At 46.6% G+C, this 71,410-nt stretch overlaps 1 protein-coding gene across 1 annotated transcript; it reads right to left on the bottom strand.

Annotated features, from left to right (window-relative positions):
• Positions 1-10,794: 10,794 nt before the first annotated feature.
• Positions 10,795-50,076, bottom strand: YY1 (YY1 transcription factor). The gene is made up of 5 exons (XM_019009695.4): positions 49,007-50,076; positions 26,931-27,093; positions 14,637-14,697; positions 12,738-12,896; positions 10,795-11,968 (listed from the first exon to the last, which is right to left on the bottom strand). Exons 1-5 carry the CDS (start codon positions 49,683-49,685, stop codon positions 11,786-11,788), a joined length of 1,245 nt encoding a protein of 414 aa, XP_018865240.3. The 5' UTR covers positions 49,686-50,076; the 3' UTR covers positions 10,795-11,785.
• Positions 50,077-71,410: the final 21,334 nt, after the last annotated feature.

Here is a 71,410-nt window from a genome sequence, read left to right as displayed (position 1 = left end):
GACTGTTCTGTTCTTTGCTGTCTTCCCTTGACTGTGATCCTGGAGATTGCATCCTTCTCCTAGGGCTGCTGTAACAAAACACCACACACTGTGGCTAAACAATAGCCAAGTGTCCTCTGAGAGTTCTGAAGGCCACACTCCAGCTGCAGGCAGGGTTGGTTCCTTCTGGGGGCTCTGAGGGACGAACTGTTCCCTGCTTCTTCCAAGCTTCTGGGGGTGGCTGGCAATCCTTGGCTCCCTAGGCTCACAAGCGCATCGCTCCAATCGCTGCCACCATCTCTTGCCGCCGCCTCCTGTGTGTCTGTGTCTCCATGTCTTCTCTTTGTATAAGGGCACCAGTCATATGGGATTAAGGGCCCACCCTACTGTAGTATGACCTCATCTTAACTAAAAACATCTGCAGAGACCAGGTTCCAAATCAGGCCAAATTCAGTTGCCTGGAGTTAGGACTTGAAGGGATTTTTCTGGGGCCACAATCCAACCTTCAACAGGGCTCTGTATTGGTGTGTTTGAACGGTCCTCCTTCCTGCTGCCAGCTGCATGGCTTATTTCATTGGATAAACTTTGCTTGATTTGCTTTTCCAGTCAGGTTTGGGAGAGTAACTGGGGGACACGTCTGAGCAGAGTCCTAGAGGAAGAGCAGCAGCAGACGGGGCCACAGATACCACTAGGCTGTAGCTGGAAGGGCAGATGTAGCCAAGGTCCTGAGGTGGAAGGGGTCGGTGGGGGCTGGGGAGGGGGGTGAGGCAGGGCCTGGAGGACAGCAGGGCCAGACGTTCAAGAGGGCCACCAGGGTGGGTCACATGGCAGTGCCTTGGGGACAGTGGCAGATCCTCCTAAGTGCCAACTGCTCTTGAAATCTCAACTTGATCTGGGCTTCAGTATGTCCAATCAAAACAGCTTCCCAAACTGTCTTTCTTTTTTTTTTTTTTTTTTGAGATAGAGTTTCACTCTTTTCACCCAGGCTGGAGTGCAATGGCACAATCTTGGCTCACTGCAACTTCCACCTCCCAGGTTCAAGTGATTCTCCTGCCTCAGCCTCCTGAGAAGCTGGGATTATAGGCGCAGCAACCACGCCCTGCGAATTTTTTGTATTTTTAGTAGAGATGGGGTTTCACCACGTTGGCCAGGATGGTCTCGAACTCCTGACCTCAGGTGATCCGCCGCCTCAGCCTCCCAAAATGCTGAGATTACAGGCATGAGCCACCGCGCCTGGCCCCCAGACTGTCTTGCGGCCAGAGCTGGCCATATGTCTGACAGCTTCTGAGAAAGCTGTGAAACAGGTAAAACACACTGGCACACCCCTTGCCCTCTGATCTCTGACCTAGCTCTCTGCTTCCCACTGAAAAGGGAATAGGATGCCTGGAGGTGCAGTGGGAGAGACCACGGCCGTGAGCCACCGACCGAGCCAGCCTGGCCTTGGAAGGCTGGTCACAGCCCTCTCATTCAGCACACTGTTCCTGTCATTTGCAGCCAAATGCACCACCAGCCGCCATGCAGAGCTGACTTTATTTCGTTGCATCAGCAGCTGTGAGCAGGTTTTACCCAGGGGAGTGACAGGATCCAAGTTATGTTCTGAAGACCCCACAGGACGTTAGGAGGCAATAAGAGGCAGGCCAGGGTGGGGGGCAGAGGCCATGAGGGTGTCCAAGCCAGAGGATATCTTGAGGCCAGGAATGGGGGGCAGAGGCCATGAGGGTGTCCAAGCCAGAGGATATCTTGAGGCCAGGAATGGGGGGGGGGTGCTCCAGTGGCAGGTGGGCGAGACCACTGGGGAATAAACGGCAGAAGAAGCCCTTGGAGGTGTTGAGGGTGCAGTCAAGGGAGGCGAAACTATGTGGCAGGAGCTAGAGTCTGAACTCCGCGGGGATCTGGAGTTTATGGCTCCTTCCTTGACCCCTTAAGGGAAAGGGCTATGAAACGGCACTGCCAAGGCATTTGTTTCTGGGATGCGAAAGGGGGAGGGAGGCTTAAAGCGTGGAAGGGCAGAGAGAAGGGGACAGGCCCCGTGAGGGCTGGTGCTCAGGTCCTTGGTGCAGAGTTCAGGCAAAGCAGTGGCAGTTTGGGGAGTCCAAATCTGATAAACTGTTTTTCCAATCTCAGAGCCCACACCGGCTTCACACACACACTTCCCCTTCCCTTTTCTTTTGATCCCTTTGGACATCAGGTGCCTGGAGCGAATGGAGCATAAGCCTCCTTGTGCCCTTCTCATCACTGGCCTGGGCCTTTAGTGAGTCATTTCTCATAAAAAGCACCCGTGAGGCCACACTGACCTGGGACCTTCACCAGCCCTCCTTGTGCTGGGTGGGTTCTTGTGACTGTAGGGACGGCTCAGCCCTATGCACACCCATCCCTTCATTCTCCCAACAGCCATACAAGGTCGGTGCTGGCACCCCCATTTTGCAGTGCAGGATACCAGTTGGGGAGGGTCCCTGTCCAAGGCCACAAAGCTAGTTGGTGCTGGAGCCAGCGCCAGGAGCCAGTCAGCCCATCCTTTGCCCTTCAGCAGGATCAGCTGGGTGGGCAACCCTGGAGCGGCAATGCAAGAACCAGAGGGGGCCTGGCCAGGGCAAGGGTCCAGGTCCCATGCTCCTGGGTCTCAGCTTCCTTGCTGCTTCTTACACACCCCTGACCTCATGGTACTCACCTACCCACGGAGAGGCAGATGCATTGCTGGGCCCAGAGGCCACTTCCCAGGGAACTGGGAAAGGCGGTGGGGCCAGTGTCCACCTTGATCAGGGCACAGCAGAGACAGGGCAGAGGCTGAGGGGAATGGGCCTGTGCCCCAGGGGCTCCTTGCTCAGCCTTGCTCTCCTCCGACTTAACCTCCCCCAGGATCGTGGGGAATGCCTGACCCCCCCACCAGCGCCCCTCTGCAAGCAACACCCCCCCCCCCCCCAGCCATGCTCTGCCAGGCCAGCCAACACCACGCCAGCTGTAATGATGTCCCACAAAGTTTGGGTAAATGAATAAGTTCAAATCTGGCTTGAATATCCTCGGGGGTGGTGAGGACACAGGACAAAGAGCAGACACAGGGGAACATGGTGGGCTCTGTTTGGTGTGGTGACAGTACTGGCCGGTTTCTTGTTTATCTCCCCAACCTCTACCTTAGCTCCATGAGGGCCAGGGGTGCAAAGTCAGCATGCTGAATGAATGAGTGAATGAATGGGTGAGAGCAGAGGCTGCTGAGTACAGGGCCAGGTTGGGTTTTGCCAGGCAATACAGAGACGGGCCAGGGAAGACAGAATGTACACCGTGAGGCCAGAACACGCGTGGGGGCAGAGGGTGAAGCGGTGATGGGCTGGAGAGGGGCTGGGGCGGCGGGAGTGGCTCCAGAACCTACAGGCAGGGTGATGGTAGGAGCCCCCGCCACGCCCGTGGTGGAGCTCTCCGTGGGGAGAGGAAAAGCATCCCCAGCTTGGAGGGCTTCAGGACGTCCCTTTGGGCCGGCACCCCAAGGCCCTGTCTCCCCGCTTCCCGGGCCCGCCCCCTAATCCCAGGACCGCAGCCTCTCCCACCCCGCCCTCCAGGGGGCGCTGCTTCACCGGGGGGAAGGGGGCGCGTCCCAGGGCCTTGCTTAGCTGGGGCCCCCTGGTATGTGGCCCCTCCCTCCTCGGGCGTCGCCGCCGCACCGCCCTGCCCCGTGTCCCTGTGGCCCTGGCGGCGGGAGTCTCCTCCTCCGCCCGAGGCCTCGGGCAGGTGGGGTGCATGCAGCCTCCTTCCGCGTCTCTCGGGCTCTGAATCTCCGCGCCCCCGTGGCCCTGGGCTCACTCCGCGCGGGGGACGCTCGTAAGCAGCGGCGGCTCGCGGGGACCCCACACTCAGGGATTCTGGACAGCCCCCACCGCGCCTCGGGTCCCCGCGAGATCCGGGCCGCTCCGCGCTGCGCACGCGCAGCCCCTCCCCACAGCGGACGCGGCCCAGCCCCGGGGCCCGCTGGCACAGTGCCCTCCTGCGGCCGGCGGCGGCGGCGCACCCTGCGGGTGGGGGCCCAGGCGCCGGTCTAGAAGCCCCCGGGGCCGCCCGCCAGAGCAGCGTGGGGGACAGGCCCTGTAGCACTGCAGGGTGGCAGGGAAGGGCTGCGGCAAAGGCGCGGCCCAAGTCCCCAGAAGGGTCTGGGGGCGGGCAGGGCTGCCCGCGCTAAGTGCTGGCCAAAGGCCAGGCGGGCAGGGGCTAGGGCTGGCCACCAGCTCCCGGGATATTCCTAGGGTCCGGTACAGACGCACGTGGCAGGCCAAGAAGAAGCCATGCAAACACCTGAGGGGCGTGCTCAGACCCCGTCCTGCCTCCTCTCCCTCCCTAGCCACCACCTCCCCTTTTTTTAGACGGAGTCTCGCTCTGTCGCCAGGCTAGAGTGCAGTGGCGCGATCTTGGCTCACAGCAACCTCCACCTCCCAGGTCCAAGCGATTCTCCTGCCTCAGCCTCCCGAGTAGCTGGGATTAGAGGCATGCGCTACCACGCCCGACTAATTTTGTATTTTTAGTAGGGAGGAGGTTTCTCCATTTTGGTCAGGCTCGTCTCAAACTCCCGACCTCAGGTGATCTGCCCGCCTCGGCCTCCAGAAGTGCTGGGATTACAGGCATGAGCCACCGCGTCCGGCCCCTAGCCCCTATTTATCACAGCCTTATCCTCCTTCCTCCAGATGTCATGCCAGTGCCAGTAGGGCAATGCCATTCCTGCCTAAAACAGGGCCTGGCACATAATTGCATTGATCGAATCAGTGCCCCTGGAGGTGGAGAGGTAAGCTTTGGAAACGAAAACTCCAAGAGGGAGGGGAGGGAAAGGACAAGAGGTGATCCATTAGGAAAGGCTGAAAAATGAGATAAAGCCAGGACTGGGCTCTGAGGGTCGGCGGGACTGGATTTTTCGGTAGGAAGTGGGGAACCGCTGCAGTTCAAATCAAGTGCTGAGAGACCCTGTTAGCAGAAAGGCCCAGTGTGGGGAGGTCAGCAAGGACCGAGGGGAACGGTCACAATGGCGGGCAGTCGGGGAGCCCTGAGGACCCTTCCAAGGCCAGGAGGCACCACTGCGCCAGAACAGAAAGGGCCGCACACCAGGGAGGCCGATGCACTGCTCCATAAACAAGGGCCAGGGCTTTTTTGAAAGGGGACTGGAGGAGAATTCAGGCTAAGGAGCCAGTGGCAAGCAGAGTACCTTGGAAGCCAGGCAGGCTTGGGCTTTGAATTCTGGCTGCCTGGACTTTGCAAATAAATCTGAGCCTGTTCCTCTTACAGCATGGTGATATTGCTAGCTAATTCATCAAAGGGTGGTTTGGAGGAGGCCACTGGGTACATATGTGTTCTCAACAAATGTTATGGGCTGCGCATGGTGGCTCACGGTAATCGTAGCTACTTGGGAGGCCAAGGCAGGAGGACCACTGGAGTCCAGGAATTCAAGGCAGCAGTGAGCTATGATCGTGCCACTGCACTCCGGCCTAGGTGATAGCAAGACCCTGTCTCTTACCAAAAAATAAATAAATAAATAAAATAAAATAAAATAAAATAAAATAAAATAAAAAATTATAGCCAGGCAGAGACACCGGCAAGTATAAAGGAGAGATGCTGGTTTCATCTGTATCTAGGGGTTTCTAAAGAAAGCAATTCCAGGCCAGGCACGGTGGTTCACGCCTGTAATCCCAGCACTTTGGGAGGCCGAGGCGGGTGGATTGCGAGGTCAGAAGTTTAACACCAGCCTGGCCAACATAGTGAAACCCCCGTCTCTACTAAAAATACAAAATTAGCCGGGCATGGTGGCACACACAACCTCCTGCTATTCAGGAGGCTGAGGCAGGAGAATCGCTTGAACCCGGGAGGCAGAGGTTGCAGTGAGCTGAGATTGCGTGCCACTGCACTCCAGCCTGGGAGACACAGCAATACTCCATCTAAAAAAAAAAAAAAAAAAAAAGCAATTCCAAAGCTTTAGTTCCTTCCCATGTAAAATCTACAGGTTTTCCACCCTGACTGTCTTGCTCAGCTCAGCCCTACTTAGGGCCTTCACTCAGCAGTTCTGGGCTTGCACAGGCCTGCGACTTGCCACCTCAGTAGCATTCTGTCAGCAGCCCCTTCTGTCACTAGCAAAAAGGGAAAGTCACATGTATTCAAGTAATAATGAACTTCACGCCTCACTCTGAACCTTGCTCTGCAGAACATCAGACACCAAGGCCCCAACCAGAGGGAGGAAGCTCTGCTCTGCATTTTGCTTTTGGCTAAATCCTAAGTAGCTCTCAGTGTTATTTGGTCAAGTTCTTCCGAGTCCATCCCAGTTAGCTCCGGAGCTTCCAGGGCTGACATGGGCTCATAGATCCGGCTGCGTGGGCATTTCACTGGGCTGTGCTTTCTGAACAGTGGGTGAGGCTCTCTTTAAAACGCCCTCTTGCTCCTGAGCCCACCTTGGAGCTGAAAGGTTACAGAAGCATTTCTTGCTGGTGTGAGACCAAATCCTGGGAGTTCCCATTCCTGTGTGTGAGAAAGCAAGCTGCAAGAACTGCCCCGGGGCAGTTTAGGCAACTCTTAGACCAGGAAGGGCTCATGGCCTGGTTTCATGTGCAATGAAACACTAAAGAAGTGGCTTAGAGGACTGAGGAACAAACAAGAACCACAGGCATTAAAAAGCTTAACATTATGCATTTATTATATTGTATAGAGCCATATTACACATGCTTGGTGCTTCAAACTGAGTTATCAATGTTTTTCTGGATGCAAAGCCATCTGATGCTGGATGCGGATGCCTTAAATACTATATTTCTGCATCTATGACCTATGAGCTAAGGAAAAACCAAGGACAATTCCAGAAATGGCAAAGAACACTTAAGAAAAAGATGTACATGAGACGAAATGCTAAGTCCTTGAGCCAGGGCCTACAGAAGTTACCAGAAAGCGAATAAAAACAGAATTTTTCTCACCACCTGTTGATAATAGAGCCTCACATGTCCGGATATGGACATTGTAGAAAAAAGAGGTTGTTCCGTTTGGTACTGATGCCTTTCTCCCCTCCGTGATGTGTGTGGACATTGTGCAGCCCCCAGAGAGAGCAGCAGACAGAACAGAGCACAGCAAACTGCCCCCTCCTCAACACATCCCAGTGCTGTTTTTTTTTTTTTTTTTTTACAGCATCTGGGTGTCTCATGAAAAGCGGTCAATTTGATCAAACTTGCCACCTTGTGGAAAATCAATCAGTGTGCTTCAGATGAATGTGACGCCATCACACGCACCCTCCTCTGACATCCAGAATGCTGGCGGGGGACATGGGGCTGGGTGCCTGCTCGGCCAGGACCAAGCTCTCCATGTGTCACCTCCCACCTTACAGCACCCAGTTTGTGGGAGGTTTGCTTTGCCTGCTGACCTGATGCTAACGCTCAGCTTAAACGCTCCGTTCCAGATTTTACAAGGGAACTGGGTGATAACGTGTCAAGTACATGCTGCCCATACTTCCCATCAAGCCTCAGTACAGTCCCAGCTTAAAGATCCTCTCTGGCACCACACTGATCCCTTGGGCCTGGGGGTGGATGCCAGGAAGCCTCTTGGCCACAAATCTGCCCTCTTGTGGGTTAGAGGCCAGCCCTCTCTTGCCTGACGTGACTTGTCTGAAGGGCCTGCACTTAAACCATCTTCAGGCAACCAGGGCATCTGAGCATAACCTGAGCAGTAACAACATAAATCAAGGGTCAGTAATTTGGGGTGGATGAGACCTAGCCAGCCATCCAGTCAGATGCTGCCGTGCAGGTAAGCATGATTCTGAAGGCGTGGGGTACCTTTTGTCCTGTAAAGTCAGAGAGAAGGCTAAGAAGTGCATGGCCAGAACCCCAAGAAAGTGCAGCTTGGAGTTTTGGCTTCCTTCCCCACCGCTTGGGTTAAAAGTTAGGGTGGAATGCACTTGCCAGGACCTGCTGGGCCTGAACTCTGAAGTGCTGCGCTCACATTACTGTCAGTGTATCCAGGACAAAGGGCCCGGAGCCAGACAGGTGCCCCCTACAGCCGAGGGTCCAAGGCAACCCTGTGACTCAGCTGGCTTCAGCAAGCCAGCAGAGCAGCTGGGAGGAAGCCTTATGGCATGACTGTGGCATCACGTGGGTGTCTGTGAGCAGCTTGGCTCTCACCACTGTTTTGACCTCTGGGATCCTTACTCTTGCTGGGGGTCAGATGTCAAGAAAATAGAAGGATTATTAAAGAATAATTAAATAATTAAAGATCAACAACATGAATTTCCCAAGCCAGGCTGATTTCCAGGTCACAGAAGTCAGAGACCCTGGAAGTGATCAACTCTCTCTGCCTATAGTGGGGGGGTGGGAGGTGGGTAGAATTATCAGGTTTCCTTTTTTTTTTTTGGGAGACGGAGTCTTGCTCTGTCACCCAGGCTGGAGTGCAGTGGTGCGATCTCGGCTCACTGCAAGCTCCGCCTCCCGGGTTCACGCCATTCTCCTGCCTCAGCCTCCCAAAATTATCAGGTTTCCAATTCCAAAACTTCTTTTAGGGGGCCAGGTTTTCCTGTGCCACAAACTCTGGTCTGAGACCAGTCTGGGGCACGTCTCCACAGTAAGTTTTGCAAGGCAGAGTGCAAACGGACGTGGGGCAGTTCTCCAATGTACGCACTCTCAAAACACTGCTCAGGCGGGCTTCCCCCGACTGGAAGTGACTCTCATCTACTTGTGAAGACATGAACTTGAACTCTGCTTGGAAACACGGACAGGTATTGCACACACTATCCTGTGAAAGGGTCTTATTTAGCAAAGTAAGTGACATTTAGAACTTTTACATGAAAACCAAATAGGAAAAAAAAATCCCGATTTTCCTCAAATCCTCAGGCCTTGAATGTAGGCAAAGCACACAAACACCATATGAAACCAATAGCATGAGTTCAGGGTCATCTTGGAAAATAAATGTCACTCTGCGGTGACAGTTCTTTATACAAATAGTATGCTCCCCCTCTCAACCCCACTACCAAAAAGGGGGAAATAATAAGAAATTCAAAAATAGAAAACAACATCTTGTTAAGTGTAAACTTATCCTCTGGAGTTTTTATATTACATATGCTAGAAACATGCATTTATTTCTGCTCAGATGTACGAAAATATGTCTATCAGTATTACTTATAAATCAGATTAATCCTCAAGACAGTGGACTCACTGTTAGAACACCATTCCAAACCTTAGTAAATTACATCGTTAGCAAAATTATAAACTCTAACCACAGGCAGAATGGGTTGAAGTTACACCCAATGAGAACTACCTCTACTCTTTATATTGTTGCTCATTTGTTAGTTTTCTATTGTTGCAAAGTCAGTGCTATGTTAACAAGGAACTTGTTTTCTTGGAACCCCAGATTAAACTCCTTACGGAAGTTAACTCTGCAGACTGAGAAGACGTGAACAGAGAGAGTCAAGGGGAGTGATGACTATTTCAGAGACAGGAAAGGACAGAAGAGATGACCAAAGGCACCCCCAAGGGATCAAGGCACAGAGGAAGAGGGACTTCATCCACACAGGAGCCTGGCTCCTGCAGGCCATGGCATGGCTCTCGGGGCTGCCAGCAGGGCTCCCCAGAGCATAGGTGTGCTCTGCGGTGGGCCCTTGGGCAGGGTCCTGAGGACAGTGCCAGGGCCAGGCTCCAGTGCAGCACAATGTTGGGCAAAGGACTCCTAACACAGCCACGCTGGGGCTACTCAACCCGACAGTGGGGAGGGAAGGTGTGGGTGCTCACAAGGCAGGCATCCATAGAAGACGCTGCCCAGGTCCAAGTCAAAGAACTACACGTTCTCATCCGAGCCCTCGGCACTGAAGACCTCCACCATGGGCTGACCTCTCTCCTGACTGCCAGATACAGCAAAGCCTGGCTTACCCAGAAAACAGCTGGGGTCTTCTGCTTAACTCAGTTCCATCAAACTACCCAAGGGGTAACAGATTCTGGATGAATTTTTTAAAGGGTCTCAAGTTAAATGTTTCATTCATGATTCACAAAAGGCACTTCAAAATTCCACAGAGCCACAGGGTCACTGTTAGTAGGTCACCAATCCTCCTGTACAGGACCAATGGAGAAGCTCTAAGACAATGGGCTATGTGTTTCACCTGATGGGGTCCCTGGCCGTTTGTAAATAAATCTCGGATATTAGCTAGTTTGTCATTTATCTTGCAGTCAAGCATACACAAAACAGAAAGACACACAGTATGTTTGCACTTTGAATAAATGAGATTTTGCTGTATCATGGCAGTTTATAAAGTATTCTCAAGTCTGTTATTTGACCTAAGAGCCAACATTATAATCGTACATTTAAGAGGTTACAATGTGAGAGGTACTCATTGAGCACAATTTTCTAATAATCTAATCACCTTGCCGATTTGCACCCAGTGTCCATTTAGAAACATGAAATTAAGCTACTGGCACTCAACTGCCACATTGCTAGCATTTAATAAGGACTCCACTAGATGGAGGAACAAGGGCTCTCAAACCAAATAACCAACGACCACAAGCATTTCCTGTCAGAAAAGCCAAGGCCCTGCTGGAGCTGCCTCTGAAGGCAGCCGGCTGATGGACAGGCCTGGTCTTCCCTCTGTGTGCCCCACTGCCAGGTGGCACCTTACCCTGCGCAGGCGCTCAGCCTGCGCGGTGGTACAGATGCTTCACTCACACTTGCCGGGGGCTAAAATCACAGCCTATGACCAACCTGGCCTGGGGTGTTCTGAGGTAGTTCCTGAATTCGGGATGCCTGTTACCTACTCTCTTTCAGAAGTCAGGACATGTAGGAAGTATTAAAATATCCATGCATCGCTTTCATCAATAATCACTGTAATTGAGTGCAAAATAAAGGAAACTTGAGTTGCTTTATTTAGCTTCCAATTTCTGGGAGGCTCAAGAATTATAAGTATTCTGGACAACAAAAGAAAATAAGACTGTGCTTACAGATCTTGTTCTGCCATATTCTTGCTTTAGGATTGCTATTTTATTGTTGCCCTTTCTGTTACATGGGATGTACACATCAGGTGTTAAAAGGTACAATACATTCTACAACTGAGCACCACTTTCTGTAACTGAACAGGCAAAGAAATTACACTGAACATCAGCATCTGGCAGTATTTTTTTTGGAAAAAAAAAAGTGACTAAAATGGGTTTAAATTGATTAACACTATTAAATCACATCTAATATTTGATACTACATGATTCAATACAGCTATACGATACAATTATACAAAATGTGTTAACATCAAAGAATACAACCAAAATTAAGATAGCAAACAAAACCTATATAACTTTTTTTTTTTACAGGAAAATACTTTTGAAGTATGCATGTAACTGCCCATTCTTTTAAAGAAAATCTACTGCAAGCAAAGTTATCAACCTCCAGAAAAATCACACATAGCATTACTAAGCATATCCCCAAAAAAGTGTACAATATGCACACTTGGAAAATACAAAATTAAAAAAATTGTAAGCAACAGGTGAGCTTCATATTTATAAGAATGTGAAAAGAAGTCCCATTTTTAGCACTGTTGTATAAAGAATTGTCTTTTGATGCGAAGTTCATGAATTGTCCTCCTGTTGGGACCACACTTTACAAAAACACTGTGTTTTTGAAACGAGATTACAGAGCAAGATAGAGCATCTTAGCAATGTCATCTTAGTAAAGTTTTTTTTTTTTAAATTTTTACTACTTTATCAAAACATGTCCCTTAGGTGTGTAGGATTCATTTTTAAAATTCTTCCTAGAAATAATATACAAAGGAGAGGCATATTTATTCCCAATCACACTTCTGGAAGATGCTTCCCATGGTCGAGAAGGGTCTTCTCTCTTCTTTTCACTGGTTGTTTTTGGCCTTAGCATGTGTTAAGATGTGAGATTTCAGGTTAGTTGACTGAGCAAACTTCTTATTACAACCATCGAAGGGGCACACATAGGGCCTGTCTCCGGTATGGATTCGCACATGTGTGCGCAAATTGAAGTCCAGTGAAAAGCGTTTCCCACAGCCTTCGAACGTGCACTGTCAAGGAAAGACCAGAGATCAACCCACTCAGCAACTCTGACCAGACCCTGGGAGTCAGGAGCTCACTGCTTTGCTAGAGAACAGCCTATTTATTTTACCAAACACTTTTCATTCCTGCCCTGGGTGAACTTTGTGGATATAGTCTAGAATCAGCAGGCAGGTTGGACAACCCCGAAAACCCAAGGATAGCCCTCACGAACTGTTTAAAACACTTGGCAAAACGGCAAGTCTTCCTAAATGCAGGCTAGAGTCCTAGTGCTGCTGTAAACATTTCCAACAGTAAAATACAAATGATTAAGGGTTCTGGTGTCAGCTGTCAAAAAAGAACCATGTTAGATTCACTAGCTGCACTGCTAGTTCTTTCACTTATTTATGGGCTAAAATATTACCTATACTTACACTCTAGAAACTTTATCAGTTAGTAATTATACTATTAACTACCAAAAATAAATTACTTCAATCCTGTAATGAATGAAGTAGAAATTGAGTTTTAGGTATGCTCTTCAATCCTGTTCTCCTCCTGCCATAAAGTGTACTCCATCAACACCAATACATTGCGTACCCAGTACCACAGAGTATAGACAAGGATGTCCAGAGCCCCGGCAACCCTTCTAAGCGACTCCCCAGGAGAAGTTTTGTTTCTCACCAAGGAGTAATAAGACCCCGAGTCTCTGGGCTGGCGCCTCCTGCCTCATCACCACACCACCTACACTTGCAGTGTTCAGACAGGCAAGGCAGTGTGGGGAAGAGAGGGAACTGGCTCTACCTGAAAGGGCTTCTCTCCAGTATGAACCAGTTGGTGTCGTTTTAGTTTTGAACTCTCAACAAAAGCTTTGCCACATTCTGCACAGACGTGGACTCTGGGACCGTGGGTGTGCAGATGTTTTCTCATGGCCGAGTTATCCCTGAACATCTTTGTGCAGCCCTTAAAACAGAGAAAGCAGCTTAGAGGTTCACATTGCAAACTGTTAGAAAGGATTCAACCATTTAACAGCCTTTACTGACATATTAAAACAAAACCACCTCCCCAACCCCCCATTTTAATTTTACTTAGTATTACGGTAGAACATTAATATCATTTAAGACAAAAAACAAACAGCTGAAAAAGTCATCATTTAATGCAAACCCTAGTTTTACAGATGAGGAAACTGAGGCTTAGAGATGTCTTTAAGTAGACTTGCCCAAGGTCACACTACTAGTAGTAGCCAAACTGGGAATAGAACCCAACACCCTGGCTTCCAGCTCTACCACAGCCGCCTCACCCGACTATGTCCCCCAAAATGAAGTAACAGAAGCACTGCTAAGCAAATGGAGTTAAAATGACGGTAGTCCACCACTACCTTTGGTGGCCCCATATTCTGTGCTGCAACAATGGACTGTCATTCTCCATCGCCTACTGTTCCCTCTTCTCTCTTTGCCTCTTTCCCCTTCTTGACAGAGAAAGAAGCAAGAGGGTCTCCAAGGAATGGCAACTACAGAAGAAATTTATTTTGTGAGACACTAGGAAAAGGAAGAAGCAGGCAAATTGATACCAGTGCAGGGCGGGAAAGGCAGATGGATGTGTGGCGCTCGAGAAGCATGTCCTCAACAATTTCTTCTGCAGTTGTTGCCCAGTAATGGAGTGAATGGGGAAATGATAAGACAGCATGACAGAAGGACAGCACAAGTCACTAGACAGCTCACAGGCAGAAGGGAGAGGGAAGCCACAGTTTTTCCGCCTTGACCCCTAGGTTGAATTTCCATTTAGAAAATGGAAATTTAAAAAATTTAACTGGTACACAATGTATACATGCATTGAAACATCACATGGTACCCCATAAATATGTACAAGTATTATGTGTCCATTATAAAGAAAACTTTAAGAAGTATACAGAGAAGCTAAAGGGATGGCATAGGCACTTCCAGCCTAACTGTTTTCAAATGCTTGTTATTTCGGCCCTAATGGAGATAGGTTTACATTTCAAATCGCCACATCAAGAACGCTGACAAAGAACAGGAAGGACTTGCTAGTGCACAGTCATTACAGGGACGAGACCGTGAAACTAAATGTAGCCTGCTCCAATTGTTCATTTTTAACATTCTTTATTCCACTCAATCTCTCCTACTTTGTTCTCTGTACCTATGTGATACTTGATTTTTCTGTTAGTCTTATATCCAATTAAGTTTGAAAATAGCCCCCAACAAATATCTCAAAAGTACTTTTCAGGTTATCCTTTTATTTTAAAGACTAACTACATTTGAAAACAATTAAGTGCCTCTCTAATAACACACGATTAAGTCTTTATTTGGCTTATTTTAGCAACATCCAAAATAATTTTCAAATTTCAGTTACAAGCCTACATTCCCATAAAGGTCAATAGGTGAGACACAACCCAGGACCTTAAGACGGACTTGTTGATATAATCCAAAAAGAAATGAAACACTAACAGTAGAGTCAACACACAGTAATCAAGCAACGGCTCCCTGCAGTCATCCCATTTAACAGTATTTAAAAAGTTGCCTTTACTAAATAACAAAACTTCATCTCTTGGATTTAGAAACCAAAGATTCTAATTCCTTGCTTCATTTAAATTATCAAAAGCAGAAACAAAAGTGCAAATTTCTTATAAACTCTCTAAAACTTCATCAACAGTTTAATGAACACTCTCCCCCTAGCATTACTTACTTTATGAGGGCAAGCTATTGTTCTTGGAGCATCATCTTCTTTAATTTTTCTTGGCTTCATTCTTATCAAAAGAAAAAGAGAGACAGACAGATTTGTAGGAGTGGGTAGACTCAACTGGCATAAATCATATAGTCCCTAAAATGCTTTCCTTATAGGTACCCAAACTAAAATTATGATACATTTCCATGAAGGAGAAAGGATGAGACAACTTGCATTCACTAAGTACCAATGACTGAAGCACTCTTCCCATCTTACAGATAAGGATGCTGAGGCTAGAAACATCGAGTTGCTGCCTACAGTCTCAGAGCTAATAAGCTGGTGCAGCTTAGAATGGCACTATGATCTGTGTGATTCACATACCTGTTCTTAACTCCAAACCCTTTAAAAAAAACACAAAAAATCAACTCAGACAATCAGACGAATCTCCTCGTGAGAGGCAAGGGAAGATTTCCAAAGGCAGCTGCTGCGATGATGAAGGTGCCTTATGAAAAAGAAGCGGTGAACACAGGAGTGTCCTAAAATATCCATCTCTATACACGAAATGAGTCCAATTAGTACTGACACAAATGATCTTTAAAATATATCATTTTAAAGGGTACAGAAGAGTCCTTTTAAATCAAGATTTATAGATATTAAATATCAAATATCTCTGCAAGGACACACGACAAACCATTAGCACCAGTTACTTTGGGGAAAGAGCTCCTAGGGCCTGGTGGACAGATGGGAACACCACATACTCTCATACTGTTACCCTACTTCTGGATGGGGGCTTGGAAGTTCTCATTTGTACCAAGAGTCCTGGTAATGTGGTAACCGTCTGGCAGAGCCCCATGTGAAATTACTGTCTAGAGAGCCTCCTGGTTTGGTAACTTACCTACCTGCTTCTCCACTGAATCAAGCTTTGGACTTTTGTCAGAACTTTCTCTCCAAATATTCCCTATAGATCTGTGTGTGTGGTAGGGGGGTGAGAAATTAAGCGTTCCTAAAAAAACTAGAGAATAAATTTAAATCTCGGAAACAGATTTTCTTTTTGTCCCTAGTTTTACCCCTCTCACACCCCTCCATGATGGTTCATATTTAATAAATAAATAAATCAGCCGGGTGTGGTGGGTCACATCTGTAATCCCAGCACTTTGGGAGGCCAAACTGGGAGGATTGCTTGAGCCCAGGAGTTCAAGACCAGCCTGGGAAACACAGTGAGACTCTGTCTCTACAAAAAATAAAAAAATTAAGCCTGGGCAACATGGACAAAACCCTGTCTCTATCAAAAACAAATGAACAAACAAAAAATCCCCCAAAATCAGCCAGGCATGGTGGTGTGTGTCGATAGTCCCAACCACTTGGGAAGCCGAAGGCAGGAAGATCACTTGAGCCCAGAAGGTCAAGGCTGCAGTAAGCCATGACTGTGTCACTGCATTCCAGCCTAAGTGACAGAACGAAACTCTGTATTGGATTTAAAAAAATAAATAAAATAATAATTTAAAAAACCATAGCTGGGCGTAGTGGCTCACACCTGTAATCCCAGCACTTTGGGAGGCCGAGGCAGATGGATCACTTGAGGCCAGGAGGTTGACACTAGGTTGACCAACATGGTGAAACCCCATCTCTACTAAAAATACAAAAATTAGCCGGGTGTGGTGGCAGATGCCTGTAATCCCAGCTACTTAGGAGGAGGCTGAGGGAGAATTGCTTGAGCCAGAGAGGCGGAGGTTGCTGTGAGCCGGGATCGTGCCACTGCACTCCAGCCTAGGCGGCAAGAAGGAAATACCGTCTCAAAAAAAAAAAAAAAAAAAAAAAAAAAAAAACCAACAAAAAACTAGCTGGGGGCCACTATTCTGAGTGAAGTAACTCAGGAATGGAAAATTGAACGCGGTATGTCCTCACTTATAAGTGGGAACTAAGCTATGAGGATACAAGTGATATAATGGACTTTGGGGACTTAGTAGGGAAAGAATGGTGTGGGATAAAAGACTACATACCGGATACAGTGTACACTGCTCTGCTGAGGGGTGCACTCAGATCTCAGAATTCATCAATATAGAATTCATCCACGTAACCAAAAACCACTTATACACCAGAAGCTATTGAAATTTTTTTTAAAGTCAAAGTCGAAAAAAAAAAAAAAAAGCCCACCTAAGTGAATCCTTAAAAGCAAGAGCTAATTTACCACCACTCTTTTGTTACAAAAAAAATACTCCTTAAAAAAAAATTAATTCTGTAATCTTTTAAGTTTGTGAAAGCCCTAACAATGGCCTTCTTCACTTATAATCTGGGAAAAGGATGACCTGATCTGTAACCTGAACACATGAAATCATTGGTTAAACTTTCCATGCCCTAGAGGAGTATATGAGGAACAACAGATCTGGTAACTATCACTTATCTCCATGGAGTTGGTCCGATACTATACATATTTGCTATTTTAAATTCTACGAGAACATTTTCTTTTTTCCTTTTCTTTTTTTTTTTTTTTTTTTTGAGACAGAGTCTCACTCTGTCGCCCAGGCTGGAGTGCAGTGGCACTATCTCAGCTCACTGCAAGCTCCGCCTCCCAGGTTCATGCCGTTCTCCTGTCTCAGCCTCCTGAGTAGCTGGGACTACAGGCGCCCGCCGCCATGCCCGGCTAATTTTTTTGTATTTTTGTAGAGATGGGGTTTCACCGTGTTAGCCAGGATGGTCTTGATCTCCTGACCTCGTGATCAGCCCACCCACGAGAACATTTTCAATTCAGTGTCCTCCCTGTTCCCAACCCTGTAGATATTCGTCCTTTCTCGTAAATGGATTATAGATCGAGCATCCCTAACATCCAAAATCCAAAATCTGAAACTATCTGAGTGCTAACATGATGCACTCATGTGATAGGGTCACAGTGAAAACTTTGTTTCGTGTACAAAATTATTTAAAATACTGTATAACAGCCTGGGTAAGAAAGCAACACCCTGTCTCTAAAAAAAAAATAAAAAGTTAGCCAGGCATGGTGGCACATGCCTACAGTCCCAGCTACTTGGGAGGCTGAGGAGGTAGAATCCTTTCAGCCCAGGAATTTGAGGCTGCGATCCAACTTCGGTGACAGAACGAGACCTTGTTTCAAAAAAAAAAAAAAAAAAAGGATAGAATTGCCTTCAGGCTATGTGTATAAGGTGTAATGAAACACAAATGAATTTCAAATTTCGTGTTTAAACCTGAGTCCTAGCCTTAAGATAACTCATTATGCATATGCAAAACCCCAAAATCCAAAGTGCTACTGTTCCTAAGCATTTTGAATAAAGGATGCTCAACCTGTAACACCAGTTAGCAAGTTTTTTTAAGTGCCTGTTGTAAACAGGACTCTGAACTAGCCTTTCTTATCTTAAATACAAATAAATCCCGGAGTTCTGGTCTGAGTTCACAAAATCAGGTAGGACAAAAGTTTGGTGCCACTACGCCACCTTGAGGTTACATCAGTTTGGAAAATAACAGTGATTGATATGAAAGGTCTCTATTCCACTCAAATATTATTTATTTTTAATTTAATTAAATTAATTAATTTATTTTTTGAGGCGGAGTCTCGCTCTGTCGCCCAGGCTGGAGTGCAGTGGCGCAATCTCAGCTCACTGCAAGCTCTGCCTCCCAGGTTCATGCCATTCTCCTGCCTCAGCCTCCCGAGTAGTTGGGACTACAGGTGTCCGCCACCACGCCCGGCTAATTTTTTGTATTTTTAGCAGAGACGGGGTTTCTTACCGTGTTAGCCAGGATGGTCTCGATCTCCTGAGCTCGTGATCCGCCCGCCTCGGCCTCCCAAAGTGCGGGGATTACAGGCGTGAGCCACCGCACCCAGCCTATTTTTTTTTTTTAAGTTTTAATCTTCCCAATTAAGAGTGAATACTTATCCTTTGAAAATTCTACTGAAACATTGTTTTGTTTTTGTAGAGATGTGGTTTCACCATGTTGCCCAGACTATTCTCAACTCCTGAGCTCAAGCAATCCACCTGCCTAGGACTCCTTGGAAACATTCTGTGTTGAGTGTGAAGATGGCTACATGACTGTTTGTCCAAATTCACAGAATAGTACATACATACCTAAAAGGGGGTAGACTTTACCATATGCAAATTAAATCTTAGTAAACATGGCTTAGTAAGGTCCTCTCTCATACATTTTCTTTTCTTTTTTGAGATGGAGTTTCACTCTTTTGCCCAGGCTGGAGTGAAGTGGTGCGATCTTGGCTCACTGCAATCTCCGCCTCCTGGGTTCAAGCGATTCTCCTGCCTCAGCCTCCTGAGTAGCTGGGATTACAGGCGCGTGCCACCATGCCTGGCTTTTTTTTTTTTTGTATTTTTAGTAGAGATGGGGTTTCACCATGTTGGTCAGGCTGGTCTGGAACTCTTGACCTCAGGTGATCCACCCACCTCGGCCTCCCAAAGTGCTAGGATTACAGGCATGAGCCACGGCACCCGGCCTCCCATACATTTTCCTAGAGTTATTCCTAGTAACTTAATTTTTTTTTTTTTTTTTTTTTTGAGACGGAGTCTTGCTCTGTCGCCCAGGCTGGAGTGCAGTGGTGCAATCTTGGCTCACTGCAAGCTCCGCCTCCCAGGTTCAGGCCATTCTCCTGCCTCAGCCTCCTGAGTAGCTGGGACTACAGGCGCCTGCCACCACACCAGGCTAATTTTTTTGTATTTTTAGTAGAGACGGGGTTTTACCGTGCTAGCCAGGATGGTCTCGATCTCCTGACCTCGTGATCCACCTGCCTTGGCCTCGCAAAGTGCTGGGATTACAGGCATGAGCCACCGCGCCTGGCCACTTAATTTTTTAAAAGATATTTTATCATGGAAATTTTCAAATATGCCCCCAAAGTAAAGAGAACAGTCTCAGGTACCATTTACCCAACTCTTGGTTTGTTATTATAAGTGGTATTATTTTTTCTTAAAATGTCATTTTCAAAATGTGTGCTAGTATTTAGAAATATATTTAATTTTAGAATGAGAGTTTAAAATGCATTTGGACAAATACCCTTGGACTTAAGGAGTAAGTGGAAGATTTAAATGCAGCCACTCTTAAGCTCCTTGGCAAATCATCCTCCTTCACACAGAGTGGCAAATGCAGCAGTATACGTTGGTACTTTTTAGATTTTATTTGAATGCCAACAATGAAAAAAGTCATTTTCCAAAAATATACTTAGGTTAAAACAGTGTTTCATTTTGCGAGTAAACAGTAAAAATCATATACCACCACTGAGAACATCTTCTCACCCTCCTCAACTATTCAGAAGTAACTAGGATTTAAGTCTTCCATTCACCAACGGACACTTTTGAACCCAGAGAATCCTTTTGAACCTGGAGACAATGATGACAACAGCATAGACATTATGAATGAGGCAGTATGGGATGTGACTTGGAGGTGACTTCTACTAGCTGCATGACCTTGAGCAAACTGTAACTTCTCGGCCTCGGTTTCTTATTCTGTAAAAAGGTATAATGCTACCTACTTAAGAGCTGTATGTTAAGCACTTGGAAAATGATAGCTCTTATTACCATTGGCTATGTGTGAAATGGGTCTAGCTAAAAATGAGTTCATTCTTAACCACCCTTCGATAAAGGACTGAGAAACTGGAGAAAGCATGGCACTAGGAGGAACACACCCCTCAACGCAGTACATGTTATATGGAGGAGTCAGACACCCAACAACTCAAGTTTCCTGTCAAATAGAGAGGGAGAATACACTCCCAATGACATGACTGCCCGATTTATAATAGCTCATTCTGGCATATGTGGGAAGAACGTTGTAAAGATTGTGGACTTCAGAACCCAAACTTCTGGCACAATATCAGCAGAGCATTGTGTAAACCGAAGTCCTAACCAACAGATCTGCAAATATCCCAGAAAGGGAGATGAAACATTTTTGGACAAGTGACTCTTTAATGAAAATAAGCCTCTTCCATACAAAACAAGGTTAGCTGACTTCCAGACCAGAACCATCCTCTGATCTGTGCTATTGGGACAGAAGTTCCTGCGTAATATGGCTGTCATTTGCAAGCATGATTCACCTCCCTTCTTTGTGAAAAGATAATATTGCCTTAGACAAATGAAGTTTGTTCAATGAATTATCTCTTAAATATTAATATTCATGTGATGATACTGAAGAGTTGTGAGGTATTTTCATCTCCATTATCACATTTCATCTATACATTAATACTGTGAAAGTCTCAGGGTAAGTAGTGAACAGCAACAAAAATACCAATTTGGGATTGGCCTAAGCATTCTAATCTTTCTAGACCAAAGGTTTTCAAAGGTCTAACTTTATTTAGTGAAACACATACAAAGGTGGTCACTTTACAGGAAACAGAACTCACCAGACCACTCACTGACCACTTTTCAAAATGTTTACTGAACGGACATTTCGGGAAAAAAAGTCATCCATAGACTGTCCACCTTCCCAATGTCAGACTTTCCAATTAAAGTCATTATGGCTTATATTTTGCCCATGTGCGTATGTAACTGATTTACTAGGCAGTCTAGGTTGAGTGCAGCATGAGCCTGAAATACTCTTTGGACAGTTTCAAGTCCAGTCCAGCACCCCATCACCCCAGTGCACAGAGGAGACAGAAAAGCAGCTTACGTTCTACCTTAAGCCAACAGCTGCAGCTCTAATGCCACTTTGTGAGTGCTGGGGGTGAAGACTGGAGGCCAGCAGGACAAGTTCTATGGGCCGTAATTAGCGAAGATGTGGTCTGGCCCCCAAGAGTTTAAAACTCTTGGTGCCTCTGTATCTTCTGCTCTCAGAGCCCCGGGCATCAATTCCTGAGCCTCCAGAAAATCCCACTCAACTGTTACACACATCCTCAAAACGTGAAGATCTAACAAAACAGGGCACCTAGGTGCAAACAGTTCTCACCAACACCACTGTCCAATTACACATATTTGTTCAGATGAACATGAGCTTCAAGAGCTACTATGTTAGAGGCCGGGCGTGGTGGCTCACGCCTGTAATCCCAGCACTTTGGGAGGCCGAGGTGGGTGGATCACGAGGTCAAGAGATCGAGACCATCTTTGCCAACATGGTGAAACCCTGTCTCTACTAAAAATACAAAAATTAGCCGGGCGTAGTGGCGGGCACCTGTAGTCCCAGCTACTCGGAAGGCTGAGGCAGAAGAATTGCTTGAACCCAGGAGGCAGAGGCTGCAGTGAGCTGAGATCATACCACTGCACTCCAGCCTGGCGACAGAGCAAGACTCCATTTCAAAAAAAAAAGCTACTATGTAGAATGTGGATGAGAGGGAGCCCAACCCTTGACCCATCTCACAGGGCCCAAACTCTGTAACTTTACTTTTTACACTGTCAAGGCGATCAAGATTTCATTCTTTTCTATACACAAATGAAATCTTTCAACAGGCTAATAAAAGAAATGCTATTTATATTCATATTGTGATTATGCAAATATTATTTACTGTGGGGCTAAACAGTGTGCTAGGATCACACTTAATGCTCTACAAGTATACAGCATAGGAGCTGCAAGGTGAGAATCTTCCCAGAGTCAGGTCAAAGAAGCTCTCTCTTTCAATACTGTCAAAATTAGGCCCCATTTTTCAGGCTACAGCTTTCTCTGCCCTACTCCCTCACCCCTTTTCATGGAGGTTCCGATTGCCTTTTCTTTTTCTTTTTCAGAAGACCCTTTTCCATACCACCAAGCTTCTTACTCACTCTACCCACTACTGAATGAAACTGACTTTTCCTTAAGAAATTCTTACAGCCAGCCAACTTTCTATTCTAAATGGAATACATTTTCCAGCCTGCTACACAGCTGTCCTCTTGGTTGTCGTGCACCAGGAAATCTTCCTTCTGATGTTCATCCTCATTTCGCTGTATTATATCTTCAAGTTACCTCCTCAGAAAGGGTGCATGCAACATGAATCCTTGGGTCTCTAAAATTGTCATCTCTTGCCCTTGTATCTGACTTGATAGCTTTGCTGGATCAATAACTCTATGTTTACAGTAATTTCTCCTCCCAAAGCATTGTTTTATTGTCTCTAATTATCCCCTGCTACTGAAGAAAAGTCTCATTCAGGTCTATCATTCTTTCCACTTGATGGCCTATCTTACTGAAACTTTTGGGTTCTTCAGCCCCGGTGTTTTGGATGGCTATCTGGTACCCGGGTGCCAGTCTCTGTGGGTGGTCCCCTTCTTAAGGAGTATGGTCTAAGGTAGCCATGTTACCTTCCCAACAGTAACATGTGTCCCTGGATTTTCTGTTCAGAAGACTGGGGACAAACTTTTAGATCAGCTGCTCCAATGCTCCAAGGAGGGTGAGCAGTGCCAAGGGTCACCAACACCTAATGGCTTTACTGCTCACCACCCATAGATTCCCTCTTTTCAAAACCTTTCCTTCAGCCCTCCGCCCCTCCACTGCAACTCCTTCACAATGTATAATCTAAAGAGGTTTTATTCCCCTCTCGTACCTCCTGAGTCTCCTTCTATTTGTCTGAATGATGCTTTTACTCTGCCACTGGGACCTCTTACCCTCTGACATGGTTTCGCTGTGTCCTCACCCAAATCTCAACTTGAATTCTATCTCCCAGGATTCCCACATGTTGTAGGTGGGACCCAGAGGGAGGTAACTGAATCATGGGGACCAATCTTTCCCATGTTATTCTCATGATAGTAAGTCTCACGAGATCTGAGATGGGTTTATCAGGGGTTTCCACTTTTGCTTCTACCTCATTTTTCTCTTGCCGCCACCATGTAAGAAATGCCTTTTGCCTCCTGCCATGATTCTGAGGCCTCCCCAGCCATGTGGACACGGGAGAATCACAATTGTAATTTAAAGTTTCAAAAGGCCAGGCACGGTGGCTCACACCTGTAATCCCAGCCCTTTGGGAGGCCGAGGCGGGTGGATCATGAGGTTAGGGGTTCAAGACCAGCCTGGCCAAGATGGTGAAACCTTGTCTCTATGAAAAATACAAAAATTAGCCGGGTACGGTGGCAGGCGCCTGTAATCCCAGCTACCTGGGAGGCTGAGGCATGAGATCACTTGAACCCGGGTGGAAGAGGATGCAGTGAGCCCAGGTCGTGCCACTGCACTCCAGCCTGGGCGACAGAGTGAGACTCCATCTCAAAGAAAAAAAAAAAAAAAAAAAAGCTTCAGTGTTCTGGTTTGGGGCTCAGAGTAGTCAGTATTTGGTTTGAGATGCTGTTAATAATAAAACATCCATGTTGGACTTGAGGTGGTTTTTAGGAAGTAAGTTGGGGCTGGAGTCATCTAATGAGCAGTGGCTAAAAGCATCAAAACGGTAAGCATGCTCTTACTCCTCCCCCCGCCCCCCACTGAGCACACAGTCTGTTTCTAAATCTTTTCCATTATCTTTTGTAGTTTTTTTCTTTCTCTTTTTTTTGGGGTGGGGAGGCGGGGAAGGAGTTTCCCTCTTGTTGCCCAGGCTGGAGTGCGATGACGTGATCTCAGCTCACTGCAATCTCCCCGTCCTGGGTTCAAGCAATTCTCCTGCCTCAGCCTCCCTAGTAGCTGGGATTACAGGCGCCTGCCATCAAGCCCAGCTACGTTTTTGTATTTTAGTAGAGATGGGGTTTCACTATGTTGGCCAGGCTGGTCTTGAACTCCTGACCTCAGGCGATCCACCCACCTCAGCCTCCCAAAGTGCTGGGATTACAGGCGTGAGCCACCATGCCTGGTTCAGTTTCTTTCTTTTTTAGAGACAATTTTGCTCTGTCACCCAAGCTGGAGTGCAGTGGCATGAGCTCACTGCAGCCTTGACCTCCCATGTTCAAACGATCCTCCCACTCAGCCTCCCAAGAAGCTAGCTGCACATCACCAAACTGAGCTTTTAGAGAAGGAGTCTCATCATTTTGCCCAGGCTGGTCTCAAACTCCTGGCCTCAAGCGATCCCACCTCAGCTTCCCAAAGTGTTGAGGTTACAGGCTTGAGCCACAGAGCCCAGCTGGTCTCTTGTAATTTCTATCACATTTATTCCTTTGTTATCTGACTGCCACAATTCTAACTCAGGCCTTCATTAACTCTTGTTCAACTGACCTCTCTCATTTCCTGTGCCTGTATGAATCTAGCCTGCACAGACAGCTGCAAAGGACTTCTCCCAAGTTAAAGCTCTACTCACACAGCCCCTTCTCCCCAGCTCAAAGTCTGCAGTAGCTGCCCACTGCATATGAGAAATGTCTGCACAGCTTAGCCCAGGATTCATCGCCCTTAATGATCTGGTTCCAGTTTACCTCAACTCCAATCATTTCCCTGGAAGCGCCCTAATTCGCAGTAAACCCTCCATCTCTATCAAAACTCTAGGGCCAGCTGGGTGCAGTGGCTCACATCTGTAATCATTTTGGGAAGCCAAGGTGGGTGGATCACTTTAGGTCAGGAGTTCGAGACCAGCCTGGCCAACATGGTGAAACTCCGTCTCTACTAAAAACACAAAAATCAGCCAGGCATGGTGGCATGCACCTGTAATCCCAGCTACTTGGGGGGCTGAGGTAGGAGAATCGCTTGAACCCAGGAGGTGGGGGCTGCAGTGAGCCGAGGTCATACCACTGCACTCCAGCCTGGGAGATGAGTAAAAATCCATCTGAAAAAACAAAACTAACAAACAAAAACTCTTGGGCCATGTGCAGTGGCTCACACCTGTCATCCCAACAATTTGAGAGACCGAGGCAGGAGGATCACCTGAGGCCAGGAGTTTGAGGCCAGCCTGGGCAACATAGTGAGACTCCATCTCTACAAAAAATAAAATAAATTAGAATAAAAAAATTAGCCAGGCATGGTGGCACACACCTGTAGTTCCAGCTACTCGGGAGGTGTGGCAGGAGGATTGCTTGAGGCTGCAGTGAGCTATCATCATGCTACTGCACTCCAGCCTGGGCAACACAGTGAGAACCTCCATGTATCAAACCACAATGGAATTCTTAACGCCCATTTGACAGGTGGGGAAACGAGCTCCAGGTGGCAGGAACTACCCATCTTGTTTTCGGCAGGGCCAAGAAGGAAGCCAGGACACTGAACGGTCTCCACCTCTACCACTCTGCTCTCAAAAGAAAAAAAAAAAAGCAACCCACTCTGTTCTTAGAATGTGCAAGATCAAAAGGATTTCTTTCTTCTTGATCCTGCCCTTGCCTAAATTTCCTGAGCTATTCCAGGTTCCAACCAACCTCAGGTATGGAAAGGCATTAGGCTTTCTGCTCCAGAGTTTATTTTATTAGTTCATTTAACTTAAAAGTTTACATCTTTGTGGGTATTTTCAACTCCTTGTACAAACTGCCAAACAGTACTAGAAAGTAACCCAAAAAGTAGGCTTCTATAAGAACCCAGCCCACTTTAGGCAAAACAAACACATCCAACCAATGGGTTCAGAGCTTCTCCACTGCTTGCCATGTCCAAGCCATAAATACTTGATCTCCTCCTGTCATGCCAGCTTAAATTAACATACCAGGAGCTTAACTGATGACAAGACAAACACGAATTTATGAAATCCTTTCCAGTGGTCAGCTGGATGAATCAAGTACAGACCCAGGTCTCCAGCAGCATAGACCAATACAACACACCCAAATTTAAAATGTGTACTACAGGCTGGGCACAGTGGCTCACCCCTGTATCCTAGCACTTTGGGAGGCCGAGGCAGGCGGATCACTTGAGGCCAGGAGTTCGAGACCAGACTGGCCAACAGGATGAAACCCCGTCTCTACTAAACACACAAAAATTGGCTGGGCGTGGTGGCACACGCACATAATCCCAGCTACTTGGGAGGCTGAGGCAGGAGAATCGCTTGAGCCAGGGAGGTGGAGGTTGCAGTGAGCTGAGATTGCACCACTGCACTCCAGCCTGGGCAACAAGCAAGACTCTTGTCTCAAAAAAATAAAAAATAAAATGTGTACCAAGAAGCCATAAGGCAGTGTGGAAGATATCTATTCCAAAACAAATTACGTGCAATTTTATTTACTCAAATGCAATGCCTATAAATAAAGGGTATTTGCTTCATCTTACTGCAAGGATCTAAAATGCTGCCACTCACATTAATAGCATAGTTACTACTAAAAATAAAACTGACTGTCAGAATTGCTTGAACCCGGGAGGCAGAGGCTGCAGTGAGTCGAGATCGCACCACTGCACTCCAGTCTGGGCAACAGAGCGAGGCTCCATCTCAAAAAAAGGAAACAAAAAACAAACAAATAAAACTGACTGCTTTTGTTTTCAGGAATTTCCCTAGAGAAAGAATACAAACCACCATTTTGACTTAGGCACAGGAAAACATAGCTGGCAAGACTCAAGCACTTTCTATAATTAAAAGAAAGGAAAGTTCTTATAACTTACCTAGCAAATTCTGCCAGTTGTTTGGGATCTGAGAGGTCAATGCCAGGTATTCCTCCAGGAGGAAGTTTCTTTCCTGTCATATATTCTGAATAATCAGGAGGTGAGTTCTCTCCAATGATCTGTTCTTCAACCACTGTCTCATGGTCAATATCTTTTTTTTCATCTGAAACACATCATGAGATTATCTTTAGCTGAGTAAATAGATTTTAAAAACTACAAAAACTGCTTTCACCAGTAACTTCTTAAATGGGGTGATTTATAGCCACCAGCTCAATTTGTTCTCCCCTCTCCCTTTTTTTTTTTTTTTTTGGAGAACGGTCTCACTCTGTCACCCAGGCTGGAGTGCAGTGGTGCAGTGGCCCAATCACAATCACGGCTCATTCAGCCTCAAACTCCTGGGCTCAAGCAATCCCCCCACCTCAGCCTCCTGAGTAGCTGGGACTACAGGCAGGTGCCACCACACCCAGCTAATTATTTTTATTTATTGTAGAGACAGGGTCTCACAATGTTACCCAGGCTGGTCTGGAACACATGCACTCAAGCGATCCTCCTGCCTTGGCCTCCTAAAGTCCTCGTATTACAGGCATGAGCCACCACACCCAGCCTAGATTTCAGCTTTTCACTCACACCACACACATTTCCTGGCAACTACCAATTCAGTAGTGCTGATTCAAATCTGATTTCATAGCCTTCACCTCTTAGCTAGTCTCTTGCTACCTCTCCAGCCTCCTCCCTCTTCACTCCTCTATTTTGGCCCTTTAGCTCCCCAATTGTATCATGGCCCATCTACCCTAACCTCAAGGTGTTTATTCATGCAACTTCCATTGACTAAAATTTGTAATTATAGCTGTGTGATTTTTGTCATCCTCCCACTAGACTGTAAGCTGCATATGGACATGGAGGTTGGTCAGTTTTGATCCCGTGCATTTACAGAGCCTTGTTCAAAATCTGCACATAGCTGGCCCTCAACAAATATATGTTCGGCCCAGCACCAGTGGCTCATGCCTATAATCCCAGCACTTTGGAAGGCCGAGGCGGGTGGATTGCTTGCAATCAGGAGTTTGAGACCAGCCTGGCCAACACAGCGAAACTCCATCTCTACTTAAAAATACAAAAATTAGCCAGGCATGGTGGTGCACGCCTGTAATACCAGCTACTCAGGAGGCTGAGGCAGGAGAATTGCTTGAACTGGGAGGCAGAGTTTGCAGTGAGCTGAGATCATGCCAATGCCCTCCAGCCTGGGTGACAGAGCGAGAGTCTGTCTCAAAAAAACAAAACAAAAAATAAAAATAAATAAGCATATGTTCAAAGAAATGTACGACATCTCTACTTGTATGTCTTACTATCATCTCAAATCCAACAGGTTACAAAAAATAGGCCAGGTGCAGTGGCTCATGTCTGTAATCCCAGCACTCTGGGAGATCAAGACAGGAGGATCACTTAAGCCCAGAAGTTCCTAGACCAGCCTGGGCAACAAAGGGAGAGACCCCATCTCCACAAAAAAATTAAAATTAGCCAGGCATGGGGTGCATGCCTGTAGTCCCAGCTACTTGGGAGGCTGAGGCAAGACAATCACTTGAGCCCAGGAGGTCGAGGCTGTAGTGAGCCGTGACCACATCACTGCAACTTCAGTCTAGAGCAAGACTCTGCCTCAAAAAAAAAAAAAAAAAAAAAAAAAAAAAAGGCCAGGCACGGTGGCTCACACCTGTAATCCCAGCACTTTGGGAGGCCGAGGCAGATGGATCACGAGGTCAGGAGATCGAGACCATCCTGGCTAATACAATGAAACCCTGTCTCTACTAAAAATACAAAAAATTAGCCAGGCGTGGTGGCAGGCGCCTGTAGTCCCGGCTACTCAGGAGGCTGAGGCAGGAGAATCGCTTGAACCCAGGAGGCAGAGCTTGCAGTGAGCAGAGATTGTGCCACTGTACTCCAGCCTGGGTGACAGAGCGAGACTCTGTCTCAAAAAAGAAAAAAAAAATACATATATATGTGTGTGTGTGTGTATATATATATATATATTCATATATTCAGACCCCATATAATTCATTTCCCATATCTCAGACACCAAATCCTATTGATCCCCTTTAAAAGATCTCTCGGCCAGGCCACAGTGGCTCATGCCTGTAATCCCAGCATTTTGGGAGTTCAAGACCAGCCTGGCCAACATGATGAAACCCCAACTCTACTAAAAATACAAAAATTAGCCAGGTGTGGTGGCGGGCGCCTGTAAGCCCAGCTACTCGGGTGGCTAGGGCAAGAGAAATGCTTAAACCCGGGAAGCGGAGGTTGCAGTGAGCCGAGATTGCACTCCACCCTGGGCAACAGAGCAAGACTCCGTCTCAAAACAAACAAAACAAAACAAACAAACAAACAAACAAACAACACCAGTCTTCCCTCTTTGATCCACTGCCATCAACTTATTTCCTATTATCTCAAACCTAAATGACTGTAGTAGTTTCTTAATTGATTTTCACAATTATTTTCTCTAGTGATACTGCAAAGGATAAATTGGCACAGAAAATATAGCTGATACATTCTCACTCATGGTATAATCCCTTCAGTGCTGCTGTAAATTATTTCAGTCTGGCATTCTGGGTCCAATGCTGTCTGGTCCCACTTTAACAACATACCTGGTCTTACCTTCTATTTCTCCTTTGCACATGCCTTCTATATTCTAACCAGCTTTTCTCACGGGTTAAATTCACAAGTGCATGGCAGGAGGTTTTCAGTAAGTGTGAGTTTTGCTCTCTCTTACCACCTCTCTTCTCAACCCAGCCTCCCCTCCAAAGTCTAGCTCAAATTCTAGAGAATTTGAGGGCATGTTGATTTTATCAGTTCAGTCTTGATTCCTACCTTTTCTTTGAGCTCCTAGATTATTCCGACAGACTCAATCATTCCAGTTGGAATTTTTGTTGGTCTTGCCTCTTTTTTTTTTTTTTTTTTTTGAGACGGAGTCTCGCTCTGTCACCCAGGCTAGAGTGCAGTGGCACAATCTCAGCTCACTGCAACCTCCGCCTCCCAGGTTCAAGTGATTCTCCTGCCTCCACCTCCCGATTAGCTGGGACTACAGGTGCACACCACCATGCCCAGCTAATTGTTTGTATTTTTAGTAGAAACAGGGTTTCACCATGTTGGCCAGGATGGTCTCAATCTCTTGACCTCGTGATCCACCCGCCTTAGCCTCCCAAAGTGCTGGGAGCCACAGTGCCTGGCGGGTCTTGCCTCTTAAGGTAGAGCAGAAGTGCCCAGACGCCAAAAACAAGTCTTCTTCTACCTTTGATGCCTAAATTAGAAATAGGTACTCCGAAATTTTCAAGGCTAACTGCAAGTTTTTGCTTCTCAAATTGTCTGTCTCACCAAAAGTAGTAAAATAAAATATTTCAGAAGTGAAACTGGCTTCAACTTTTACCTTGAATTACCTTTCCACCAGTGTTAAAAATCAAGACCAACAACCAAACCAAAACGAAATCTACAACCACCAAAAATTACATATAACTGCTTAGCATACAGCTTTCTGACCTCAGAGCAAAGCTGGAGTATGAGAGGAAGATCAAGATAGAATGTAGGTTCCATTTGATTCAAGTGGTCATTATCAAGTTCAATCACTCTCAGCAATGAAAAGCGCTGAATACAATTGTAAAGTTTAAATGCCTCTAATTCCACCACTCTTCATTCTAGGAAATATAATTATACATCATTACAAGGAATCACAGATTTTTTTCATTTTACTGAGGAGAATGCACAGGCACAGAGAGGTTAAGTAACCTGCTCAGGGTTAACTGGCTAGGAAGTGGCAGATGTAAACTCATGAAGGCCGGGCATGGTGGCTCACGCCTGTAATCCCAGCACTTTGGGAAGCCGAGGCGGGCGGATCACGAGGTCAGGATGATCGAGACCACGGTGAAACCCCGTCTCTACTAAAAATACAAAAAACTCATGAAGTCTACCCCTAAGATTTATATGCTTAACTGTTAAGCTCTGCTGCCTCTTGTTCAGAAAGAACACTAGTGATAATATACCCAAGGTTATCCATTCACAGATGAAGACTATCTATCCACAGATGGTGGGGCCTAGGAAAAAAATAGCTGGATGTATTCCGAAAAAGAGACAGGAAATATGGTTACTGACCCTAAGTCACAAAGCCAGGACTCAAATTCTTTAATTTCATTCCTGTTCCCAGGGCTGCCTGCTCCTACTGACACCCCCTGCACGTGCCCATCCCTCTAGCCTGGCACATCTACTTCTACATCAAAACTTTCACGGGGTACAGAAATACTTTGGTGGCCAAGGGAGCTATTTGTCCTCATATTTTATATTTCTTTCTTTTCTTTTCTTTCTTTCTTTTTTTTTTTTTTTGACACAGTCTCCCTCTATTGTCCAGGCTGGAGTGCAGTGGAGCAATCATGGCTCACTGCAGCCTTGACCTCCAAGGTTCAAGCAATCCTCCCACCTCAGCCTCCCATGTAGCTGGGACCACAGACAGGCACCACCATGCCCAGCTAATTTTATTTTTTATAGAGATGTGGTCTATGTTACCTAGGCTGGTTTCGAACTCCTGGGCTGAAGCAATCCGCCTTGGCCTACCAAAGTGCTGGGATTACAGGTGTGGGCTATGTTTTATATTTCTGATACAGAATGATAGCAATGTTGAGAATCAGTGCTACTCTGAATAAGCTACTGATGAAAGTGTCTTAATCCATTTGGGCTGCTGCAGCAAAAATATAGATTAGGTGGCTTAAGGCAACATTTATTTCCCACAGTTCGGAAGCTAGAAGTCCAAGATCAAGGTGCCAGCATGGTGGTGTTCTTGGTGAGGACCTACTCCCTGGTTTGCAGATAGCCATCTTCACACTGTCTTCTCACATACCGTAGAGAGAACCAGAGGGCTAGCACTCTGGAGTCTCTTTTATAGGGCACTAATCCCATGCATTAGGGTTCTACCTTCAGACCTAAATTACCTTCCAAAGGACCTACCCTCTAATACCATCACATTGGGGGTTAAGATTTCAACACATGAATCTGGGAGAGACACAAACATGCAGTCTACCCCAGAGGGCATGTCTCAAGTGTGCTGAGACAGAAGACTGAACTCATGGCATAAAGGAATCACAGGCTAAATGATTATTATCATTAGTTCTACACATATTGAGGGCCTCCTATGTGCCTGGCATTGTTCTGGGCACTGGGAATAAAAGCTAGAAACAAAGTATCTGCTCTCAAGGAACTTACAGTCTAGTGAGGGAAGTCAAATGACGAAATACTTCTTGAGTGGGGCTCAGAACCCAAATCTGAGCAATTCCAATATTGAAAGACTGAGGAAGACTTTGCAAAGGAGACTGAAGAGGTATATCCACAGGTAGGGAGACAACTAGCTCTGTCTAAAGAGAACTTAGCGACATATCAAGTGCAAGTGGCATACATTACCAACACTGAAGAATATCAAGAACCCTCAGGATGGTCACTAAAATAATTCAGAATCAGAAACCAAAAAAATATATGAAAGAAGCCTAAAGTAGATGCTGACAAGACTTTATGACCTATATCAGGAATCAACTAGTACAGCCAGTTGGCCAAATGCAACCTCTATATTTCCACGGTTTTCGTAAAAAAAAAAAAAAAAAAAAAAAAAAAAATTTGTGGTAAAATATACATTACCATAATACTTATCATTTTAACCGTATGTAAGTGTACAGTTCAGTGCCATTAAATACATTCAGAATGTGTAACCATCACCACTATCTATACCCAAAATATTTTCTTCATTCCCGCAAAAAACTCTATACCCATTATGCAAAAACTTTCACTTCCCCTCAGCACGTGCTAACCTCAATTCTACTTTCTGTCTCTATGAATTTGCCTATTTCAGGTACCTCATACCAGCTGAATCATACAGTATTTGCCATCCATGCCTGGTTTATTTCACTAAGCATAATGTTTTTAAGACCCACCTGTTGTAACATATAACAACATTCCATTCCTCTTCATGGCTGAATAATATTCTGTACATACATACCATTTTGTCCATCTGTTAATGGATGGAGAAATAAACATGGCTAGATAATTAATCAGATGGGTTGGGGAGGAACAGGGATGCCAAGTATGCCACCTGAGTTTCTTGCTTCTGATTTTTAGAAGATGGTGGTGTCATTTGCTGAGATGGAGGACAAGAGTGGGAAAGAGATGATGTGCAGAAGATTTAGAGTTCCTCTTTGGTTTGAGGTATCTGTGCAAAATCTAATGGGCAGACCTCAAAAAGGCAACTAGATATGCATGTATAGGGGATAAGAAACCTAGGTCAGAGAGAATTATATCGTAATCTGTGGGAATCACTGGCATATAGATTTTTTTTTTTTTTGACAGGGTCTGGCTCTGTTGACCAGACTAGAGTGATCATAGTCTGCATGATCATAGCTTATTGCAGCCTCAAACTCCTGGACTCAAGTGACCCTCCTGCTGCAACCTCCCAAGTAGGTGGGACTACAGGCCCACAATACCATGCCTGACTCAGACTGCATTGAAAGCCCCAGAAAGACATTGTAAGATTATCTACTGAAAAAGAATACAGTCAGAGAAGAGAAGGATTAGAATCAAAACCTGAACAATTCTAATATTAAGAGAATGAGGAAGACTTTGCAAAGGAGACTGAAGAGAGGTGTCCACAGGTAGGGAGACAACTAGCTCTGTCTAAAGAAATCTGTACTCAGTGACGTATCAAGTGCCAAGTGGCATACAGCAAAAGCAGTTTGCCCTAAGCACAGACAAGAGAGGCTGCATGGTCTGTACATAATTTTAAAACCATAATAAAACGGGCTGAAAATAAGTGTACTCTTGATCATTACCACATTCCACACTTATTTATTTATTTATTTTGCCTGAGACGGAGTCTCGCTCTGTCGCCCCCAGGTTGGAGTGCAGTGGTGCAATGTTGGCTCACCGCAACCTCTGCCTCCCTGGTTCAAGCGATTCTCCTGTCTCAGCCTCCCAAGTAGCTGGGATCACAGGGGCACACCAACACACTCAGCTATTTTTTGTATTTTTAGCAGAGATGGGGTTTCACCATGTTGGCCAGGCTGGTCTCTAACTCCTGATCTCAGGTGATCCGCCCACCTCAGCCTCCCAAACTGCTGGGATTACAGGCATGAGCCACCGTGCCCGGCCCTCCCACACTTTCAAACAATATCAGTTTCTTGCCTTAAAATAAAAAATATTTTGTTGGTCTAAGTTTGAAATAATTTTTGTGGTTATTGTACATTCTCATAAGATACAGATTTAAGACACACGTTATCACATTTATGACTTATTCCTTAAAAAAGTGTTTCCTACAAGGAAGATAACTAGAAGAACTCTCCAAAGACCACTGCACAGAAATTGTGAAGAGGGTCAACAAGAAAATATAAGAAAATAGGCTGGCTGGGCACAGTGGCTCACATCTGTAATCCTAGCACTTTGGGAGGCCAAGGTGGGTGGATCACGAGGTCAGTAGTTTGAGACCAGCCTGGCCAACATAGTGAAATCCCGTCACTACTAAAAATACCAAAAAAAAAAAAAAAAAAATTAGCTGGGCGTGGTGGCGGGCACCTGTAATCCCAGCTAACTTGGGAGGCTGAGGCAGGAGAACTGCTTAAACCCAGGAGGCGGAGGCTGCAGTGAGCCGAGATCACACCACTGCACTCTAGCCCGGGCAACAGTGTGAGACTTCGACTCAAAAAAAAAAAAAAAAAGAAAAGAAAAGAATAAAATAGGCTAGGCATGGTGGCTCGCACCTGTAATCTTAGCACTTTGGGAGGCCAAGGTGGGCTGATCACCTAAGGTCAGGAGCTCGAGACCAGCCCGGCCAACATGGCAAAAATCCATCTTGACTAAAAAGACAAAATTTAGCAGGCGTGGTGGTGTGTGCCTTTAATCCCAGCCACTCGGGAGACTGAGGCGAAAGAACCACTTGAACCTGGGAGGTAGAGTTTGCAGTAAGCTGAAATTGCGCCACTGCACTCCAGCCTGGGCGACAGAGTAAGACTCCGTCGAAAAGAAAAGAAAAGAGAAAAGAGAAAAGAAACATATAGGAAAAAGCTGCAAAAAGACTTCTAGAGAAATGACAAAAAAGACACTGGCTTTTGTTGCCAGAAGAAATCAAAAGGACAATATTTGACCTGCCTCATTTTCACAAGCTGGACACACAATAAAGCAATACATTAAATAATGTCAATATTTGCTATCATTTGGCCATTTTGCTAATTTTTGCAAAAAGAAAATCAGAAGTTTTTACCAAATAGAATAGAAATTTATGATGCTGTAAAAGAAGCAAGTAATTTTTATTTATTACATTACAGGCCATATGTACATATGTTTCTTTCTTTGTTCAAAAAAATATCTTGGCCACGTGTGGTGGCTCACGCCTATAATCCCAGCACTTTGAGAGGCCGAGGCAGGTGGATCACCTGAGGTCAGGAGTTCGAGACCAGCCTGGCCAACATGGTGAAACCCCATCTCTAGCAAAAATATATATAAAAAAAAGATTACAGGTGTGGTAGCGGGCACCTGTAATCTCAGCTACTGGGAAGGCAAGGCAGGAGAACTGCTAGAACCCAGGAGGCAGAGGTTGCAGTGAGCTGAGATCATGCCATTGCACTCCAGCCTGAGCGACAACAGTGAGACTCCATCTCAAAAAAACAAAATTATAAAAAATAATAATAAAAATCTTTGTTAAAAAGTATTAACCCTGGCCCAGCGCAGTGGCTCATGCCTGAATCCCAGTACTTTGGGAGGCTGAGGTGGGCGGATCACCCGAGGCCAGGAGTTCAAGATTACCCTGGTTGGCTGGGTACACTGGCTCACGCCTATAATCCCAGCACTTTGGGAGGCTGAGGCAGGCTGGTCACCTGAGGTAAGGTGAAACTCCATCAATACTAAAAATACAAAAATTAGCTGGGCATGGTGGCACATACCTGTAATCCCTGCTATTCGGGTGGCTGAGGTGGGAGAATAGCTTGAACCTGAGAGGCAGAGGTTGCAGTGAGCCGAGATCACGCCACTGCACTCCAGGCTGGGCAACAGAGCGAGACTCTGTCTCAAAAAATAAAAAAGACTAGCCTGGCTAACATGGCAAAACTCCATTGCTACTAAAAATACTATTCTCTTCATAATTACTACTGAAAAAGATTTGCTACATAGAGGAGAGTGTTTACTGATCCGCTTTGAATGTCAAATTATGCTATGAATGTTACTGATTTCTATTGACTAGCGATGGGGTAATATCAAATGTACATCTACGTAAAACATGTTCAGGAAGCAAAGTATCTAAATCTGCTTTAAAAATTGTCTGGAGACACTATAGGTCATTAAAAAATTGTTGTATGTCTATTCCTTGCTGGAGTTTCCCTTGAGGACAGGATCTTTTATTGTTTCACAGGACATAGTTAACCCCATTAGAAGTTTCTATGGGTTTCTTTCTTTCTTTTCCTTTGAGACAGGGTCTCACTCTGTTGTCCAGGCTGGAGTGCAGTGGCACTATCACTGCTCAATGCAGCCTCAACCTCCCTGGCTCAAGTGATCCTCCAGCAACCCCACTCCACCAGTAGTTGAGACCACAGGTGCACCACACCACCACACCCAGCTGATTTTTTTTTCCCCTGGTAGAGATGGGGTCTCACTATGTTGCCCAGGCTAGTCTTGAACTCCTGGGCTCAAGTGATCCTCCTGCCTTGGCCTCCCAAATCCCTGGGGTTAGAGGTGTGAGCCACCATGCCTGGCCTGCAATGGGTTTCTTTAACCAATATAACTTAAGTTTACAATTGTTAATTACCAGAACACAAGTGGGCAAGGCCAATTAAAGCCAAATCTCAGAATTCCTATTTGGAAAAAGCTGAGAATACAGTCATTGATTCAAAGGGGGTAAGGTGATGTGGGCAACCATCATGTTAGGAACTTCTACCCAAAACTGTCGATTAGGTGACTACAGTGCTCACTAACACTCTGGCTAAATGCAATGACCTAAAACAACTAGACCAAGACTAACTTGGCCTAAGATAGAATGTGTGGAAAAACAAAATCTAGCCAACACTAGTCATACATGTGGAAGGACAATTAACTCACATTTAAAAGTTTCTATTTCTGCATATGGCACTATTCAAAAGGTTAAAGGTATTGTATAAATAAGCCGCTGGCCCATCCCAATCTCCCAGCTGCTCAGTGTTCTTCTGTTACCAAAGCAATAATCACTCCAAGTCTAGTTTGAGGAGCAAAGCAAAAGACTGAGTTTGTAGACTCCAATTTCCAGTCAAAAAGATATAATTAAGGAACTAAATAAATGGAAAGGCTAGAAGCACTCTACAAGTCCAGAGAAGTAAAAAGATGGAGTCTCACCTGCCCTCCACGCTCCAAGCAAAGTGGTTTTCTCAGTGTCTAGTAAAAGGTACTCAATACAGTTTACCCTCTTGCCTTCCTCTCATGACCTACCTAAGCCCAGTCCACTCTCCAAAACCCAAATTAACATCTCTTCCCTTCAAGAAGCCATTCATTCCTGTCACTCCAGCCTCTACTCTTAACCTTGCCTGGTTTCCTCATTTATTAAACAATGAGGCCAGGCACAGTTCACACCTGTAATCCCAGCACTTTGGGAGGCCGAGGCAGGAGGATCTCTTGAGGCCAGGAATTAGAGACCAGCCTGAGCAACAAAGAGAAAACCCTGCCTCTACAAAGAAATAAAGAGAAGAAAGAGAAGCAAAGGGAGGGGAGGGGAGGAAGGGACAAAGGGAGGGAAGGAGGAGGGATACCACTGATCTTATAAGGCTAAAACAAGGTAACATGTTAAATGCCAACCATCATGTCTGGGAAATTGAGTAGTGTGCAAAAAAAGCCCCTTTATTCCACTTCCCCCCTCTCCTAGGTTTAAGGGGGAACAGTAGGTCTTGTGCCTTGCACATAACAGGGACTTGCCAAGTTCCTGCAGAATGAAGTATACAGGGGATGCTAGCACATGTATTAGTTTCCTATTACCACTGTAACAAACTACCACCAATTTGGTGGTTTGAAACAACAGGAATGTATTCTCTTATAGTTCTAGAGGCCAGCAGTGAGAATCAGTTTCAGAGCTATAAAGTCGTTGTGTGGGTTCCCTCTGGCAGCTTTAGTGGAGAATCTGGTCCCTCACATATTCTAGCTTCTGAAGGCTGCCTACATTCCTTGACCTCTTCTCTTCACTGGACTCCAACCTCTCGCACCTCTCCTACTTCCTCTTTGGCAGTCAATCTCCCACCGCCTTCCTGTGAATACAAGGACACTTGTGTGATTACATTTGGTACCCACCTGGATAAACCAGGATACTCTCCCTATTCCAAGAGCCCTGGTTTAATCACACTTGCAAATAAGGTTAACACCCACAGGTTCCAAGAATTAGGATCTGGCTATACTGGGAGTCATTATTCAGTCAACCAGTTAACCAGTTAGTCAATATGTTAATCAGAAAAATCAAAGGCCTTATATATTATTTCTCTCTCTCTCTTTTCTTTTTGAGACAGAATCTCATTATGTCATCCAGGCTGGAGTGTTGCTCACTGCAGCCTTGACCTCCTGGGCTCAGGTGATTCTCCCACGTCAGCCTCCTGAGTAGCTGGGGCTACAAAAGCACATGCCACCATGCCTGGCTTTTTTTTTTTTTTTTTAATTTTCTGTGGAGACAAGGTCTCACTATGTTGCCCAGGTTGGTCTCAAACTCCTGACCTCAGATCCTCCCACCTCAGTCTCCAAAAGTGCACCATGCCCAGCCACGTTCCTTAATACATTTTTTAGGCATCTCTAAGACAGCACTGTGAAATTTGTCACATTGGCTGAAAAATGCCAGTACTACCACTCAGTGGTCCCCTTCATACACAAAGGAATTCATTCCTAAGAAACATTTTATTTCCTCAGAATTAATATCAGATGAAGGTAGTATAAGTTCCTTTTTTTTTTTATTTTGACTGCCAGTAACCTCATTAGGGTTGATGGTAATTTTTCCTGTGATCCCGATTTTCTATATTCACCTTCACCAACTGAGATATTTACCTATGTATGTATGCATGTACATGTTTGGCTAGATTTTGTTTCTCCACACCTTCTATCTTAGGCCACTCCAGGTTACTTCTGGCAAAAAAAGACAAAAAAGAGTCACCGCTGCCATCACCCAACCTTTCACTGAAACAGGGGAGAGCTAAACATTTGCGATTCACTGCTAAGCAACAGGCAAAAATCAGACATAGGTTGTTTCCCAGTTTTTCCCACTAATAAAGACCTTAAGAAAGGATACTATCCTTTATTAAGTACCTGTTTCATTCTGGCAACTGTCACATTTCTCAATCCAAACAATATCTTTAAGGTATTAAACCCTATGTTTTTGGCTGAAGAAACTGACCTCAGAAATGACAAGCAATGTATCTAAAGAGCAGTAAGTAGTCCGGGTGCAGTGGCTCACGCCTGTAATCCCAGCACTTTGGAAGGCCGAGGCGGGCAGATCACCTGAGGTCGGGAGTTCGAGACCAGCCTGATCAACATGCAGAAACCCCATCTCTACTAAAAATACAAAATTAGCCAGGCGTGGTGGCAGGCACCTGCAGTCCCAGCTACTCAGGAAGCTGAAGTAGGAGAATTGCTTGAACCTGGGAGGCAGAGGTTGCAGTGAGCTGAGATCATACCACTGCACTCCAGTCTGGGCGACAGAGCAAGACTCCATCTCCAAAAAAAAAAAAAAAAAAAAAAAAAAGCGGTAAGTAGCAAATCTGAGATTTGAATTGAGAATTGACTCTAAAAGCCCATGCTGCTTCTAAAACAGAACCTTCCGCACCTTCTATCCCTAATACTTCTTTTCCACCTATACAGGAATAGACCAAAATAGTATTTTGGTATAAGCCCTGATTCTGCCTTACAGCACAAATTCCAGCCATGCATTCACTCAATATTCAAAGTTCAATACTCTCCTGAAAAGACAGGTCCTGACACCAACAGAACAGCTTCTTGCACAGCAATGGCAGCCCCTTTCCCTGACTCACAGATCTTCTATCTGAGAAGGGGAATTAATTTACACAAGAAAGCCGGGCACGGTGTCTCACGCCTGTAATCCCAGAACTTTGGAGGCTGAGGCAGGCAGATCACTTGAGGTCAGGAGTTCAAGACCAGCCTGGCCAACATGGTGAAACCCCATCTCTACTAAAAGTACAAAAATTAGCTGGGTGTAGTAGTGCAAGCCTGTAATCCCAGTTACTCAGGAGGCTGAGGCAGGAGAATCGCTTGAACCCAGGAGGTGAAGGTTGCAGGTGAGCCGAGATCGTGCCACTGCACTCCAGCCTGGGCAACAGAGCAAAACTCTGTCTCCCAAAAAAAAAAAAAAAAAAAAATTACACAAGAAAGAGTCCATCACAAATAACCATTTATATTGTTTTAATGCTTAACCACATCTGAAACCACTGTGTAAAACCAAAGTAACTGAATGGCTATTAAGAATTTTACTTGGCTGGGCGTGATGGCTAACGCCTGTAATCCTAGCACTTTGGGAGACCAAGGCGGGCGGATCATGAGGTCAGGAGATCAAGACCATCCTGGCTAACACGGTGAAACCCGTCTCTACTAAAAATACAAAAAAATTAGCCAGGTATGGTGGTGGGTGCCTGTAGTCCCAGCTACTCGGGAGGCTGAGGAAGGAGAATGGTGTGAACCCGGGAGGCAGAGCTTGCAGCTTGCAGTGAGCCGAGATCGCGCCACTGCACTCCAGCCTGGGTGACAGAGTGAGACACCGTTTCAAAAAAAAAAAAAAAAAAGAATTTTACTCAAGCTGGGTGGAGTGGCACACACCCCTACTCCCAGCTACTAGGGAGGCTAAGGCCAGAGAACCGCTTGAGCCCAGGAGTTCAAGGCTGTAGCGCACAATGATCACACCTGTGAATAGCCAGTGCACTCCAGTCTCAGCAACATAGCAAAAACCCGTCTCAAAAAAAATTTTTTTTCTCAAGAATTCCTAATATCTCATTTGCCAGGTCATGTTAAAATGGAAGACTCTTGCTTTAAGAAATTGAGTAGGCTGGGTACAGTAGCTCATGCCTATAATCCCAGCACTTTGGGAGGCCAAGGCGGGCGGATCACGAGGTCAGGAGATCAAGACCATCCTGGTTAATACGGTGAAACCCCATCTCTACTAAAAAATACAAAGAAAAAAAATTAGCCAGGCGTGGTGGTGGGCGCCTGTAGTCCCAGCTACCTGGGAGGCTGAGGCAGGAGAATGGTATGAACCTGGGAAGCGGAGCTTGCAGTGAGCCAAGATCGCGCCACTGCACTCCAGCCTGGGTGACAGAGCGAGACTGTCTCAAAAAAAAAAAAAAAAAAATTAGCCGGGCGTGGTGGTGCACACCTGTAATCCCAGCTACTCAGGAGGCTGAGGCAGGAAAATTGTTTGAACTCGGGAGGCAGAGGTTGCAGTGAGCCAGATCAAACCACTGCACTCCAGCCTGGGCGACAGAGTAAGACTCTGTAAAAAAGAAAGAAAGAAAGAAATTGAGTATATTGTTCTGTTTGTAAAGGAATAGAATTTCCTGCTATAAAGATTGAAAGTGACTTTAAGGATACCGCTACCCCAACTCATTTTACAAAGATCCCAAGGTCAGTCCCCTCTAGAGAGGAAATATGATGCTGCTGGCTTTCTGTTCTTGATAATTATTCATGAAGTCAAACAGAATGGAACCTACTGAGAAGATACTTAGAACGAGGAAATGGCTTGGCTCCCCTTACGTGCTGTTATGAAAGTCCATCACACATGAAACGGTGCAAGCCCCCCAACAATCAGCTAACTTCTAACATCTCCCTTGGCTCTTCCTAATACTCTGCAGTAATTACATGAATGTTATCTTCTGCATCCAAGTCATGATTCTGATAACCCTGTCTCTACAAAAAATTAGCCATGCCTGGTGGTGCGTGCCTGTGGTCCCAGCTCTTGGGGCACTAAGGCAGGAGGACTGCTTGAGCCCAGGAGGTTGAGGCTGCAATGAGCTGAGATTGTGCCACTGTACTCCAGACTGGGTGACAAAGTGAGACCCTGTCTCGAAAAAAAAAAGAAAAATTCATTTTTGCTTACTCTTCCTATTGGAAGTAGTAACAGCACAGAGAGAATAAAAATGGTCACCTGAGCAGATCAAGAGTTAAATAAAAGAATGCAAATATTAAGTAACATTCATTGCAATAACTGTTTTGCTAATATAACCTAAGTTTCCCAGCCTTAAAACAGACTGACCTTGTTAAGCAGGTTTCAAAAACAAAATAGAAATGCCTTTTGTAAATATCCACCTAGGAGTCCAACATGGATGTTTTAAAAAATTTACCCTCTTCCAAAAGCCTATAAAATACTAACTGTAGATAGGACAGGAACCCTGACCTTTTCCTGATACGGATTTTTCTTTTCCCACTAGGGGGAGTCAGTTGTTGATAGTGGGAGGGAAAAGGCAAGGTTAATAACCTGGAGTGGAGAGTCTGACAGCACAAGAGGCTTTATTAGGAAGCTAAACCTTTCAGAGCTACCAGATCAGGATTCGAGATCTATGACTTAGGCTACCCTATGTAGGTCATGAGGGTGAAGTGATTACTTTGGAGGGCTTTTTGAGCTTGGCTCCATGGAAATTCATGTTTATAGCACCTCCAGTTAGTGATAAACAGCGCAGTTTCTACTGGGGAGGGAGGGTGTGAAAAACCCACAGAGGAATGGCAAACGGTCATGACTAGTGATTTTTGGCAAACCTGCATCTTCTGAATTTATAAAATTGGGAAAAATTCAATGCATTTCAACTTCCTTGCATTTACTGATTTTGTATCAATGGTTTTCTGGTCTTACAGGTTTTGCTTAATCCAGCACAAGCCGCTTCTCTATTCAGTGTAACAGAATAATAATTATTATTTTTGCCTCTCCTTCAGCAGTTTAATTTGTCTCCTCTCAGAAGGTCACAGCTCAGGTGGGGTCTCACCACCCCACATCCCAACAAGGTCCAAACAAGGGTTCTCTACCCGGAGCATGAGGCCAACCTGGGCACACCAGGGGAGGGACCATCGACTCCTAGGCGTGAAGGAGGTGCCACTCAGCTGCCAGCACTTTGAGAAGGCACATGTCCCCCGCAACCCAAGCTGTACTGACTGGCACAGGACAGAATGGGGGGGACACTGTCCCCGCACCTGTGCTATCCTCATTAGCCATGGGCAGGCAGTATGCACATGACGGCCTCGCCTCACAAAACCCATGTATGGAAATGGAAACGGGGTGGGGGTGACCATGGACATGCTGGCTTGTTCCCAGGGTTCCAGGCATCTATGTGGCAGTTTATGCACACGGCAATGCAACTTCTGCTCCGAATTAAAATATCAACAGCCTTAGAGAGGGTCACAGTTTCTCACCACCTGAAATCTCAAGATTTTAAAATCACCTAAATTTCTCTCTGAACTAAATGTTTTAAATTCTCAGTTTTTATCATTATCTTCCCTATTAAATGCAATGGTTAAGTGGCTTAGTTTATAATTAACTAAGTTATAAAACAGTTACTCCTGGCTGGGCGCGGTGGCTCACGTCTGTAATCCCAGCACTTTGGGAGGCTGGGGTGGGTGGATCACCTGAAGTCAGGAGTTTGAGACCAGCCTGGCCAACAAGGAGAAACCCAGACTCTATTAAAAATACAAAAATTAGCCGGGCATGGTGGCACACATCTGTAATCCCAGTTACTCAGGAGGCTGAGGCAGGAGAATGTCGTGAACCCAGGAGGTGGATGGAGCTTGCAGTGAGCCGAGATCATGCCACTGCACTCCAGCCTGGGCAACAAAGCGAGACTCCATTTCAAAAAAAAACCAAAAAACCCCACAACAACTGTTACTCCTATGTAATAGCATTAATATCTAGGGAAAAAATATATAGTACTGTGCCCCAATCTGTCAACACTGAAATGTTTATTAATCATATATAGTGAAAAAGACCAAAGTAAACACTGGCATTAAAGCAATTGACTAAGATTATTCAAAACATAGTTGAAGCTGGGTGTCTGTAGTCCCAGTTACTCAGGAATTTGAGGCAGGAAGATACTCTGAACCCAGGAATTCAAGGCCAGCCTAGGCAACAAGGCAAGACCCCATCTCTAATTTAAAAAGCAACAACTAAAAAACTCCAGATGCACAGAGTTCTCTGACACACTAAACAGCTAAGCATATTCAGGTTAAATATAGAAGAAACTGGACGGGCGCAGTGGCTCACGCCTGTAATCCCAGCACTTTGGGAGGCCGAGGCAGGCGGATCACGAGGTCAGGAGATCGAGACCATCCTGGCTAACATGGTGAAACGCCATCTCCACTAAAAATACAAAAAATTAGCCGGGCGTGGCAGCGGGCGCCTGTAGTCCCAGCTACTCTGGAGGCTGAGGCAGGAGAATGGCGTGAACCCGGGAGGTGGAGCTTGCAGTGAGCCGAGATCGTGCCACTGCACTCTAGCCTGGGTGACAGAGCGAGATTCTGTCTCAAAAAAAAAATAAGAAATAAAAAATAAATAAATAAAAATAAATACAGAAGAAACTAAACGTGTATGACAATTAAAAATTTAGGAAAAAATGAAGAGGTCAGGCACAGTGGCTCACACCCATAATCCCACCACTCTGGAAGGCTGAGGAAGGAGGATTGCTGGAGCCCAGGAGTTTGACACCAGCCTGGGCAACATAAGGAGACCCCATGCCTAAAAAATTAAAACATTAGCCTGTGGTCCCAGCTGCTTGGAAGGCTGAGGTGGGAGAATCACCTGAGATCAGGAGTTCAAGACCAACCTGGGCAACATGGCGAAACTTCGTCTCTACCAAAAATACAAGAAAATTAGCCAGGCATGGTGGCACGTGCTACTCGGAAGGTGTAGGTTGCAGTGAGCCGAGATCTCACACTGCACTCAAACCTGGGTGCCAGAGTGAGACCCCCGTCTCCAAAAAAAAAAAAAAAAAAGGAAAAAAGGAAAAAAAAAAAGCCGATCTCTAAGGATCCTATAAGGCCTAAAACTACTAAAAAACTATTAGATTCCTATACTGATATTACATTCAAAAGATGCCCACCAGAGTGCTCTTACTGTGGGAAATTAAAGGAACATGGCATGTGCGCAAAAGAAACCCATTTGGTTTCCAGAAATATGATGACTCCCACTAATTTTTTTTTTTTTTTTTTTGGAGACGGAGTCTTGCTCTGTCGCCCAGGCTGGAGTGCAGTGGCGCTATCTCGGCTCACTGCAAGCTCCGCCTCCCGTGTTCACGTCATTCTCCTGCCATTCTCCTGCCTCAGCCTCCTGAGTAGCTGGGACTACAGGCACCCGCCACAGCACCCGGCTAATTTTTTTTTGTATTTTTAGTAGAAACAGGGTTTTACCGTGTTAGGCAGGATGGTCTCGATGATCTCCTGACCTCGTGACCCACCCGCCTCGGCCTCCCAAAGTTCTGGGACTACAGGTGTGAGCCACTGCACCCAGCCTGATCTTTTTGCTTTTTAAACCAAGAGGGTCTAAGAAGTAACTAGACCCTCGGGGAATACCCTGTATGTACAACTATTTTTATAAGGACTTCAAGTAACTCAGCTTGGGGCTTATGCAAAACTGTTACTTCACAGTTCATTCCAAACTAAGGGGCTATTTTAGTGAAACTATAGTGTAGTTAAAACCTTCATGCCTAGGATCAAATGAGATCAAGTATACGAAAGCAGTAATGCTGCCCACCATGCTCAACCCATATGTACACATACATACAGATTTACCCAACAATTAACCCACTTTCATTTCTCCACTTGTTATGGAATTATACTGAGTATATCACGTCATTTCAGTTCTGAAGATGAAATCACTTTCAGAATTTGAACTTGGGAAATGCAGAGTTATCCATAAGCTCTTTAGCTTCTCTTTAGTAATAATTCCAAATCACAAGGAAAAGTAAGGGGGATAGTTTACCACAAAACACATGTCCGAGAAACAGGCCATCCTATGTTACTGCCATCAAATATTTATAACTACCTTTATGCACAGCGTACTCTACCACACTAGCTAGACAACCAGCGCTTTAAAGAAATGGACATTATAGCCAGGGGTGGTGGTGGATGCCTGCAATCCCAGCTACTTGGGAGGCTGAGACATGAGAATCCCTTGAATCCGGGAGGTGAAGGTTGCAGTGAGCCAAGATCGTGACACTGCACTCCAGCCTGGGCAACAGAGCAAGACTCTGTCTCAAATTAAAAAAAGAAAAGAAAAGAAAAGAAACGGACGTGAAAACAACCCCAAACTGTGCCACCTTAAAAGCAGCCAGCCACTTGGCTGGGCGCGGTGGCTCACACCTGTAATCCCAGCACTTTGGGAGGCCGAGGCAGGCGGATCACGAGGTCAGGATATCAAGACCATCTGGCTAACATGGTGAAACCCTGTTTCTACTAAAAACAAAAAATTAGCCGGGTGTGGTGGTGGGCGCCTGTAGTCCCAGCTACTCGGGAGGGTGAGGCAGGAGAATGGCGTAAACTCGGGAGGCGGAGCTTGCCGTGAGCCGAGATCATGCCACTGCACACCAGCCTGGGCGACAGAGCGAGACTCCATCTCAAAAAAAAAACAACAAAAAACAAAACAAAACAGCCACTTGCACAGGGGAAGTAATGACTTGTAAATGCTCACTTAATTGTAAATTGACTTCCATCAGTCAAGCTCCTCAGACTTTCTCCCCTAACTGGCTGACTCCATACATACCACTTCAGCAAGCAAAGCCATACACTGCCAGCTTCTCTGGATGTGGAAAAGTGGACCAGCAATTTGTTAAGATAAAATGCAGATCATGTATAAATATGTCAGTTTTCTAAATTACTCTAATTCCACACACTATGAGAAAAACTAAATTTACTTTTAAGTGGTTAATGTATCTTTACCTAGATATCTAATTTCAAATCGTATTCTGAATTCTGCAAATTCATCAATAACTAAAACCCCCATCCCTTACTCATTGGTATTAACAAAAAAAAATGCCCCCCCCCCCCTTTTGCGACAGAGTCTCGCTCTGTCACCCAGGCTGGAGTGTAGTGGTGCAATCTCGGCTCACTGTTAACCTCTGCCTCCTGGGTTCAAGCGATTCTCCTGCCTCAGCCTCCGGAGTAGCTGGGATTACGGGCTCCCGCCATCACGCCTGGCTAATTTTTATATTTTTAGTAGAGACGGGGTTTCACTATGACGGCCAGCTGGTCTCGAACTCCAGACCTCAAGTGATCCGCCGACTTCAGCCTCCCAAAGTGCTGGGATTACAGGCGTGAGCCACCGCGCCCGGCCAAAACCATGACTTTTAGTTGCAACATGATCAGTGTGTAATCTCTTGAGCTACCAAAATACATGGAAATTATCTTTTGATAACCATTAAGTACTAAAGTATTCATGTTTCATTTAAACATAGTTTCTGCTAAACTCAAACTACTATGAATTCTACAAGGCACCCTGGATGCAGGACAGCGCCTGTTAGCACTTCCTATTAGATTTTGACAGCTCCTAGATCCCTTTGCTCAGGCCTCTTTCAATCACAGATCCACCCAGCTGTAGTTGTCTCATCTTGAGGCTTTCACCAGATACAAACTAGCTTTTTCAGTCCAGCCTTTTCATTTCTGTTTCATTCATTCCTCCGAATCTTAACGATCTTTTAATACTCAAAGGTCACCATATTTTGAGTCTCCATTCAGTTCTGAGAATTTATGAAGCTTTAAAGTACTTATAGGGGAAGAGGCTCCACCGCTTATATGGAGTATTAACGTAATCATCACAGGCATTAGATTAACTACGATGGCAGGATCATTCTCAGTCTATTTAGTATCTCAGCAATTTAGCTAGGTAGCATATGAATATACTAATAGGATACTGACCTAAAAAACCAGCATTGAATTAATAATTGCCTTTGAAGTAAAAACAGATTTTACACAGGCAGATAAGATCCTTTTGCTCTAAATGGTTTTCAGGCCTTCGTTAAAGGTAGTATTAAAACAGTAAAACAAAACTCAAAAAAACCCGCCTTCTATTATCTTTCTTTTCATGGGGAAAATAGATACTTTTCTACAAAGTAAAAACCATAAAAGCTTAAAATTAAACTACCCGATTTTATTTACTGGCAAATGTCCACAGTTGAGTAAACTAACCCAACCTATTCAGAAGAGCTAAATACTTGAGAGAGAAAAAAAAAAGCTTTCCCAAAACCTAAGTGACTAAGAATTATTCGCTAACATTCACAGGCCCTTTCCACTAGGTACCGCAGGAAGGCGAAAGGGCCAGGAATTCGCTGGCAACGGCGGTGACAGGCTCCGACTGACGCTCGGAGCCCGCACACGCGAGCCCTACGTGCAGCCCCAAGTCCCGCCCCGCAGCAAACGACGACTTGGGCGAGCGTGACCGCCGGGGCAGGGTCCAGCCCGGCGCTGGGTGGGCGGGGAGCAAGGAGGCCGGAGGCGCCCACGAGTGCCAAGTCCCCTCCTTCTGGAAGGTGCCACCGGGCAGCAGTTGGGAGTCTGGGGAAGTTGGGGGCGGGCGGGGCAAGCGCCCGCGGCGCCCTCCAGCGGCCGATGGGGTAACGGCAGCGCCGGGCGGGGGCGGGGGCGCGCGTCCCGGAGGCAGCAATCCCTGGCCCGCGAGGCCGCGGCGCAACCCCGCCAACGACCTCCCGCGTCCCGCCCGGGCCGGGGGCGCGCAGCTGCCGCCACAACGGGCCGGCGGGCGCGCCCGTTGATGCGGGCGCGGGGAGCGAGGGCGTCGGGGAGCGAGCGCGCCGGCCCCTCCCCCGGCCGTCTCCGCCCCGCGCGGCGCTTCCCCCTCTCGGAGAAACTACGCCATTGCGGCCTAGCCGGGCGGCGCCGGCCCCTCCCCTCCGCGGCCCGCCGCCATCTTCGCGGCCCGCCGCCCGCCGCCGCCGCCGCCGCGCCCCCGCCGCCGCACGGCCCGCCATCTTTTGGGGCCGCCATACTTGCCCTGGCGAAGAAGATGGCGGCGCCCATCACACACATAAAACATGGCTTCCCTTCAAAACAAAAACATCCCGGGGCCGGGGCGCGCGGCCGGCGCTCACCTGAGGACCACATGGTGACCGAGAACTCGCCCTCCAGGGTCTTGATCTGCACCTGCTTCTGCTCCCACTTCTTGTTGCCCGGGTCGGCGCCGCCGCCGCCCGCCGCGCCGGCCCCGCCGCTGAGGTAACTCTTCTTGCCGCTCTTCTTGCCGCCGCCCTTCTTGACGCGGCCGCCTCCCGACGACGACGAGCCGCCGCCGCCGCTCTTGCCGGCCGCCGCCACGGTGACCAGCGTTTGTTCAATGTAGTCGTCGTCGCCGCCGGCCGGCGCGGGCACCGGGATGAGAATCTGATCCTCGAAGCCGTCCTCGGCGCGCAACCCGTCCGAGTCGTCGCCGCCCACCACCTCCTCGCGCGTCTGCACCAGGATCACCTCCTGGTGGTGGTGCACCTGGGTCGGGTCGTCGGTGACCAGCGGCTGCAGAGCGATCATGGGCGGGTGGTGGTGGTGGTGATGGTGGTGGTGGTGGTGGCCGGCGTGCCCGTGGCCGCCCCCGCCGCCGTGGTCGCCACCGCCGCCGTCCTCGTCGTCGTCGTCCTCCTCCTCCTCTTCGCCCACCACTGTGGTCTCGATGGTCTCCACCGGGATGGTCTCCACCTCGATCTCGTGCAGCTCCACGATCTCGGCCGGCATCTCCGAGCCGTCCGTGGCGATGTAGAGGGTGTCGCCCGAGGCCATGGCTGAGGGCTCCGCCGCCACGGCCGCGGCGGCCTCGGCTCCTCGGCTGCGGGCGGGCGGGCGAGGAGGCGGCCGGCCGTGGGGAAGGAAGGCAGAGGGAGGAAGGCGGCGAGCGGGCGGGGGGAGAGGGGGCGGGCGGCGGGGGAAGGGGCGGGCGCCGCGGCGGCGGCGGGGCTTCCCCGCCTCCCTCGCCTCGGTGCGCCCGCGCCCGCGCTCGCTCGGCCGCTGCTCGTCTCGGCTCCCCGCCTCGCCTTGCCGCAACCGCCCGCCCTGGCCGCGCCTCCTCCCGCCCTCCGGGCCGGCGCTCCGCTTCCCCCTTCCTCCTGCGCCTCCGCCTCCTTCCACACAAATACCAACTCCTCAACCCGAGCCCAGATCTCGCCGCCGCCGCCACACTCTGCTCGGGCCCGGCCTCGCGAGACTTCCGCGCTGGCCTCAGCCCGCCCCGCCTCGCTGCCACTCGCCCGTTCGCCCTCTCGATTCTCTTTTCGACCAATCGATCTGTCCGCTGGCCTCCGCGGCCCCGCCCACTCGCCGGGCTCCTCCCGGATTGGGGCCGATGGGACCGGGGGCGGGGCGGCTCGCACGCGCCCTGGCTGGCCCGCGGCGCGTGACGTCAGCGCGCCGCCGCCACCGCCTCCCGCTACCTGGTGTCGCGCGGCTGCTGCCCTTCGCGGTGCAACAGCCACAAAACCCGCCGCCTCGGGCTGGGGCCGCACTCGGGAACGGGGCGTCGCCGCTGCAGCCGCTGCCTTGGGAGCCGGTGAGCGGTCCGCGCGGCCCCGGGCACCACGGGGGCGGGAGCCTGAGGAGAAGGGAGGGAGGGGCCGGCTGGGCGCGGGGTTGAGGCGGGTGGGCGGCCCGGGGGCCGCGCGGGGAGCGGCTGGCGCGTGCGGGGCGGCCCTGTCGCCCCAATAAAGTCTGCTTTGACGAGAAACGCCTGTGCTTCGTTTTTCGCGTGGGGCGGCGTTTGTTCTTGTCGCCTGGCCTCGGGCGAGCGATGGCCGCGGGGTGAGTGTGGAGGACCGAACGGACAAAATCGGGCGACGCGGGCAGCGTCCGGTATCTCGCCGCGAGCGCCCGGCGGGGTGCAGGGCCGAGCGCGGGGTCGGCGCGAGCTCGGCGGAAGCGCCCGCGGAGCCCCAGGGCCACCGTTGGGAGGATGTCCGTTATTCTTTAGTGACCCGCGGAAACCTGAGACGCAGCCGTTGGGTGCCTGTTTCCCCGTAGATCTTAAAACTACAGGGTCCTGGCGGCTTTCTAAAATTTTCTCCTGATCTTCCCCTTCTTTGCTCTCCAGTCAGCCATTGTTTCCCTTGCACACCATTTCCCCCTATTTGTCACTCTCATAGGTGTTCCTTCTTACGCCCACCAGGTTTTGCATTTGTCTCATTTAAAATTCCAAATTTTTTCAGCCGTGTCCTCCATTGTACCTGCAACAGAGCGTAGATTTTTTTTTGTGGCACGGATTAGCGGCAAGTTAAACCTTCCTGAATGAGTTATATTGCAGCGAAGTGTTTCTGCTCTTACCTGTCCTTTTGGTCGACCTGACAGTTTGCCTTAAAGCAAAACAAAGATTTCCTGATTTTTAAGGAAACTATGACAATTTGAAGAGTTGGAAAGGTGTGTCTTTGTTGTACTCATTTGGCCGATTTAACGCCTCTGTGAATTTGTTCAACTTAAATATTCTCAACATTTGCTGTTTTGTAATAGTGTTCATGCAGTTGAGGCCCATGATATTCTGAACTGTACGCAATACTTTAATCTTAGGCTCAACTTGTTAAAACAAGTAGACTATACATTCTCATTAAAAGGCGGCTTTATAAGTCCTAGTCCCTTCTTATTGCTAAATCGCATTGGACTTGACTTTTGAGAATATTAGTGTAAGGAGTGACAAATTAGATCGTTTTCTCTTTGAATCTGAGCTTTGAAACCTGAATAATTCCCCTTGGAGTACTGCACCCACACAGTTTGGAAAAGTCAAATCTGTTGAATTAAGTCATTTCTGGCTTTATAGCTTATAAACTCTGCATAAATATTTCATGAATGAAAACCAGTTGTGGGAGAACTTTTACATGTCTTAATGCTTTTTAAATTTCACTTTCCCCACTCTCTAGTAATTGATGGGGAAATGGCACTGCAAGTAGTTGATACTTCCCCATAAACACCAGTTGTGAGAGCAAGAGAAATGAGGGAATTACCCGTTAAGCATCCTGGTTTCTGAGCTGTAGATCTGTAGGTGTTCACATTCAAGTGGAGAAAGCCCAAAAGGATTGAAAGCTTTGAGGAAAGGTAGTAGGTCAGAAAGCACTAAGATGCTCCTGAAGGCCATCCTAGTACCTGCTCCAGAAAATAGCTTTTTAAACTTGCCCCATAGGAGGTGACCTGTTAGGCCTTAAGTTTTCTCTGGTGGGAGATATTCTTGTTTTCTACTGTTTAACTGTGGCGTATCTTATGACTAGACATGCAAAGATAATGTGTCGTGTGGCTCTCGCTTGCTTGCACTTGCTAAAGGTAAAAATTATTTTAAAAGGACAGGTCAAATTGCAGTTTCAGAATCATGGGATTCTAAAAGTGAGGATAGGCTGGGCGTGGTGGCTCACACCCGTAATCCCAGCATTTTGGGAGGCTGAGGTAGGTGGATCACCTGAGGTCAGGAGTTCCAGACTAGCCTGGCCAACATGGTGAAACCCCGTCTCTACTGAAAATACAAAAATAAGCTGGGCGTGGTGGTGCACGCCTGTAGACCCAGCTACTTAGGAGACTGAGGCAGGAGAGTTAATGGAAACCAGGAGGCGGAGGTTGTAACGAGCCGAGATCGCGCCACTGCACTTCAGGCTGGGTGACAGAGTGAGACTCTGTCTCTAAAAAATAGTAATAAAAGTGAGGATAAATTTAACTGCTGTGGTTTTTTTTTTGTTTTTGTTTTTCTGAGGCAGGGTCTAGCTTTGTCTCCCAGGCTAGAGTGCAGTGGCACAATCATAGCTTACTGCAGCCTTGAACTTCTGGATTCAAGCAGTCCTCCCATCTCAGCCTCCCAAAGAGCTAAGGACTACAGGTGCCCCACCACATGCCCAGCTAATTTAAAATTTTTTTTTGAAAAATTTTTTTTTTTGGATATGAGGTTTTAAGGGCTCTGTTGCCCAGTCTGGTCTCCTGCCTTGGCCTCCCAAAGTGCTGGAGTGCACCTAGCCTCCCTACTTTTATTCTGTTCTATTTGTACAAAATGCATTGGGATTCCCTCTGAACTCCTAGAGTCCTTTTATTTTGGCAATAATTGATTATTGTCTCTCAACCCTATCTGAGCAAAGGCCATGGCTTTGTCAGCTCAATGCCTTGTGCATGAAGTGATGCCTTGTACGTGAAGCTTGCTTTTTTTTTTTTTTTTTTTTTTTTGAGATGGAGCCTGGCTCTGTCACCCAGACTGGAGTGCGGTGGCGCAATCTTGGCTCATTGCAACCTCCGCCTCCCGGGTTCAAGCGATTCTCCTGCCTCAGTCTCCCGAGTAGCTGGGACCATAGGCCCGCACCACCACACCTGGCTAATTTTTGTATTTTTATTAGAGATGGGGTCTTGCCATGGGTGGCCAGGCTGGTCTTGAACTCCTGACCTCAAATGATCCACCCACCTCGGCCTCCCAAAATGCTGGGATTACAGGAGTGAGCCACCGCGCCTGGCGATCACTTACTTTTTGATTCATGCAAAAACGTGAAGTTTAAAGCACCATGACAGAGGGGGATTCTGTGTGATATTGCTTGACCATTTCTTAGTCACTACAACCTCTGTCTTCTGGGCTCAAGCGATTCTCACTGCGGTGAGCCGAGATCACGCCATTGCACTCCAGCCTGGGGAACAAGAGCAAAACTCCATCTCAAAAAAAAAAAAAAAATTGAACATCAGCAACTATAGAAGAAATAATATTAGATACATCACAACAGTTGTGTAGAGCTTTCTAGGATCTCCAAGAAATCAGAGCTCACTAATGGCTGAGGAGATGCAGTGACAAATATTCTACAAGTAATATTCCTTTGACTACCTTCTCAGCACAGCAGCAGGACAAAGATGTGGACTGTCAGCCGACAACTCCTTTGCCATCTCCTTACCTCCCTCATTTCCCATTCATTCATTTTCTGAAACTTTCATTAAATACTCAAACTTGGGTTCAAGGAAGGAGGGTGAGGGGTGAGAGTAAGCAGAAGAATAAAGGCTATTAAGAGATGCTGATACCTCTCCTTCCTTGCCTAGTCCAGACAGTGTGTTCTCCTTTATTGATTACAGGGAGGCTATTAAATCTGATTCAGCTGTATCTCTTAACAGATTGGGATTGATTCAAGTCATGAACTCATGTTAAATAATTTTCCTTATCACAACTAATTTGGCTGCCTCATGAAATTGCTTTGTGGTTCTAATGTTTAGTTCTTTTGCAGTTCCTTCAAGTAGGAAGGAAATAGGTGCTCTGCATCAGTTACAGTATTGAGACTGTTAGAGCCAGATGGGGCATCTAGTCCAGACTTCATTTTGCAGACAAGGAAACTACCTAGAAGATGTGCTCAAGGTCACATGGCGGTGTGGTAAAAAGGTAGTGATTGAAGTGAAAAGCGAGAGCTTGACTTTCCTGCCTTTTATGAGACTGCAAAACCTATGTAAGTTTCAGTAGTGTGATCCTGTTCCAATTCACATCCACGCCCAGTTTTCAATGAAATGTTTACAAAAATCAGAATGAAAATTTTTGTGCATGCATCCAAATTAGTTACCCCTAGTTTGGATCCAAGTTAAATGAAAAACTAGGTATGTACATGTTCTTAACTGTCTAAACTATAGATACCTTCTTGGTTGTGGAATCTTTGAAACATGAGCTATTAAAGGGATACTTTTCCCACCAAATCAATGCATATATTAGATTTGGAGTTTAAATTATGGTGAAATACCCTGTGTTTGTTTGTTTTTTTTTTTTTAGACAGGGTCTCACTGTGTCACCCATGCTGGAATGCAGTGGTGTGATCTCTGCTTGCTGCAACCTCTGTCTTCTGGGCTCAAGTGATTCTCCCGACTCAGCCTCCTGAGTAGCTAGGATTATAGGTGCATACCACCATGCCCTGATAATTTTTTTATTTTTAGTAGAGACGGGGTTTCACCATGTTGCCCAGGCTGGTCTCAAACTCCTAAGCTCAAGCAATCCACCTGCCTTGGCCTCCCAAAGTGCTGGGATTACAGGCATAAGCCATTGTACCCGACCCCTAACTATATACTGTATATGTTTATATGGGGTTTTTTTTGTTGTTGTTTTTTTGAGATGAAGTCTCACTCTGCCACCCAGGCTGGAGTACAGTGGCACAATCTTGGTTCACTGCAACCTCCGCCTCCTGGGTTCAAGCAATTCTCCTGCCTCAGCCTCCCAAGTAGCTGGGATTACAGGCACGCACCACCACGCCCTGCTATTTCGTTTTTATTTTTAGTAGAGACAGGCTTTCATCATGTTGGCCAGGCTGGTCTTGAACTCCTGATATCAAGTGATCCACCAGCCTTGGCCTCCCAAAGTGCTGGGATTACAGGCACCATCCACCGCACCCAGCCTCCTAACTATATGTTAATAGGTGAAATCTCACGTCTATAAAGCTGGCACCCTTTATGTAGTATTTTATGTCCTTTTATAAGATCTTAATTAAATTCTTTTTCTTAGGCCAAGTGGTTTATTACAATGATTGAACCTGATTATTGCCCATAAATATAAAGAAAGTTGAAATCTTTAGTAATAGATTAGCCTCTGTTTTTCTCTGCTTTGCTAGTATAACGTCCCTCCAAAGAAGAAGCTAAATCAACTTAATTGTACTGAAGTTGCTCCTACTGCCCACCCATCCCAACAAATACGGAATGCACAATTAAACAGACTGGAATTTTTTTTGAGACGGGGTCTCACTCATTGCCCAGGCTGGAGTGCAGTGGCAGGATCTCAGTTCACTGTAGCGTCAACCTCCCCAGCTCAAGAGATCCTCCCTCCTCAGCCCCCCAAGTAGCTTGGACTACAGGCATGCATCATCACACTCAGCTATTTTTTGTAGAGACAAGGTTTTGCCAAGTTGCCCAGGCTGGTCTTGAACTCCTGAGCTCAAGGGATCTGCTCGTATCAGCCTCCCAGAGTGCTGGGATTACAGGCATGAGCCTGGCCAGAAATTCTTTAATCCATGGTAACTTCCTTTTTTTTTTTTTTTTTTTTCTGAGACAGAGTTTTGCTCTGTCGCCCAGGCTAGAGTGCAGTGGCGTGATCTCAGCTCACAGCAAGCTCCACCTCCCGGGTTCACGCCATTCTCCTGCCTCAGCCTCCCGAGTAGCTGGGACTATAGGAGCCCGCCACTGCACTTGGCTAATTTTTTGTATTTTTAGCAGAGACGGGGCTTCACCGTGTTAGCCAGGGTGGTCTCGATCTCCTGACCTCATGATCCACCCACCTCGGCCTCCCAAAGTGCTGGAATTACAGGCGTGAGCCACCGCGCCCGGCCAATCCACGGTAACTTTCATAGCCACACTGGTTTTCACAGAAGCACATTTATTGCAGTGTGGAAAATACAGGAAGTCGATTCAGGTATTTGTGTGTGTGAGGCAGGTGAGCGTGGTGGAGTGGGAAGAGCTTATGTGATTTGGGAGTTAACTTGTCCTCTCTGTGAAACTAGGCAGTAACCTTTCTGATAGGAATTCTTTTCTGTTTGTCAGAAAGGAGTGACGCCCCACAGGGAGTTAGGTGAGACCAGCTGTTCAGTCACCATTTACCTCGCACTTGCATTGCAAGGCCCAAAGGATAGATATAGCTGTGAACAAGAACAAGACAAGCAAGCCTGGCTTCACAGAGTCTACAGGCCAGAGGGACTTCAGCTGTGAACAGATAGTTCACAAATACATATCTAAAAAATTTTTTTTTCTTTTGAGACAGAGTCTCTGTCTGTCGCCTAGGCTGGAGTGCTGTGGCACAATCTCAGCTCACTGCAACCTCTGCCTCCTGGGTTCAAGCGATTCTCCTGCCTCAGCCTGCTGAGTAGCTGGAACTACAGTCATACGCCACCACATCCGGCTAATTTTTTTGTATTTTTAGTAGAGATGGGGTTTCACCATGTTGGCCAGGCCGGTCTGGAACTCCTGACCTCAAGTGATCCACCTGCCTCGGCCTCCCAAAGTGCTAGGGTTATAGGCATGAGCCACCGCGCCCAGCCCATACCTAATATTCATTTATAGAAGTCCTACAAAGAAGTGAGAGTTTGGGGACAGAGAATCTAGCCTAGCCTCGCAAGGTAAAGGCCTTCATGAGAAAGGGACATTTCAACTGTGACTTGAAAGTTGAACACAACAAGAAGTGCCCATCCCAGTGTTTGGCTTTTTTTTTAGTGTTAATATCTGTGTGAAACAGGAGTAGATAAAATAAATCAGGTGATAGATTTGTAAATATTTTGAATAAACTCAGAGCGCTCAGTATAAAAGGGCTGTATTTAGCCTTGGAAAATCAACAAATTATTTCACTGAAACTGCTGCTGAGGATGACTGTTGATTAACATTAGGCACTTGATTAACATTAGGTCCTACTTTTTAATTTTTACTTGTTTTTTATAAGCCATTTCTTCCAAGTTCCCATTGAACTTGGGGGTTGATAGTGGAAATTGTTTTGGAGTTCTGGGCCTTGGAAGGTAGACCAGCTGCCAAGGGAATTAGAAAGGTTCTTAGCTGCAAAACTGGTAAATGGGAAGAACAGAACGTGGAGTCATACAAATTTGGGTTCAGGTCCTGGTTCTGCCATTTATCACCTGTGTAACTATCAGAAAAACTTGTAACTAATCAACTTGTCATTTTTTCAGCTGTAAAACAGGAATAAGCCGGGTGCAGTGGCTCACACCTGTAATCCCAGCTCTTTGGGAGGCCAAGGTGGGTGGATCACTTGAGGCCAGAAGATTGAGACAAGTCTGGCCAACATGGCGAAACCCCGTCTCTACTAAAAATACAAAAAAATTAGCTGGGCGTGGTGACACATGCCTGTAGTCCCAGCTACTTGGGAGGCTGAGGCAGGAGAATCGCTCATACCCGAGAGATAGAGGTTGTGGTGAGCCAAAATCACGCCCCTGCATTCCAGCCTGGGCGACAGAATGAGACCCTGTCTCAAAAATAAATAAATAAAACGAATAAAAATATCAGTCTTCAGGAGTTATAGAAATCTGTAAGGGTAAGTAAAATACTTGAATCAGGTGTGCAAATTAAGGAAGAGGGCACAGTGTTTGTACTCTCCAGGACTGGTTCTGTTTCCTTCTTACCCTTGTTCATAGGTGAACTGGCCTGCCCACATCTTAGCATCTGTGTTTGTTCTTTGCATTTAGGCACTGCTGACTTCAGGACTAATGCTTATAGACAGGACCCAGTGTTCACTTAGTTTCTTAGGATAGATGAGGACACATTGCTAGCCAGACCTTTTTCTTTCTTCTTCTTCTTCTTCTTCCTCTTCCTCTTCCTCTTCCTCTTCCTCTTCTTCTTCTTCTTCTTCTTCTTCTTCTTCTCTTTTTTTTTTTTTTTTAAAGAGATTTGCTGTATTAGTGATAAGCTTTTAAAATCTGAGCCTCCAGAACCTGATGCATTTACCTCCTAGGTATCTCTCAAACCCAACTCTTCTCCATGCCTGTGACTGCTGTCCTCACACGGGCTCTGGCTCTCTCCCCTCACCTCTGCTGACCAGCTGCTCCAGTCTTCCTTCCCCAAGGCACTCCTGGATTTTCCTAGCATTAGCATGTAACCGTATCACTGCCCTGATCAAAGTCTTCAGGGGCTTCCCAGGGCTTCAGCTCCTCAGCAAGGCATTCCCAAGCCTTCCAGCCTTATTCCCTGTCCTTCCTATTACCTCGAGGTGTGTGGACCATGACAGTTCCTATCTTTGTTTTCAGAGCGATCTTTTCCTCTGCCTAAAATATCCTTCCCCACCTTCTTCAACTTTATACTTCTTCCAGGACAGCCTGGATGACCTCTCTAGGACACTTGCCTTGGAAGGGTGTTTCCATAGCACTCTCCCCAAATTGTTGTCATTGTACTTACATTATAATACATGTGTCCTTACATTTTAATACATGTGTCTGTTAATGTTTTTGTTTTCCCACAAAAGCACACGAGGTTCTTCGAGGGCAGGGATGGGTGTCTCATTTGCCTCTTATTTCCAGAGGGAAAAGAGTCAGCCCAGTCTGGACACACGGTGGGCCCTATGTGAACAGAGATACCTGCTGATGCTACTGCCTCTGCCCTCCTTCACCACCTATTGCCTGTAGGGTAGTCCAGAATCCTTAGCTGGGCTTTAAGCAAACATGGTATGGCAAAGAAAAAAGACCTGATTTGAATATTTATTGACTATTTAGTCCATTGACTAGCTAAATGATCTTAGAGGAGTTTCTGAATCTCTCTGGGCCAATTTCTTCATCTGTAAAAAAGGAATATTATTGTTCAATATTGTTATAAAGTGTGATTGAAATAACGTACAACACTTCTGGCATGTAATAGGTGCTAAATACATTTCCTCATCTCTTACTGTTTTTCTCCCTCCCCCCTGCACTATTCTGAGCAGCCTCCACCCGCCACACACACAAACACACACGCACACACTGAAATCACAGACGCTCCGTTGTTGGTGAATATATCCCTCCATTTTTCATCCCTCCACTAAGGGATGCCTTCTTCACATCCACCTGCCTCTCTGCTCTGTTCAGATCCTGCCTGAACTAAAGGCTTGCCCAGATCCTGCAGTTAAAAGGAATTTCTTCTCATTCCTTTCCTGCTCTATTTGCTCTATTTCCCTATAGCATGTAATATTTCTAACTTAATAGTCAGCTGTCTTATTTTAATCACTTGAAGATAGTTAACTGGGTTGGAAGCTTCTGGGGGAAAGGATGTTTCTTCTGCATTTTTGTAGCTCACTGTGGTTCTGAGCACTCTGGGTCTGGAACATGTGAAGTGTTAAATAAATGGTTGTTCACTTTAGCCCGGAGAGTTGGGGATGATGGGAAGATGCTTCTCAACCTGGCTAAACAGTGTCTTCACAGTCTTAAAGGAATCAGACTCTCTGGGAACTCAGTTTTAGCTTACTTGTCCTTAAGACTTTTGAGTGTTATTAATCTCTATGATATCTGGAAATTGGACATAATTCTAGAAAATCCATTTCAAACACAATGAAAAATCAGTCTTGGACTTCGTTTATAATGTGATGAAGGTAAGGAAATTGCTTGCCCCAAACTACATGAAAGTGATACATATTTCTAATTATGTTCTCAAAGGGATATTCCAAAAGGAGTTAGTGCTGCGGAAATCCTTGAAGTAGACTGTGTTTTGGGAAAATCATTTCGACAAGCTCAGATTCAGCGTCCATAGAAAACGATTTCCAGTCTTACTGATTGATGTATTAAGCCAGTCGTTAGCAGGGAACAGTGTGCAATCTGTGTTACAGGTAGTTAGGGATGTTTTATAGATGTGCTCACACATACCTCTTCTAGCCATTAAGTAGTAATTTCCCTTGGACTCTGCTTATCCCTTTTTTTCTTTAAACCTTTAAACTCTAGATGCAAAGCTTCCTAGATGGAGAATAGAACTGTTCCACTTCTGCCTTCTACCAGAAGTGGTAGAAGTGGCTTCTACCCATGGCCTCCAGTAAGTAGCCATGTCCAGCAGTGAGTTCATGCTGTCAAGATTCATTAGTACCCATCTCTTCCAGTGTTCAGAGTCACAAACTAGCCACTGCCCTCACACATGTATAGCTCTTAAGTCACATCTCCTCATCCTATATTTGGACTATTGTTCTTTTAGGGTCCAAATTTAGTAGCTTACGTATTACATAATAAATGTAATGTGTACATTTTCATCTTATTAGATATATCTGTCATATGAACCTACTGATGGGGAGGGGGGCGTGTCTTGACTCTCATTCAACATATTTGTTACCTGCCAGCTTGATATTAATAATAACAGCTAACTCTCATGTAGCCCTTACCATGTGCCAGGCATTGTTCTAAGCACACATATTAACTCATTCAGTTGGCACAGCCGTGAGGTATAGGTACTGTTAACTCCATTTTATGGTTTAGAGATATTCAGATGTGTGATCAATATACACTTTATGGGGTGCTTTTTCAACATTAAACTTAGTAAAATCTGGGTTATGTGTCATAAGTGCCTTCTAGAAACCACCCAGGGGAAATGGTTGGATACACTATTGTATATCATGTGCGTGTGTGTGCATTCCCTGTGGCAGTCACTTTGTTGCCTACCCAACTATTTGTTTTTTTTGAGATGGAGTCTCCCTCTGTCACCCAGGCTGGAGTACAGTGGCAAGATCTCTGCTTACTGCAACCTATACCGCCAGGTTCAAGTGATTCTCCTGCCTCAGCCCCCCAAGGAGCTGGGACTAGAGGCGTGTGCCACCACGCCTGGCTAATTTTTGTATTTTTAGTAGAGACAGGGTTTCACCATGTTGGCCAGGCTGGTCTCTAACTCCTGACCTCAAGTGATCCACCCACCTCAGCCTCCCAAAGTGCTGGGATTACAGGCGTGAACCACCATACCCAACCCCAACTACTCTTTCAACAACCAATGTTCTTTCCTTACAGAGCCTCAGTTTTTTTCTTTTCAGATATAGAGTAGAAATCTTCTGATGCCTTGAGGAGAGGGAAAGAATCTACCTTAGCTTGAGAAGTAAATCCTGATTGGTTGAACAACCAAGGCAATCTTACTCCCTTCGGCCAATGGTGGATCTGCAGAGTTGGGGGAATGCGACCCAGTTCTGGCCAGTGAAATGTAAAGGGAAATGTGTTACTAGAGGAGCTTCTCTTCCCTAGTAAAAAGATAGAACTTCAGAATACAGCCCTCCTTTTGCCTGCCTGAAAACCTGTGTGATGGCCAGGGCGGCGGCCACCACCTAAAGAAAAGGCTAAGAGAATTACAGTCATTGGTCAGGCACTATCAATCATGAACTCCCTACCACTGGGCTGCACATGTGAGCCACTGTACAGGGATGTTGGTAACTCAAAATGGACCTATTCCCAACTGATAGTGATGCACATCAGACTGTCAGTAGTTCCCTGCGGAAATGGGTGGGGCATTGTAAGGGGAGCTAACTCTTCTGTATGGCAAAAGAGTCTCCTCTTGGGAGTTTTATGGGCTACCTATGTGCAATCCACCAGATATAAAACCATAGATTTTATAAATGGTTTTAACATGAAAAGGGACTGTGATAAAATGAGCACAAATGTAATGTAGTTTGCTTCTGCAAACTAGGATTTGGGTGATTGGGTTTATTTTGTATTTTTATTTTTTTGAGATAGGGTCTCACTCTGTTGCCCAGGCTGACTTGAACACAGCTCTCTGTAGCCTTGACTTCCCAGGCTCACGGCATCCTCCTGCCTCAAGCAATCCAGCCTCCTGAGTAGCTGGAAGCACAGGTACACACCACCGTGCCCAGCTAATTTTTTTTTTTTTTTTTTTGAGATTGGGTTATCACTCTGTCAGCCAAGCTGGAGTGCAGTCACGTTTTCATAGCTCACTGCGGCATTGACCTTTCTTGCTCAAGCGATCCTCCCACCTCAGCCCCCTGAGTTGCTGGAACCACAGGCACACACCACCATGCCCAGCTAATTTTTGTATTTTTTCTAGAGACAGGGTCTCGCTATGTTGCCAGGGCTGGTCTTGGACTCCTGGGCTCAAGAGATCCTCACGCCTCACCCTCCCAAATTCCTGGGATTCAAGGCATGAGCCACCGTGCCCAGCTAATTTTTAAATTTCTTTGTAGAAACGGGATCTCCCTATATTGCCCAGGCTGGTGGGCTCAAGCAGTCCTCCTGCCTCGGCCTCCCAAAGTGCTAAGATTACAGATGTGAGACACTGCATCTATTGGTTTTATTTTTTACTTTGTATGTGTGTAGTAATCAAACATGCATTTAAAAAATTTTGTTATAAAATGCACATAACAAAATTTACCATCTTAACCATTGTATGTATTTTTTTTTTTAATTTTGTTTTTTGAGACGAAGTCTTGCTCTGTCGCCCAGGCTGGAGTGCAGTGGCACAATCTTGGCTCACTGCAAATTCCGCCTCCTGGGGTTCAAGCGATTCTCCTGTCTCAGCTTCCCAAGTAGCTGGAACAGGCACACACCACCACACCCAGCTAATTTTTGTATTTTTAGTAGAGACGGGGTTTCACTACGTTGGCCAGGCTGGTCTTGAACTCCTGGTGTCAGGCGATCCGCCCGCCTCGGCCTCCCAAAGTGCTGGGATTACAGGCAGGAGCCATCGTGCCCAGCCTATTTTTTTTTTTAGACAGATTCTCACTCTGTCACCCAAGCTGCAGTGCAGCGGCGCAATCTCGGCTCACCACAACCTCCGCCTCCTGGGTTCAAGCAATTCTTGTGCCTCAGCCTCCCGAGTAGCTGGGATTACAGGCGTGCACCATCACGCCCAACTAATGTTTGTTATTTTTAGTAGAGATGGGGTTTCACCATGTTGGCCAGGTTGGTCTCGAACTCCTGACCTCAAGTGATCTGCCCACCTCAGCCTCCCAAAGTGCTGGGAGATTACAGGCGTGAGCCACCAGGCCTGGCCATCTTAACCATTTTTAAAATGTACAGTTCAATACAATATGAATTGAGTACATTCATATTGTTGTGTAGCCATCATCACCATCCATCTCCAGAACTCTTCATCTTGCAAAACTGAAACTGTATACCCATTAAACAATAACTCCCCATTCCCTCCTTCTCCCAGCCCTGGTAACCACCATTCTGATTCTTATCTCTATGATTTTGAGTACCCTGGGTACCTCATTTATATTGGTCGACTCATACAGTATTTGTCTTTTTGCGACTCTCTTATTAGAACTTAGCATAATGGCCGGGCGCGGTGGCTCACACCTGTAATCCCAGCACTTTGGGAGGCCGAGACGGGTGGATCATGAGGTCAGGAGATCAAGACCAGCCTGACTAACACAGCGAAACCCCGTCTCTACTAAAAACACAAAAAATTAGCCGGGCGCAGTGGCGGGTGCCTGTAGTCCCAGCTAACTTGGGAGGCTGAGGCAGGAGAATGGCGTGAACCCAGGAGGCGGAGCTTGCAGTGAGCCGAGATCGCGCCACTGTAGTCCAGCCTAGGGGACAGTGCGAGACTCCGTCTCAAAAAAAAAAAAAAAAAAAGAACTTAGCATAATGTCCTAAAGGTCATCCATGTTGTAGCATGTGTCAGAATTTCCTTCCTTTTTCAGGCTGAATAATATTTCATTGTATGTATCTACCACATTTTGCTTATTCATCTGTCATTGGACTCTTGGGTTGCTTATATGTTTTAGCTATTGTGAACACTGCTGTCATGAACGTGGGTCTATACATACACAGTTTTTATGTTTTATATTAAGAAAAAAAAATTTAAGCTGTGAAAGCCAGCTGTGCACGGTGGTTCATGCCTGTAATCACAGCATTTGGGAGGCTGAGGGAAGAGAATCATTTAAGTCCAGGAGTTCAAGACCAGCCTGGGTAACATAGTGAGACCCCGTGTCTACAAAAAAAATACAAAAGTCAGACAGACATGATAGCATGTGCCTATGGTCCCAGCTACTTGGGAGGCTGAGGTAGGGATCCCTTGAGCCCAAGAGGTCAAGGCTGCAGTGAGCTGTGATTGCGCTGCTGCGCTCCAGTCTAGGGGGCAGAGTGAGACCCTGTCTCTCAAAAAAAAAAAAAATATTAACTAAAAAAATAAAAGCTGTTGAAGCCAAATCATCTATTTTGAGTTTATGCTTTTCCCCTGATTTCTCATTTTGGAGCCGATCTTTCGGCTGCTTTAGCCAACTGTAACATTTCCCCACCAGAAGGAAAAATTACAGTGGAAAGCTGGTCTCCCTGTTTAAAACCTAATAGTGTAGTGACATGGTTAACTGTGTTTTGTGGTTAACTGAATTCAAGAGCTCTACCTGCTTCCTACTTCCTTTCCTCCCTCCCTCCCTCATAGCTAAAAAGTTTAACTTCTCACCGCCTGTATAATTCTCTAAAAAATTTTGACCTTCTTTGTGTCTTTGTCTCTGAAACTGTTCCCTGGAGAGTCACTGTGTGCCCATAGTCTGGGTGTTCCTTCATTGTACTGACTATGTTGTAACCGAATCATCAGTCTGTTTCCACAGTGAACTATATAGGAGACCAAAAAAGCAACTAATTCAGTTCACTAAATATCAAGTGCTCCCATGTGGCAGCCACCACTGGGCACCCAGAGCTCAGTGATGATGAGCCAACTGGGTACCAAGACACTCTTCATGGTCTTGGTAAGGCGGGAAGAGGTGGTATTTAGATTTACTGATTTGGTGGGCATCATAGAATTTGAGTGAAAAGAGACCCTGGAGCTGATTTAGTCCAGTTACTTGATCTGTAAGCACGGTCCTGAGATCGGCTGTTGAACTGCTAGAGTTTTTCTGCTTTCATCCTGGTTGCTCAGTGCGCTGTAACGAACGCTGGTTTTCTTAAGTTGGCTCTCTGGCCCTGATCTTCCTCTACTCAAAAGCCACCACCCTTCTGCATATATCTTCCTGGCAGTTACACCATGTTATCTGCCATGTCCCAGCTGTCTCCTTGCTTTGCCTTCTACCTGGAATGTATTCCTCCCTACACTCTGCCTCTGGACACTTAATCCTTCAACTTCCGCCTGAGATGCCACTTTCCCAGCATTCCAGCCCGACATAAGCCCTCCCTCTTGAGCGACCGTATTCCCCTGATCAGCATGGTATGTGTGTTACACATGGCTTTGGGCTTTGAACTGTACTCGTACGTCTCTGTTGAAACCTGCCACTCCTCCTATCAGTCCAGCTAGCTGTGTTGATATGTTACGTGAGCACAAAGAAAGGAATGGGAGATACACACTCATTAGTTAATAATGGTTACCTTAGGCAAGGCAGGGGAGAGAATAAAGAATTAAAGATGAAACTCATCCACTGACCTCCCAGCAAGTGTGTGCAATAAGAGCTCACTATTCAAAGCTATGAGACATGGCCACATTTGGGTCACTGGGAAGCAGACTGAGAAGTGCATCTAGGCTGTTCCAGCCGGTACAGGTCACGTCAGCAACTCAGCTGAGGATTTAGAGACTGCTTCCAGAAGCATGGGATAGCCTTTACAGTGAATCAAACAGAGCTCCTACTTAGGGGACAAAGAGCAAAATCACTCCTCGCACCTCCTCGCATCTGTGTCTTTGACTGCAGCTGCGTATTCACTAGTTCTCATCCTGCCTGTGACCCAGCTCTCCGGTCTTGTCTCTCGCAGTCTCTTCCTGTCCTCCTCCTGGTGTGTCAGTTTTTTCTTTTCCCGTCCCTGGTATGTCTGTCTTCCCACCCCCTCCTCCCTTTTAATAGAGGCACTGTGTGTATTTCACACTTGTTCTGTTTATTGGCGATGGCTTTATGTGTTATTAATAGAGCCAGTGGCCAGCAGATGCATTGTGCTTTGGGGCTTTCTTTTCCCCCTTGAAAAATTCCAGCCTAAGTTATTTTTCAGTGAGTAAACAGGCTTTAATTGATTTCTCTCCCTGTGGGTCAGTGATCTATAGAGAAGCACTGCCCCCCGGTCCCCTTAAACCACAGGGCTGGAAAAGGCCAGAGCCTCTGGAGCTCTGCATGGGCCCCCACAGCTGGACCCCTAGCCTGCCCTCGCATCCTGTCTTCCTTCCTTCCTTCCCTCCCCCCATCCACCCACTGTATAAATCAGAGCCCTGGGGGCCAGCCTGCGTCTCCACACCTACTCCACGGACAAGCCAGGTCTCCCCGGTGTTTCTCCTTCTCCCCTCTTAGGTGCTGGGAATGGGATGGGATGGGCCTCCTCTTCGGCATTTCCTCTGGGTCTGCAGACTGTCAAGGTAAAAACTGTTTCTCAAACTCTCTGGGAACTGGGGTCCCGGAGGAAGACTGGGCTTCTTCAATCAGATGTCCAGTTTGGGAAGGCTGAAGTCCGGTGGATTAATAGTCTTCCCCCTATTTTGTTTTCTGGCAAGTTCACGGAGACGGAGCTCATTCCGTGTCTGTGCCTCGGTTTGTGGGCGCCAGGAGGAAGTTGTTGCAGGAGTGGTCACATTGTTTTCTGACCCCCTGGTCACCCCGCAGCTGCACACTCTTGAACTCAGTAATGCCAGTGGAGGCCCCCTGATCCCACCTTCCTGACTTGGCTCTTTTTGGTGGGTCAGCCATTCCCGGATCCCCAGCCCATTGTTTTCAGCCTATCCCATAAGCTCCTAATTCCCTGTATTAACCCTTGTCAGTTTAAAGACTGAGAGTAATTTCCTACACTTCCCACATCAGACCTGCACCCCAAGCCCCACCCCTGGGGCTCCCCTGGGGCCTCCCAGCTTCCGCTCATCACCCCCACAGCCCATGGCATTTTAAAGACAAATCTAATCATGGAATTCCCTTGCTGAGAACCCTTCAAAAGACAGTTTTACTGAAAAGGAAATGCAAACCCCCGACCAAGGCTTAAGGCGTAGCTCCTCCTCTGCCTGCTTCAACTCCTGTCGTATGCCCCTCGCACAGGCCAGATTCCTCAAACACACCACACTCCTCCTTCCTCGTTGCCTTAGCACATGTGGTTCCCTCTGCCTGGAATGCTTTTCCCTTGCTCTCCTGTTTCTTTGCTCTGCTAGTTCCTCTTCTCCAGGTCTCAGCTTAAATATCTCCACTGCAAAGATCCTCTGCTTACCGCGAGCCGGGCAGCTCCACCCTCCCCAATATTCCTTCTCCCTCACCCCATCTGTGTTTTCATAGCAGCGCAGTTTGCAGTTCTGTGCTGGTTTGGGTGCTTGGTTATCTCTCCCTGTTGATTGTGTCGGTTGCTACTTGATTCCACTGCTGCTTACAAAGAGCGGCTCAATCAATGCTCCTGAAGTGGAAAGCCTGCCGAGGCAGTGAGGCCACGCCCAGTTAAGAGCAGCCTTTGGGGCTGCGGTTGTTAGCAAACAGCTAGTATCGCAAGACTTACACAGAGAGGTGCTCAATATCTGAACTGGATTGAAAGTCACTTCCCCTCTGGGAGCCTCTGTTGTTCCAGTTCCCAAAACTCAAGGGCCCTGGTTGTCCCGAGAGGAGAACCAACTTCCTGCTGTAAATTGAGCCTGTATTTTACACATTGCATATGCTTGGGCTTGGTTTAAACTGTCCAGCCTGCTTTAAACCAAGTTACAAGGGTCAGGTCCTACAAACAACCAAAAGAACTCCTTAGCAGAGTGGGGCCTGGGTCATGGATGTAACCCTGTCCTAAGGGCAGATTTATGGGCCTACCTTGGGGGCAAAGTAACAACTCAGCCTTAAATCATAAAAGTTGTGAAAGCAGTAAGGCTGCTTCTGGAGTGGGCGACTTTCTCAACTTTCTCGGAAGCTCCATGGTGATGGGGAGCCGCTTAGACGAGCTGGAAGAGGTCAGGGCAGATGTGAGGGAGTCAACTTCCTGGGGCACCTACTGGGCAGCAGCCTCGAGTGTCAGCTATCCTGTGTCTGCCTGTATTTTATTATTTATTTGTTTATTTATTTATTTATTTTTGAGACGGAGTCTCGCTCTGTCGCCCAGGCTGGAGTGCAGTGGTGCGATCTCGGCTCACTGCAAGCTCTGCTTCCCGGGTTCACACCATTCTCCTGCCTCAGCCTCCTGAGTAGCTGGGACCACAGGTGCCTGCCACCATGCCCAGCTGTTTTTTTTTTTTTGTTTGTTTGTTTGTTTGTTTATATTTTTAGTAGAGACGGGGTTTCACCGTGTTAGCCAGGATGGTCTCGATCTCCTGACCTCGTGATCCGCCCACCTCAGCCTCCCAAAGTGCTGGGATTACAGGCGTGAGCCACTGCGCCCGGCTTATTTTTTATTTTTCAACAGTCGTGGTCTCACTCTGTCTCCAAGGCTGGAGCGCAGTGGCACAATCATGGCTTACTGCAGCCTAGTACTCCTGGGTTCAAGTGATCTTCCCACCTCAGCCTCTTTAGCAGCTGGGACAACAGGTGCACACCACCACCATGCCTGGCTAATTTTTTTAAAAAAATATTTTTGTAGGCCGGGCATGGTGGCTCACGCCTATAATCCCAGCCCTTTGGGAAGCCGAGGTGGCTTGAGGTCAGGAGTTTGAGAACATCCTGGCCAACATAGCGAAATCCCATCTCTACTAAAAGTACAAAAATTAGCCAGGAGTGGTGGCACATGTCTGTGATTCCAGCTACTCAGGAGGCTGAGGCATGAGAATCACTTGAACCTGGGAGGTGGAGGTTGCAGTCAGCCGAGATCACGCCACCGCACTCCAGACTGGGCAACAGAGCAAGACTCTTTCTCTAAATAAATAAATAAATAAATAAATAAATAAATAAATAAATAAAGATATGCCATGATCGTGCCACTGCTCTCCAGCCTGGGTGACAAGAGTGAGACCGTGATTTGAAAATATACATATACATTTTTTTTTTAAGAGGCAGGATCCTGGCCGGACACGGTGGCTCATGCCTGTAATCCCAGCACTTTGGGATGCCGAGGTGGGTGAATGACAAGGTCAGGAGTTTGAGACCAGCCTGGCCAACATGGTGAAACCCTGTCTCTACAAAAATACAAAAATTGGCTGGGCGTTATGGCGGGCGCCTGTAATCCCAGCTACTTGGGAGGCCGAGGCAGGAGAATTACTTGAACCCAGGAGGCAGAGGTTGCAGTGAGCCCAGATCGTGCCATTGCACTCCAGCCTGGGTGACAGAGCAAGACTGTCTCAAAAAAGAAAAAAAAATTGTTTTATTTTATTTCTTTCCTGAGATCTCTGTATGTACTTGTTTTATTAAGAGGTCTGTGATATTATTATAAATGTTTTTTTTTTTCTTTTTTGAGACACAGTCTCGCCCTGTCGCCCAGGCTGGAGTGCAGTGGCACAATCTCGGCTCACTGCAACTTCCGTCTCGTGGGTTCAAGCGATTCTCCTGCCTCAGCCTCCTGAGTAGCTAGGGCTACAGGTGTGTGCCACCACGCCCGGCTAATTTTTTTTGTATTTTTTAGTAGAGACAGGGTTTCACCGTGTTAGCCAGGATGGTCTTGATCTCCTGACCTCACGATCTGCCCATCTCGACCTCCCAAAGTGCTGGGAGTGTAAGCCACCGCATCCAGCCTATAAATGATTTTTCTTGCTGGATGTTTTAACTGTTACAGCTGGAATTTTAAAATGCAGCTGAGAGTGCCTATAGTCCCAGGTACTCAGAAGGCTGAGGTGGGAGTATTGCTTGGGCCCAGGAGGCTGCATTCCAGCCTGGGCAACATAGCAAAACCCCATCTCAAAAGATAAAAATTTTTTAAATGAAAATGCAGGGGGTTTGTGTATATTGATTTTTATATCTAGCAAGCTCACTAAACTCTCATGGTAACTTACGTTGTGATTCTTTGGCTTTTATATCATCTCTAAATAATGACAGTTTGTTTTTTTCCTTTCAGATCTTTATATCCTTTTCTTTTTCCTTGCCTTTCTTCCCTGGCCTGGACTTCCTGTACAGTTTGCACCCTACTGGAGGTGGTGACAGTGGGCATCGTTGTCATGTTTCCATTCTCACAGGGAAAGCTATCATTGTTCCTCCACTATCTACGATGTTTGTTATGGGGTTTTACAGCTACCCTTTGTCAGGGCAAGGAAGTCCCTTCCATTCTTAGGTTGCTAAGAGTTTTTCTTATGAGTGGATCTTTAATTTTCTCTACGAGCCTAGAGAGGATGGTATGACTTTTCCTTTTTTCCATTAAAGTGATAGATGATGCTGAGTTTTCCAATGCTGACGGACCCTGCGCTCCTGAGAGAAACAGGCTTGACTGTGTTGTATTGTCTTTTTTAGAAGCTGCCAGATTCAGTTTGTTGCTCGTGTAGGATTTTTGTGTCTATTTTTCATGAATGAGATTGCCCTGTCCTTTTTCTTTTTCATATTTCCCTTATTAGGTGTTGGTGTCAAGGTTATCATTGCTTCACCGAACCAGTTGGGCAGTCCCCTCTTTTTCTGTGTTCTGAGTTTGTGTAAAAGCGGAACTCTTTGTTCCATACATGTATATTAAAACTCACGGGGGATGCCATCTGGGCCTGGAGTTTGCTCTGCAGGAAGGTCGACTCCTGATTAACTTGTTCTTTCATGAACCTCCCATCCTCCCAGACCAGACCACCTCACCGGTGGACCATAGTGGCACCCTAAGGAGCACTGCCCCAGGCCTCCTCCCCAGCCAGTCTTCCTGATCCCAGCTCTCTCCACCGGTCCCCACTGTCCCCTGATAAAATGTAGATTTACTGTCAGACTCAGGGCCCTCACCTGTGGCCAAACCACTTGCCTATCCTACCCTTCTGCTGTGTCCTGCTGAACTGGAGGCACGCCTGGGCCTCCCTTGCTGGAGCCTCCGCCCACGTGTGGCCCATCCAGACTCCTCCTGCCACTAGGGCCACTTCTTCCGGGAAGCCTGCCCTTCCCTTTAACTGCAGGGCCCTGTCTCCTATAGCTCCCAATTTCCACGTATGATCAAGACCGCTCTGGGGTAGAATTATAATCACTCCCTACCCAAGTGAGTGATCCGAGAGGATGGGTATATGCTTCCAGTTATTTGCTTATTCGGTCAACAAAACATACGAAGCACCAGGCACCATATGGAGCTGGAATACATCAATAACCAAGACTCACAGCTTCCAGTCTCCAGAGCTCTCCAGTGAGTGGAAATAAGACAGCTTTCACTCGACAG

This window comes from Gorilla gorilla, chromosome 15, assembly GCF_029281585.2.
Source record: "Gorilla gorilla gorilla isolate KB3781 chromosome 15, NHGRI_mGorGor1-v2.1_pri, whole genome shotgun sequence".
NCBI classification, from domain to species: Eukaryota; Metazoa; Chordata; class Mammalia; order Primates; family Hominidae; genus Gorilla; species Gorilla gorilla.
The sequence above is the reverse complement of the archived record's forward strand: the minus strand, read 5'-3'. Positions and strand labels throughout refer to the sequence as shown.

Coding starts and splice junctions, on each gene's coding strand:
- YY1 (XM_019009695.4), bottom strand. CDS start 49,685: ATGGCCTCGGGCGACACCCTCTACATCGCCACGGACGGCTCGGAGATG. Junction 12,897..14,636: donor CAATAGCTTGCCCTCATAAA/GTAAGTAATGCT, acceptor CTCTGTTTTAAG/GGCTGCACAAAGATGTTCAG. Junction 11,969..12,737: donor CTGGAGAGAAGCCCTTTCAG/GTAGAGCCAGTT, acceptor TTTCCTTGACAG/TGCACGTTCGAAGGCTGTGG.